The sequence below is a fragment of the Solanum stenotomum genome, chromosome 12 (assembly GCF_019186545.1).
Source record: "Solanum stenotomum isolate F172 chromosome 12, ASM1918654v1, whole genome shotgun sequence".
Lineage (NCBI taxonomy): Eukaryota > Viridiplantae > Streptophyta > Magnoliopsida > Solanales > Solanaceae > Solanum > Solanum stenotomum.
In genome coordinates, this window is record NC_064293.1 from 34,662,076 (window position 1) to 34,718,984 (window position 56,909).

The 56,909-nt window shown below is 32.7% G+C and overlaps 8 protein-coding genes across 12 annotated transcripts in view; 2 read left to right on the forward strand and 6 right to left on the reverse strand.

Moving 5' to 3' along the window:
• Positions 1-12,411: 12,411 nt before the first annotated feature.
• LOC125848117 (uncharacterized) lies at positions 12,412-15,019 on the forward strand. Its single transcript, XM_049527922.1, has 6 exons — positions 12,412-12,785; positions 12,889-12,965; positions 13,067-13,103; positions 13,232-13,439; positions 13,585-13,891; positions 14,558-15,019. The coding sequence occupies exons 1-6, from the start codon at positions 12,491-12,493 to the stop codon at positions 14,687-14,689; spliced, it is 1,056 nt and encodes a 351-aa protein (XP_049383879.1). The 5' UTR covers positions 12,412-12,490; the 3' UTR covers positions 14,690-15,019.
• A 1,385-nt stretch (positions 15,020-16,404) lies between these two features.
• LOC125848138 (uncharacterized) lies at positions 16,405-20,015 on the reverse strand. The gene is made up of 4 exons (XM_049527947.1): positions 19,858-20,015; positions 17,988-19,123; positions 16,914-17,906; positions 16,405-16,819 (listed from the first exon to the last, which is right to left on the reverse strand). The coding sequence occupies exons 2-4, from the start codon at positions 19,035-19,037 to the stop codon at positions 16,778-16,780; spliced, it is 2,085 nt and encodes a 694-aa protein (XP_049383904.1). The 5' UTR covers positions 19,038-19,123; positions 19,858-20,015; the 3' UTR covers positions 16,405-16,777.
• Positions 20,016-26,632: 6,617 nt separating this feature from the next.
• LOC125846945 (low-temperature-induced cysteine proteinase-like) lies at positions 26,633-29,225 on the reverse strand. Its single transcript, XM_049526654.1, has 5 exons — positions 28,524-29,225; positions 27,787-28,019; positions 27,559-27,696; positions 26,993-27,454; positions 26,633-26,821 (listed from the first exon to the last, which is right to left on the reverse strand). The coding sequence occupies exons 1-5, from the start codon at positions 29,008-29,010 to the stop codon at positions 26,678-26,680; spliced, it is 1,464 nt and encodes a 487-aa protein (XP_049382611.1). The 5' UTR covers positions 29,011-29,225; the 3' UTR covers positions 26,633-26,677.
• Positions 29,226-31,019: 1,794 nt separating this feature from the next.
• Positions 31,020-34,401, reverse strand: LOC125846943 (pentatricopeptide repeat-containing protein At4g02750-like). 5 transcript variants are annotated; one of them, XM_049526652.1, is made up of 2 exons: positions 31,820-34,401; positions 31,020-31,197 (listed from the first exon to the last, which is right to left on the reverse strand). In XM_049526652.1, the coding sequence occupies exon 1, from the start codon at positions 34,259-34,261 to the stop codon at positions 32,033-32,035; it is 2,229 nt and encodes a 742-aa protein (XP_049382609.1). In that variant the 5' UTR covers positions 34,262-34,401; the 3' UTR covers positions 31,020-31,197; positions 31,820-32,032. The 5 variants fall into 5 exon arrangements, with proteins under 5 accessions (XP_049382609.1, XP_049382607.1, XP_049382606.1 ...); XM_049526650.1 differs by lacking the exon at positions 31,020-31,197 and adding an exon at positions 31,309-31,485; XM_049526649.1 differs by lacking the exon at positions 31,020-31,197 and adding an exon at positions 31,309-31,521.
• Positions 34,402-34,432: 31 nt separating this feature from the next.
• LOC125846944 (low-temperature-induced cysteine proteinase-like) lies at positions 34,433-37,506 on the reverse strand. Its single transcript, XM_049526653.1, has 5 exons — positions 36,944-37,506; positions 36,227-36,465; positions 35,989-36,126; positions 35,430-35,897; positions 34,433-34,825 (listed from the first exon to the last, which is right to left on the reverse strand). The coding sequence occupies exons 1-5, from the start codon at positions 37,443-37,445 to the stop codon at positions 34,682-34,684; spliced, it is 1,491 nt and encodes a 496-aa protein (XP_049382610.1). The 5' UTR covers positions 37,446-37,506; the 3' UTR covers positions 34,433-34,681.
• An 834-nt stretch (positions 37,507-38,340) lies between these two features.
• On the reverse strand, positions 38,341-43,671 carry LOC125849510 (probable phosphoribosylformylglycinamidine synthase, chloroplastic/mitochondrial). The gene is made up of 4 exons (XM_049529599.1): positions 43,527-43,671; positions 43,034-43,093; positions 38,755-42,943; positions 38,341-38,660 (listed from the first exon to the last, which is right to left on the reverse strand). Exons 2-3 carry the CDS (start codon positions 43,076-43,078, stop codon positions 38,756-38,758), a joined length of 4,233 nt encoding a protein of 1,410 aa, XP_049385556.1. The 5' UTR covers positions 43,079-43,093; positions 43,527-43,671; the 3' UTR covers positions 38,341-38,660; position 38,755.
• Positions 43,672-47,481: 3,810 nt separating this feature from the next.
• Positions 47,482-48,654, forward strand: LOC125847373 (uncharacterized). Its single transcript, XM_049527009.1, has 3 exons — positions 47,482-47,734; positions 47,867-48,009; positions 48,232-48,654. The coding sequence occupies exons 1-3, from the start codon at positions 47,482-47,484 to the stop codon at positions 48,652-48,654; spliced, it is 819 nt and encodes a 272-aa protein (XP_049382966.1).
• A 6,911-nt stretch (positions 48,655-55,565) lies between these two features.
• The window catches only part of LOC125848190 (cysteine protease XCP2-like), a 4,820-nt gene continuing 3,476 nt past the window's right edge, over positions 55,566-56,909 (reverse strand). Inside the window, exons 5-6 of the mRNA XM_049528011.1 lie at positions 56,656-56,896; positions 55,566-55,899 (exon numbers count right to left, since the gene is read on the reverse strand). Coding sequence (XP_049383968.1) covers positions 55,756-55,899; positions 56,656-56,896 — 385 coding nt within the window. The 3' untranslated portion in view covers positions 55,566-55,755. The remainder of the gene's footprint in view (positions 55,900-56,655; positions 56,897-56,909) is intronic.

Below are 56,909 nucleotides of genomic sequence, written 5' to 3' on the forward strand. Positions count from 1 at the left end.
TTTATGTTAAAAATTTAAATAATAGAAAAAATGATTTATTTAACTTTTATCATCCTCAATACTACTAATTTATTTGACGTTTTTTCTTAATCTTCATCTGATCACTAATGTTATTTATATAATTTTCTTAAATCACTTATTTTTTCTTTTTTAACTCTTTTATATATATAAAGTTGGATATGTAAATGATGATGTGACATTTCTTAGAAGCTAAGATTACTATTTATCTAATTTCTCCAATTTTTGAGTTCTTTTGTCATACTAAATACAATATGTTTTATTATAATTACATTCAATATAGTAAACAATATGTTCTAGGAATTAAAACAAAATTATCATTTCAGAAAATAAATGTTAAATTATAATTTTATTATGATTAAGGTAAGATAAAGATATTATTTTAATATCCCATAACCACATTCAATACATTAGAAATTAATTGGATATAACTGTAAATGAAAAATGAATCACCATTTAAGGAAAATAAATGTTTGCAATACCATAATAATTAAGGAGAGAGTAAGATATTATTTTAATATCCTAATTCGGAACTTTTAATCTACTACTCAATTAAAAAGAAAATGCATTTAATAACATTAAAAATTATTAGTTTAATATTTTTTCTCATTGTACTAATTCAATTCAATCAAACTTAATTTTAAAGATAAAATAACAGCTTCATTTTAATTGTTATCAATATATTTTTAAAAATTATCGTGAAAAGGCTTTTCTTGCACCTTATTTTAATTTTCATATACTATTATTATTTTTTCTGTCATTTTTCAATGATTTTTTATTTCGATTTAAAATTGAATGTTTATTCTTAAAACTCTGATGGTACAATTAAGGTGGAGTAGAATATAATAAATGATGATTCTTTTACTAAATAAGAAGATATAACGAAATTGAAAGGGTGAAGTTTTTTTTTTTTTTAAATGGATAGGAAATTCTATTAAGGTATCATTACGTCATCATTCAATATATTTTTAATATAAATTTCATTTGCTGATGCATTTGTTTAATACTCCCTATGTCCCTAATTACTTGTTCACTTTTCCTTTTATAGTTGTCTCTAATTACTTGTCCATTTTGACAAATCAAGAAAGAACATTTTTTTTTACCTATTATACCCTCAATTAAATCACTAATTACATTGAAAATTGCAGAACTTTTCATCCACTTCATAATTAATAGGGGTAAAATGATAAACTCACTATGTGATTAATTAATTTTTTAATAAATGTGTCAATTTAAAAGTGGACAAGTAATTAGGGAGATAGGGAGTATTACAGTGTTATTTCACATTACGAGATATTTCGTAGACATTTAAGGAGAATGGTACACCGAAATATATATTATATATTAAAGGATCAACTTCATGCAATGGAAGAATTTGTTATTAGCAAATATATTTTAACTTATTTGATAAAAAATATACTCTTCCTCATTTAATAGATGTAAAATTTGTGAAGCTTTATTTTTTTTCACAGTCTTCATATTATTAAGACAAATAATAATATTACGATTAAACAACTAAGTAAATATAAAATCAATCAAAAATATTTAATTTAAATGATCGCGCGAAGTGCGGCCAAGTTCTCTAATTTAAAACAAAAAAGTAAAATTTAAATGGGTCTACTATAGAATTCCTAGAAATCCAACTTGAAAAATTATGTTAAAAATGGAAAATAAAAAGTGAAATAAATTTAATTGAGAGTTATCTTTCGTCTGTCCCATTTTATGTGAGACTTTTTATTTCTCGAGAATCAAATAGTTTAAGTTTAACCATAAATTTGCGTATGATATCTTCATTTTTAATTTTTTTTTTGGAGAAATTAGATAAATAGTAATCTTAGCTTCTAAGAAATGTGACATCATCATTTACATATCCATCTTTTATATATATAAAAGAGTTAAAAAAGAAAAAATAAGTGATTTAAGAAAATTATATAAATAACATTAATGATGAGATGAAGATTAAGAAAAAACGTCAAATAAATCAGTAGTATTGATGATGATAAAAGTTAAATATATCATTTTTTCTATTATTTAAATTTTTAACATAAAATTTCCAATGTTTTAAAATTAAAAATAAATGTTAAAAATAAAAATAAAAATCGAGGCAATAATTATTTTAAAGAAAAATATAACCAAAATTGTCAGAAAATTAATTCTTCATGTGAGTTGTTGTATATGTAGAAAGGCACGTGTACAATTAATGAGGCACAATTAAGTTTATATTACAATTTGAAATGCTTTGTGTACAACATGGTAGTGTCGTGTTCGTGCTTTAAAGTGTCAATTCTAATAAGGAGCAAAATGAGTAATAATAATAATTCTAATAAGGAGTAATGAGTAATAATAATAATTGCAATGTTAGTCCTTCTAAGTAATGAGTAATAATAATAATTGCAATGTTAGTCCTTGGTGTTAGTCCTTCTATTAATGTACAATTCTTTTTGCACGTTGTACAACTAATTAATGCAGCCAAAAGTTAATGTACAAAATTGTATGCATGTTATACAAGAGTATTAATGCAATGTTAGTCCTTTCCAACTCCCACTTCTAAATAAGGATAATAATAATATCTTTGAAATAATATATTTTTTTTACCTACATATGAACGCAAATTAAAAAAAATGATAGTAAAAAACTTACCTATTTTCTAAAAAAAAAACATTTTTCTCTGTACCGAACACATCTTTTCATGTTTAGAGAACTCATATCTCTGAATTGGTTGTTGGTGTTCAAAGATTCTAGGGATATAATAATAATAATAATAATCTTCAATCAGTTCTTTCAATAACTTCATTATTGTGACTTTTAATTGATTATAACAAAAATTGTCTGATATACCTCTTAACTTTATTATATAGAGTTTATATACTAGTTATAAAAGTGGCTCACATATATTTTTACCGTTATAACTTATAAGAACGATTCACATATACCCTTACCGTTACAAAAGTGGCTTATATATACCCCTAGTCCCTACCGTTACCATCTGAAAAAGTTAATTTTTAATTTAATTTAAAAGAAATCATGTATATGATCTTTTTCACACAAATTATTTTTTGACCTCTTTGGTTATTGTTATTTAGATTTTTTATTCTTATTTTATTTTTTCTTTCATTCTTTAGTGTAAAAATAAGAGAAATAAAAAGAAAGAAGTGTGAATGAAAAAATATAAAAAAGACTTTAAAAAATAGTTGCGGCTATATTGTAGTTTAGTTTTTATATTTGCAAAAAAAATAAATATTTGGGCCATCTATAATAAATTTTACAAGAAAATAAGTGAAAAAAATAAATTTGATCATCCAAATAATAAATTCAAATTAGTCGATGAATAAAAATAGTCAAAAGAAAAACAAACGTGCCCCCATTTGTTTTTTTTTTAAAATAAAATAAAAATTAATCTAAAATTATTGTTTTTCACTCCCATTAGAAGAAATGCGAAAATAAAAAAAAATCATATTCCTCATTATTATTTTTCCAAATATAATATTTCTTCACTATTTTTCTTAGCCTAATTCTGTAAAAAAAAAAAAAAGCTCATCAATTTCCGGGGTGGGGGGAGGGGGGTTAGGAGGGAGAAGAGTAAATGAAAAAATATTTTACGTTGTAGTTCAATGTAATACTATTATATATAAGTAATTAGTTGAGTTTACCAAACACATGCGAGTATAATGGCATCTTAAATTATATAGTATAAATGATAGTAGCATTATTAACATAGTTGTAATCATTAATTCTTTTTAATTTCTTCCTTCCAACTAGCTGCTAACTTTAGGTATTACCTACTACTTAGTACTTACTAGTAATAGTTAGGTCGCTATATATGTATTGACTAAAACAGTACTGTCAAGTGTCAAACATTTTTTTGAGATGGGGAGGGCCACCCTTATGTGTATTTCCTAGTTGTTCTCACTTTAAATTTCTTCTTTTATAATCGTGATGTGGATCACAAGTTTATACGTCCCTCACAATTAATAAAATGAAGTTTTTGTTATCTTTCATCACTATACAGATATTGACCGATATCATTCACTAACGGGTCATTTGATAGAGTGTATAAAAATAATGCAAAATAGGGTGTATTAGTAATGCATGCATTAGTAGTGCTTGTATTAGTAATGTTTGCATTAGTTATGCCTGCATTATTTCTTATACATTGTTTGGTTTGATGTATTAGAAATAACAAATCTTGCATAATTTCCATTAAAAAAATGTATGTTTACAAAAATACCCTTCACACTTTATTTCTTTGTACATTTCCTTTGCAACAAGATTCTTTGCTAAAACATCAAAAAAGATTTCTTTATTAAAACATTATTAACTCTTCTTCTTCTTTTCAAATATAAAATTAAATAGTTATTACTATTGCGTCAAAATATTTTGTGGAAAGTTGGCAAAGAAATTTTTTATCAAACTAATCGTCACAATAGTAAATATTTTGATTAACCTATATTGAAATAAGATTTTTTTTAAAAAAAGAAGATGTCAATTTTTCTAAGCTCAAAATTCGATCACATATCTTGCTAAGCTCAGCCTCAATTTTTTTTTGAGATAAAACAAGTACAAAAATGAAAAATAAAAACTGATAAAATGTAAGGGTGATACAGACAGCATAGACCTGAGATAATTCCTAACTGCAAAGCGGTACCCTATTAAAATCAGTATATGCACTTTATATATATTAGGAGTCTGGGCATATGCTTTAGCAACCACAAATCCTATTTCCTAGTGGAATTGAAATACAAAAAGGTATTACCAACAATCAAATTTATAAATAATGGAGATGTTTTTTTAAAAGGTATAGTAGCCACAGAGAAGATGACAGGTTTCTAAAATACTGTACAATGGAAAATGGAGATATTTTTTTAAAAAGCTTTGAGGGTAGTTTTGTAATTATATAATCTAATGCAAGTGTTAAAATGCTATGTATTACTAATACCTAGGATTTTGTGGTATTAGTAATACACAACTTAATACACAATATAGTGTATAGTTAATGCTTGCATTAGTTGTACATGACATAAAAAAGTGTACCAAACAAGGTATTACTAATACACACATCTAATGCATGCATTATTTTTCCTAAATACACTCTACCAAACGACCCAAGAGTCTAAGACAGATTAGATAGAAATGACCTATTCTCTTTTTTTTTTCTTTACTTGTCACTTTTAATTTAACATATTGACGAGAGGGAGTTGCTCAGATGGTAAGCACCTCTCATTTCCAACCCAAATGCTGCGAGTTCGAGTCACCAAAGGAGCAAAAGGGTAGCAGCTCCTAGGGAGGGTAAAAAATAAAAATTTAACATATCAATTTTTTTCTTTTAATATTTTTTCAAGTTTTACCCTAATATTAATTACGTATTTACCAAATTATTTTTCAATACTTAATACTAAATGTAAATTAATAAGGATAAAAAAATAAAATAATAATATTAAATATTTTTCTTTTAATAGATATGACAAGTCCAAATATAACAAGAAAAAATAAACGGAGGAAGTAACATTTTTACCACCGTTAAGATTTAAAGTATTGAAATTAAAGGCTGAAGCCTCATAATTCTAAACACACTGCACTAATAATTACTATGCAACACCTTGAGTACATGATTGGCCTCAATATTAGATGAATTCATGATTTATTCAAAATTCCACCCCCCTTGTCCCTCTCACACCAATGACTTCCAAATTAAGCACACATTAATGAACAGTATATCAAGAATTTTCACATAATAATTAGTAAAAATCAAGTTAAATTCAATTACTTGTAACTTATGATATCAAGTACTATATATGAATTATTAATCTGAAAACATTTTAGTTACCTAACCTACAAATTATAAGTTACCTTATATAGATAATCAATGGGAAACTACCTAACTCCCATGCATAAGACGAAATATCAAAAATAGTTTAAACTGTTAAATTTGGGTAGGGTTTCCAATTCGCTATTTTTTTTTAAAAAAAAATCCCCCTGAGATAATTGACTAGTTCTATGATCAATATCAACTCCAGCCTTTTTCCACAGAAGATATATATCATACATCTATAGACATTATTCCTATTAGAGCTTATAAAGGGTTAAAAACACGGTTAAAGTATATAACCTGATTTTGAGTTACGAATATTTAAATAATTAGGTGTGTGAGCTTTCTATTTGAATTATTATCAAATATTTATCGAAATACACCTTAACTATCTATTTCACTTTTCCTATCTGAAATATCACCGTCGTTTACGTAGAAAAAGTGAACAACTAAAAATTGAGGTGTGTTTGATAAACATTTGATAAATGTTCAAATAAAAAAACTTACACATGATAGTTTAAATAGAAAAAGAAAAACCAAAGATATTGTAGGTATATTTTTGAACCCTTCGCTTTTATTATTATTCATATTTCATACATTAACACTATAAGAAAGTGAAAATACAACCACATTATATTAATATCGTATTAAGCCACTTAACTATCGCAAATTCAAGTTGTTCTCTTTATTGTCATTTATTTGGGGATAAAAAATTCAAGCTACTAAAGATATTTTCATGAAGCAAACGCTGCATAAACTATATATTTTGGTAGTAAAAAGGAAAATCAAATAATTATACAATAATATTTCTCTTATGTAACACGTTGGGCTTATTCTCTTTTCCCATGTACGAACTGAGGTTTTTTTGTCTATGGTACTAGTATTAAATCAATATTATGTGTTTGGTTTTGAAGATTTATTAAGTAGAAGCTGACAACTGGCTTTCACCAAGATCTTTATTACAACTTTTATTCTCTAAAAAATATTGCAAGTCTTGTCAAAGTACATAATATTTAAAAATTGGAGGCTGGTAATTAAATAAGTGATTGATGGCACCATATTCTCCTCTACTGTTTGCAAGTCTAATCCATTAAATATGAAAGAATAAAGAATAGAAATGAAACAGAAAAAAGTTAGTAAATTTTTAAATACAATATAGTTTGCATCAAAATTTGACTGCTGCATGCACTGTCAGGCTATCGCGATTTCTCATTGCATATCGATTTAGAGGGTCCAATTAAACTAGACTAATATTAAGTGTGGTTATATTTAGAAATATTTTTTAGTTTTTTTGCGAAACGTGTTTCGTAAACGTTGAGGTCATTATAAGTACGATTTTATAAATTAATATTAGTCAAAAATCATAAGTTGGTAATTCTATTTATAACTTCTTGGCTTTTAAACTTTATGGGTTAATCAAATTTTTGGCACTATTTCAATTTTTATCCTCAATATTTTTGTTTTAATTTTCAAATACCTTTCACACATAGAACTCCTAACTTTTCTCTTCACTTTGTACATCCATTGTTCTTCTTTTTCTTTGCAATTTTTTTTTTTAAATTTATAGTTTTTGTAAAAAAAAATAAAAATATTAAAGATATTTTAATCATTTAAACAAAAGAATAACTTATCAATATTTTTTTTTATAAAATACATCAACTATTATTTATTACTCTCTCCATTTCAAATTAATTAATTGAATTGTTGAGGTGTTTCACACCCTTTAAGAAAAGAAGATTAAGACATAAATTAAGCATAATATCCAATTTTACCCTTATTAATTATTGTCAAGTTTATGATTAAAATAATTAAATATTAATTATAATAAATAATTTCAATACTAACTAATGAAGGGTAAAATTGGAAGAATATTCTAAAAGTAGTCTTGAAGATTGAACAATTAAGTTAATTTGAAAAATAAAAAATGTCTCAACAATTCAATTAATTTGAAATGGATGGAGTAACACTTTAAACACTTTTATCCAAACATGAAATTGCTAAATATAAAATTAATTTCAACACTTATTACTCAACAACTATTTCAAACAGGCTCATTAAGTCATTCCTATTTGTCCTTTTATGTATTGAATTATTTTAATTTTCTGCTTTAATTTAAGTTGCGCGCATTTCATTAGCCAAGAAAAAAAGTTAGTTGTTTAAAAGACTTGAATAACTCTATGATTTCGCATTTTAAAGAGTTTAACTATAATAAACATAATATAGGTTAACATATCAAATTGCAATAATTCTAAATCTTGATCATGTGGTGATGATTTTAGTTTAGACAAGCACTGGCTGCTGTTTTATAATAAGTGGGTCAATTTGAATATTAGTTTGATTTTTTCTCTCAATTAACCTTGTCTTATCCTAGCTAGTAATCTAATTAACGTCGATGCAGTCGGCATATATACATATATATATTTATATATATTAGTGGATGGCAAAAGTCAAGGTTTTTACATCTTCTTTGATTGCATGCACCTGTCCCACCAAAAATTGACTAATTCATATAATTTCACCCACCACTTGTATACCCTACCAACTCTGAAATTCCTTCTTCAATTAATGTTAGCAAATAAACTATCTTAAAAGGCTACATATATAAGTTGTTATGTCTATACTAGAGATTAAAGAAAGACTTGACCATCGAGAATAAGTACAACAAATATGGAAAAAGGTAGGGGGTGTATAGGGAGTAGGGTGCGGACTTTATTTTACAAAAAAAATAGCTTAGCCGTATAGTTTGGTGAAGATTAAGATTTAATTTTAATTTCCAAGATAAATTATAGTATATTGTTAAATGAAGGTTAATTCATTCTAAAGTACGAGTACTAATAAGATGGATTTCAAGATTAATAATTTCAAATGTGGAATTTTAGGAACTCTATGTATGCAAAATAGGGGGATGCAAACTTAAATATTGTTGAGTATTGTGACAAAGAACACGACAAGGCACCATGTGAACATAGACGAGTTATTTGATAGAGTATATAAAAATAATATTGAATAGATTGATAATGTTGAAATTTGAATGTTGTAATAAGTTATACTGAAATTATTTTTATTCACAATTTGATTTGATGTATTAAAGACGAATTTTTAATCATATTTATTCATGTATTAGTAACTCTTGTATTGTCAATATCATGATTTGCTAAGCTACACATAGATTGAAGATCAATCCTATTTAACAAAGGATTAAATAATATCATAACTAATTAAATACATAAATTATTATTTTCACTCCAAGAAATATTGGATTCTCTTTTGGATAGATTTGACTTCCCTTACCTAATAACATCTTTATTAATCTACCATTTACGAATAAGAAATATGAGCATCTAACCAAGTAATAGTCAATAGACAATATATCCTACCAAATGACCCCAAAAAGAAAGAAATGAATACAATACTTACTTTCATTAGTTTTAATTTATGTGATTATATTGGCTAAATATGAAGTTTAATTAAGAAGAAAAACAAACTTTTAAAACACTTAGTTTTCGTAAATATTTTTATGACTATATATTATTTTGTGAAAATGAAAAGTTTTAAGTTCAATTTATTTACAAATTTATACAAATACTCTGATAATTATTAGTCGCAAGTTTGTTTATTTTTTTAATTATATTTCCAATAGCAATCATGGCTAGAATTAATCACATTTTTTACCTATCTATACTTTTAGGCAGCTAGTTAGCTAGTTCGTGAAGGACTAACTCGTATGTCACATATAAGGTACAACCTGGCCGCATGTTTATGTAATTAGAATTTGTTGGAAGGGAAATTAAATTAACCAATATATTTATCTTTGAAATAAAGAATAAAGATTTGTATAGAGAAATGAACAACAGTTTTGATTTGAACATTTTCCTAACAAACTCATTGTGTTATATTTATAAGCAACTCAGTATAATGTTATAATTGGGGTCTAAAAAAATTGACGCGTACGCGTACGTTACAAATTTTATTCTTATTTTTATGAGATAAAAAAAAACTATCTAATAGATCATGGATTCAACAAAAACATTATTTAATTTTAAAGATATCATGTGTTTAATTTCACGTTGTCTAACATATAAAAGTATCTCATTATTAAATTACAACATATATTGTAATTAATAAACACCAAAATCAAACTCAGCCAAATTCTCAGGAGGTTGATAATTACACACAAGAGACACCCATCGTCAAATAAATAAATAAATCATAATAATAGATACCCTCTGTGCCAATTTATGTGACACGTTTCGTTTTTCGAGAGTCAAATAATTTAAGTTTGAACGAGAATTTGCACATGAAATCTGCAAAAAAAAATTGAATGAAATATATATATTTGTAAACTATGTAAAAAGTACTTTAAGTCACAATAATTAGCAATTTAAAATATTTAAAAAATATATAATTAAATATAAAGTTGTTTGAATCTCTAAATTCGAATGTATCAGACAGGGAGGGAGAGAAGGAGTAGTTATTTGGAAAATTGCCATATGAATACGACTTTTAGCTGAAATAGAAAAAAATAAACAAAATTTATTTTATTTTACTTACATTCAAATGGAAAAGTCCTCAACAAAGGTCAAACTAAAGATATATAATCACATGAGAAGGTACAACTGTCAATTTTTTATTTTTATTTTTACAGATTATAAAATAACTTTTCGGGAAAGTCACATGATATAATAAGTTCAACCAAAACGAAGGACTAGTCGTCTCATTTATATCCATAATAATAATAATTAATTAATTATATATAAATGTCAGAATTATTGCACTATAATGAGCACCAAGTGGACTCATGTCTTACGTCCAAAAGCTTCTAATTTTCTTATTAAAATTAAATGTATTCATTTTGGCATTTAATCTAAGTAAAAAAAAAAGTCATTGGCATTGAAAATTAATTCCATTGTTAAATGATACAAAAACCTCCCAACTCCCAAAAGGAAAAATAACACCTTCTCCTCCCATTATATACCCCAGTACCAAAGGAAAATTTCTTGTCTTCTCATATATAAATATTTTCAGGCTGATCGATTGGGAGAATAGTGATTCATATATATTTGATCGGATCGACCAACTTGTTTGGAACAGAGTCGTATCTATTATTATTGTTACGTTGCCAAATTAGGGTATGTTTGACTCCATCTTCAGCAAGTGATTCATCGATCGTCTAAACAAGCTTTTATATTTGGAGACTAAGCACAGCAGCTGATCGATGGTTTGTATTTAGAAAAACTTCCTTTTTTATTTTAATTTCCTCTATGAAGTATATATATATGGAAAAAAAATAGGAATATTCTACATTAATTAGGAATATAAACTAGTTCTATTTAATTACCCAGTTTGGAAATTGTTTCTTCTCCTTTATGTTTCTTTTCTCTTTTCCAGTGCTTGGTGGTAATTAGCCAGTAATTGATAATTGTTTCCTTTTAATTTCTTTTGAACAAATTTTCTCTATTTTGTTATCTTGCAGTACTATGTAGGAAGTTAATATCGATCATTTTTTCCCTTAACTTTATGCAAAGAGATCGATTCTAACATGGTTTCAGCACAACCATATTATGCATTTTATGAAATTTTGGAATTATTTCCATGTGAAAAAAACTAGGGTTAGTCAATTTAATTATATATCTACTCCTTTTTCAAGACTATTTTGTTTCCTCTTATACATATGTTGTTGGAAAAGGGAATCTTGATGTACCAGGTAGAATTAATGTCATGTAATTAGGAAGTCAGAAGTTTTAGCAGTGAGAATAGTAACTATACATGATAAGATTGTCTATAATAGTCCCTCGTGGTCCGATCCTTCCTCTAACATCTATCCGTTTTTTTGGGCGATTCTGAAATCTGAAGAAGCATGAAGTGTACAGTAAAAATTTCCTAGTATTGAGGATATTAAACAAGAATAAATGTCGCTGGATTTTAAAATCATAATAAAAAACTCTAGGACTTTTTAAATTTCGTAAACCCCCGAGGACCCATTTTTCAACAGTCTTTATTTGACTGAACATTTCTTTATGTCATGTATCTACTACATCCATAGGAAAATAATATAAAACACTAGGAATATAATTACCATTAAATTCTAGTAGCATATTTTTGCCGCTTACAAACTTCAAATTTTCCAACTAGCAGTTGATACTGTCAGAATTATAGATTTTGTACCACTGGCAAAGAGTACAATATTGTTATTGCACACACAAAAAAAAAAACAGACTGTAACTAAGTACACAACATTGTAAAATTAAATATGTTGATTCTATAGTTGTTACTATTATTTAATAAGTAGAGTAATGGTGGGACAAAATAAAGAAAAACATCTACAACCCNCCCCCCCCCCCCCCCCCCCCCCTTTAATTTCTTCAATAAAGAAAACAACAGTACAATATATATGCACACATACATACCTAGCTAGAAAAAGAAATTGCATGTACCATGTTTTTTGATTTACATATCTTTTACGTACACGATATGTGACGTCTTGATGGCCTTAGGTGCAACTTGTGTCCAAAGATTCGATGGTTCATGGGATTCTCTATTGTAGATATAGTTCAATTATATATTGTAATGAATGTTACACAATGCAGGGTTGTTTCTTCTGATCAATTGCATTGAAGACAAACCTCTTTGCATTATAATTGAGTAAGACAAGACGTATAAATAGTCATGGCGGAAAATAATTCAATGGAATATATTATGGAAAAAGCATCTTCTTCATCCATTGATCTGAATGAAGACAACAAAGGGGAACTCGAAGAGGAAGAAGAAGAAGAAGAAGAAGAAGTGATTGAGGTGGAAGATAGTAGTGAGAAAGAAATTGAAGGAAATTATAATACTAGTAGTGATGTTGAAAAGAAAAACGTAAGGCAATATGTTCGATCAAAATTGCCTAGGTTACGTTGGACTCCAGACCTCCATCGCTCTTTTGTCCATGCCATTGAAAGACTTGGTGGTCAAGAAAGTAATCCTCTATTTATATACTATCACGTCAACTAAAAGATAACTACATATATTCGAGAAATATTTATTTAATGTTTAATGTGATGTTTTTTTAATTTTTTCAGGAGCCACACCTAAGTTGGTTCTACAAATGATGAATGTGAGAGGTCTAAGTATTGCTCATGTAAAAAGTCATCTACAGGTAATCATATACGTATATATATTTTGTGATAAATTGAAATACTTATATTAATTTGGTGTTTTTTTTTAATGTAATTAATATAAGTTACTTATTTGATCCAGATGTATCGAAGCAAGAAACTTGATGAATCTGGACAAGGTACTACATTTATTTTCAAATTAGAAAATTATCTTCCTTTCAACACCAATACTCTTTTTTGTTTTCCACTCGGTGTCTGGAGCCCATATTGAAGTCCTGACTAAATTAATGATGTTTCATTTTGACAGTGTTAGGGCGTGGTAATAATAGGTCAATGCAAGGAAGAAGCTATTTCTTTAGAAGCCACTTAAGTGGTCAAAGATATAACCCTATACAAGATTTCAAGATGAAGAATGGTGCCATTGTGTTAGCAAGGAATTTTAACTATGATAACCATGCACTTAAACACCATTCCTTTTCAAGACCCCCATATCAGGCCAAAACCATTTTTTCCAGGTACAATACTTATGTTGCTTTGGAACGCTAAATTTGATTACGACTAATTTACGTAGTTATTTAACTAAGGGTAGTATGAAAAAAAATATATGGATCGATCAAGTAAAATGAAACGAGCAAGTAATAATTTAATTAATGTATATAGGTACTTGCCGTGGTCTTCCGATAATCAAGGAAGTTTACTTAATAGCAAGTTTCAAAAAGGGGAAGATTTGTTGAGAATGAAGAGCTGGCAAACACCAAGACAAGTAGTAGTTGAACAAAATGGAATTATGCCAATTAGGTCAACCCAATTTCTTGAACAGAAAAAGTTCATCCCCAATCAATGGGAGGAGAAAACAGCTAAAAACTCCCATTTTTTGCTTCAACAAAATTTGGGACAATCATATTCCAAGTGGAACTGCAGAAACAATGCCCTTGAGCAAAATCTTGTGACACCTTGCAGGATTGAGGTAAAAATATGACTCGTCTGTTTATTAGCTTAATCTATTTTAACATAAAAAATTCATGAAGTATGACAATTAATTAACAACAATAGTTTAATTGCCACTAAATATGGTTTTTAGTGGCATTTAGCCTATAGCCGGCATTGGATCCAATGCCAATTAACTAATGTCGGTAAAGACTTTAGCAATCTTTGTTAATGTGTATATTTAATGCCGATAAAAGTTATTTTTGTTATAGTGTATCTGGACACCCTATTTTTAAAAAAAAATGCAAATATTTACCACTTTAAAACAACTTCAAACATGCGGTGTCTAAAGTTAGTGAGCATTGAGTTTAGCTATTTATGCCTGATGTTCAAACAAAAATAGTTGAATTTCAGTCATATAAAACTTCAAACACTGTGTTGAATTTGTTTCGAAGTAGTAAACTTGTAAATTATGCTTTGTGGATATGACTTAATGGTGGTCATAGAGTCGTGTATATGTCAACTTGGGCCCTATTTTGACCTGCCTAATTCAGCTCATCTAAAAGTTGGGAGGGGCCAGGGCCTTTATCCTTTCTCAATGGGCGAAAAAAATCTGTATTATAATGTGACCTTAACGACCATAATTCAAATTGACTCATGAAATATCTTGTCAAAATATATTCTAACTGTAATTTTGACTTTGCAGATGAAAGAAGACAAGAGTAGTTTTGAGGAAAAAGAATGGTTACCTGATTTGCAACTAAGATTAAGCACAGATGACAAGATTAATGAGAAGAGGATGGATCAGTCAGATATAAACACAATGCTTTCTCTTTAGCTTCCTACTTTAGTTAATAAATTAGCTAGAGTTCTTAAACATACAAAAGTTTTATTACTATTAATTAGGTTGTTAATTATTGTTCATGAGTGATAGCAGCCTAGGTAGGAGGGTGAGTACTTGAGATCTGACCAAGCAATTAACATTAATTAATTGGAGTCAGATCTCCTAAGTACTTGCTTTATAGGCCGCATCCAATTACCATACAGTTTGAGTTGCCACTTATATCTCTCTCATTCTTAGCTTTTCTTTGTTTTACAAAACAATATAATATTTACTATCTTGCTACATGTATTTAATATTAGTGGGATATTCTCTTTTCTTCAGAAAGTAAAACCAAAATTATATATTGTTGTTATTTTTACCAGAACAAATCATGTCGATTTCTGTAGTAGCATGTCATAATTCAGATTGAGAATATAAAGATCATTAAAAACTTTAAAAATCAAAAGTTGTACTCTTTTTCGACGTACAAAATATATAAGAGAAATAATGTAAAGATATCTATAAAGAGTGCTAATTGCCTTTAAGATATTGTTGCAAAGATCATTTTTAGTGTATTCTTCTTTCTCTTAACTTAAATGATGAAATGAGGATTCATATAGCTGATCTTAACTTATTTGAGATTGAGGCAAGTTGTTATTGTTGTAGTTTGTTTTATCTTCTCTATCTCTCTTTCTTTCTTTCAATCTAAGGTATTGGTAAATTGTGAAGTTGATTAATGTATTTCTTATTTAAGTGTATGGTTCCAAATTTCTCTTTTTCTGTGAGATATATAGCTGACAATTGATATTTTAGTTTCTTGAAATACAAATGAAGAGAATGAGGAATTTGAGGTATTTGAAGTGTCCAATGGATTGGGCTTGGATAAGATCCAATCCCACCTGGGCTTGCATAGGTTGACTGAGGGCTGGGCCTAGACTCATGTTAGGCCCCAACAGTTCCCTTTCCTATGTGAAGGCTGAAGCCACACAGATCTTATAGGGTCGTTTTGTATGCGAACTAAATTATCGCGGGACTATAGTCCTGGAATTATATCCCACCTCCCATGTAGAATAAAATAATTCCAAGTGGGATGGAATATCTCAAGATTAAGTTTGGATTAGATTTATGTGTTTGGTTACAAATTAAATTTATCCCCAGATGATTTATACCATCAACCAAATAGAGTATAAGTCTAATCTCAATCGTAATCATGGAATATCCCACCTTATCCCGCATACCAAGTAAACTTAGGGTTCAACTCTAGACCAAGGTGTTCTCTCAGATGCATAAATAGACTTAGTTTTTTCTGAAACTTAAACACCTCAATATTATTGCATCAACCAATTACATAGTGTAAACATATCTGTAGCATCCTGTGAGCCTGTGCTTTACTCTAGGTGATGGAGGGAGATTTAGGCTATTGACTGCAGGCTCAAACTCAAGTGCACTTGTGGCTTTCGACATGGAATCATGGATCATATAGATAGATGAAATTTTTGAGAAAATGTATGCATACTCAAACACCCCCGACCCTAAATCCTGAATTCGTCTTTAAGACCTTGACTCTGAATAAGGGATGAAACTATTCTTCCACCAAATATGGTATAACCTTGAAACTCCGTTACTGGAGCCTGTTTCAGATAAAAGGTCCGGACTACTACTGAGCTTTTTCTTGTCAAAATGTTATATATTGGTGAGCTAGCTCATTCAATGGACCAAAAGATGAAGAATTGAATCAAATATTACCAGAAAAGCTAAAGATATTTACTTCAATGCCACACATTATGAAAAAACAATACTATACCAGAATGTCATATAGAATCAAATGTCATTCATTCATATCTCAAGGCAAGGGCTGGTTTTCAGGAACACAAAAAACTCAGCAATTCTCATGCCCACTACTATGTCAATATTGAAAATTACAACAATCGCCACCATCAAAACCAAGTAATTTTTTGAGGTGGAATAGGAAAAAAATTTCCTCGTATACCTAGACTAAAATAGTGACAAGGAAATTCCAAGAGGAATGAAATGTAGTTTCAGGATAGCACTGAAGCTATACCGAAAGAAACAAGATGTTTCATCTTTATGAATGATCCATCTTCAAGATTTGCTCTGCTGACAAGAACCAAGAGTATATAGTTCCTGTTCAAACAAAATGGACCAAAAATAATAAATTTCAGTTTCTCAAACATCAAAATTTGCTACAGAAAACTTTAAAAGATAAAAAGGAGGTTACCTCAGAGTAACGGACATGATCCTTGTGCAAATTAGAAGTTTTCACGATTGTCTCCCACTTGGTATCATCAGTTTGGGACTTCTGATTCTGCTTCTTAGAGTTAAAACTCAAGAATGGAGTTCTCAAAGGAATGGAAGGCAGCGTGCGCCAAAGCCAAGACTCAGAGGGAGATTTAGGTAATGGTGGTGGTAAAGTAGATTCCAAGGAGGTAAGGTTAGAATCTTTTGAGTCTTTTGCATTTTGGTTATCTTCATTTTCTGTAACTAAATTCCCACAAGGATGAACTTTTGAAGACTCTAAGGCTCCACATACTGTATCAACATTTTGCTTTAGTTTCAAAAACTCTTGATCAGCAGGACCTTTGTGTGTTGATATGGAAATTGTAGAAGCTTCAATCAAATCAAGGGAAGACTCCTTTTCAACAATCTGTTTGCTATTTTTCTGTAAAACATCTGAGCGCCTGGCACCTTGAATAGGAGCCATGGCAGCCAAGCTTTCAAGCAGTTTTCTGTTTTCAACCAGAGTTTTCATATTCTTATCCGGGGAGTTCACTATTCCCTTGGGTTTCAAAGAAGCAGCGTTAGGGGCTGAAATTTGCACATTATCTACAGAATCTATGTACAAGGTTTTCTCAACTACTTCACTTGGCGAATCAAAAAACTTTCCTGTGCCCATTCTCTGTGGTACTGCTTTGTCCTTGACAGTGTAGCAACCTTTGCGGAATGAATCAAAGCGACTAGCCCAAAGACTCTCCATTTCCTTTGGGACACCAAGAAACCTTGTACCCTCATTGAATGGAGATGGGGGTGCTACATTTCGATAAGGAGATATAGCCCCACTTCTTGAACGCCTGCCAGGAGAGATTCCAACTAGCTTACATGAGTCATTTGGATTAGACAGCTGCCCGGACATACTTCTATTATCAACTTTGTACAGCTCGCGAGACAGTACTCCAGAATGAAATCTTTGCTTATTAATGGTATCACAAGCATTCTGCAAAGAACCTGATCGTTAGAAACAAAAATAAATCTTATTAATCTTAGGACAAAAAGAAACTGTTATTATGATTATTACCTTCTCAAGAGGACCACTATAAGCTTTTCTAGTTAATTTCTTGACTTCATGAGCATAAGATGTGGGACTCTGGGCCATCTTTGGTTTCGTTCCTGAAACTCTCTTTACTGCTTGAGGCGAGGGTGTCGGAGCACGTGTCTTCACTTTCAATCCTGGCAGTGGATTTAATAGGCACAAAGAATTCTTCACACAAATCCGAGGGAAAAATCTCCACCCTTTGCTTGGCTTTTTGTCCGGATTCTCAGGCACATCATCTTCAGTTTCACTTCCTACATCAGCTGGATGGCTACTATAATATGAGACAGGGTTAGACTCCAATGGCTTAACCAAAGGTTTTCGTTCCACAGGGACCAGCTTTTTGACTGGCATCGGTTGTTCAGCAGAGACTGGTTTTTTATGAACGTATTGAGGCGTCTCCAACACAACAGCTTTTGCTGCAGGCAAGAATCGACTCATCATAAAGTCTCTAGTTTGGGAGTCAATGGAAAAGGTTCCAGATGGTTGCAAATCTGAAGTTTGATGTCCGCTCAGACCACTGACACTGCAGTTCAAGGATAAGGATTCGGTAGGTGACATTGTTTCAGGACCATCAGAATAAGCACCATCCTCACTTTCTCTATCTCCTCTCGTGTATATACTTTCCACCAGGCTATCCAGTAAAGCTGCATGATCCATCCAAGGAAGTCCTTCAGCTGGAGACCTGTAAATGTTATGAGTACGAGGCCTTTCACCCGAATAGAACCGAACAGTCTCTGGCAATCTTCCTGGAGGCAACCTAGGACTACTTGAACGCTCCACACGAAGGCTAGTTCGGACTTCAATGTCATCTTTTGGTCTTCCAGGGATCTGTTCCCACACAAATGGAACAGCTACTGGTTTTGTCACCTCAGTCAATTCCCAATCTGATTTTTTGACAGGTAATGATTGTTGTCGATTTGGTGGTACCTTATCTGCCATCTTTTTATTTGCTCTCTCATTGGGAGTTAAAGATGATGATATTTTCCTCACAGATAAAAGAGGTGCATTGAAATCCAGCTGCTTTTTCGCCATTTGTCTGTTCAACTAACAAAATTTCTATTCCCTTCCCTCCGAAACAAAATTAGCAATCAACAATGGCGTATATGCCTTCCAAATCACTACAAAAAAAGAGAATTCAAGAAATCAAAATACAGTTTCAAGAAAGAAAACTGATGAACAACCTATCTCCATACAGAACTAAGTACAATAGAGAAAGGAAAGTACTACATTGAACACCACAGATTCAGAATTGCATAATCAAAATTAAATGAAACTACAAGACAGATACTATTGATTAAAATGCCCCATTGAAGCCTTTAACAAAGAGAAATGAGAAGAATAACTCTTTATTGCCAACCCCTACCCCCACCCCCTAAAAAAAGGCAAAAACAGAATTCAGAAACAATGGAATAACATGCTATTTCTCTTGGGGAATTAAAGGCTAATTATACAAGTAAACTAAGAAGAGGGGCTGCTAATTAACAATTAGTAAATCAAAAGAAGTGAGAAAATGAGAGAAACCATAAACCAAGAACACTTGAAACTCTTATTTCCTTGTTAATTCCTAACATAATACTAAAAAAAATAAGATCTTGTCAGTCACAAAGTAGCCAAAACAGAACCATAACTAGAGGATAAAACCTAACATTCCAGATATGGGCACCCATAATTTTCTTTAACAAAACAAATACTACCATTATCATTTTCCAAGAACCAAAAGAATGCATTAAACAGAAAAGATAATAATCAAGAAAATAAGTTCATATCTATACAGAGTGAGAAAAAGATGAAAATTTTACCAAAAATTTCAAGAAAAAGAGAACCCCAAGAAGAGAATGTTAATGGTTCATACCTTGAAGTTGAAGGGGGGAAAGTTAAAGGAGTGAGGGTTGAGTGAAATGTGTCCTTGAATGATGGCGCGAGTTGTGGAGAGAAAAAAAAGGGCACAAATTGGAGAGAGAAAAATGGAAGAACGGTCAGCCTTTACTTGGTGCTTTTTGCTTTTTTAGTGATGACTGTAGTATACTAGATGGGGTGGGTGGGGTTCACATAAAACATGGAAAGAGAGGATCAAATTGACAGTTAATAGGCTAACGGCCTTTAATTCTTCGCCTCCTCTATTTATCACTTCCTCAGCTCTATTTTCAGTAACTACTTTATTCATCCGTTTACTTAGTCAGTTGATTTCGATTAAATTTAAATTCATGTGATCATAATTTTTCTAGTGACTCGAAAGTCAAAATTTTTAATCAACACAACTTACGATCACCATCTTTTATCCATTAATATTTTGATTTTGATAAAAGTTAAAAAATAAAATTGTACACCTTTTAAGTAGGGATGTTGATCGGTCAGTTCGATTCAGTTTGAAGTTTACTAGTTTATCGGTTATTGATCATTATCGATTTAACCGTTAAGATTTGATACACACACAAAAAAATCACTTAGAACAATGTGACAAACCAAATGAATCATGTACCTGATATCTTGCTAAAAAACAAACGCTTTTATATTGTAGAATAACCAAGAGTTTGAGATAGATATAAAGAAAAATAGAAAACTAAATTCTAAGTGAAAGACTTTATATACAAAATGGTATAAATATAATTATTTAATTTACTATGGGGTTATCAGTTAATCCGTTAAGAAAAAACCTCAAACTTTTAAGAACCGATAATCCAATAACAAAAAAAAATCAAAACCATCATCAAAACTGTTAAATCAATAATTTTTTTTCGATTCGATTTTATACAACCTACTTTTTAAGAAACATATATGACAGGGAGATAGAGGACCCAACTACTAACAGTGGCTGGGACTCAAGCTCGTGGACATATTATTTAATGTATCTTATATTAATTTCATTTTTATTTTTATATTTAAATAGATCTCTCACAAAAATAATTAATTATTTAAAAGCTAAAACTTTTGTGACTAAATTTTTGGTGTGAAGCAGTACAATAAATTTTGTAATGTCTATTCATGCATGTGATCTTACAATGCCAAATGTAGACATTGATGGAACTTATATTGTACTACTCTAAAATAATTGTGTTAGTCGTATTGAAGATAAATAGTTATCCGTATTCATAATTCACTAATAACTCAAATAATTTAAATTCACATTATCAAACATTTAAACGCAAACGTACCCCTTACTGAAATTAAGTTTTTTTAGCAACGATATAGACACTGATTGAACAGTTGCTTGTGTTTTCTTTTAATTACTTTGCTTTCATTTTATGTCACATCACAACAAAAAAATTAAATTATAAACCATGCATGACCCTACATTGTCTCGTAACGAAACTATTCATATTGGAAAAACTCTTTGCTTAAGTTTGTTAATTTCAATTTTCAAACAATTTCTCTCGTGGAACATATTGAATATTATGACACTTTTAGTCTTGTGAGTAATGTGAATGAAAAAAGTCCAAAAATAAATAAATTGGTAGTCCCTCCCACTTAATTTGTGCATTAAGTTATGCTTTTAGAATTTGGTGGTGGTTGTATAAAAATAATTTCTTAGTCTAAATTTCCAACAACTTCGTAAAAAGCTTTTAAGAAACTGCCAATGGGGCCCTAAAGAAAAGTAAAATTCTTCAAACTAATTTTTTCATGAAAGACTTTTTTTTTTATGACTTTTATCGTCTGCTATAATTGACAATGTCATCAATCCAAAAGTATTTGTTTATTGGAGAATTATTTATTTTCGGTTAATTAAGAAAGGTTTGTCTGTTGGACACGCTTAGGAAAATTAAATAAATATAAAGGTAATAGACAAAAAATGTCACCTAAATAAAGGGATGGCATCTTTCAAGAAAAGACATAATTATTTTAGTTACAGAGACATAAGCGCCGAATTTTCAGTATGTTTAGTGATTTGTTTGGATTTTGCTTTGTAATTTCAATTATATTTGGACAGTACTATATAAAATAAATATTTAAAATAAATATTTAGATAATAGATTTTTATAAGGTACCGCAAAAATATTTAGTTATAATTAAATTAATATTATTATATTTTGAGTCATTAAATTTTTTAGAAATATTTATATAAAATACTGATTATAAATACTCGTATTATAATATTGTGACTGACCTCACTCTTGGATTAGGGTCCCCCCCACCACCACCCTAAACCCCACCTAGAAACTTGTTTACTTATAATATTTGAGAAAATGACACGAAAAAAGAAAAAGGGGATCGAGAAAGTTAAGCATGAAATCTAGTAGCTAAGCTTATGAAATTTTGACCTAGATTGGCGCCAATGTTTTGTTGGTTACTTCAGTATTCAGAAATCATTTATCCTTGTATTTTCTTTAGTATTGTTATGAAATTAAAATAGTATATGGGGGAATGATTCACAAGCATGAAAAAATTGGGTGAACTTTCTTTTTTTTTATACTCTTAGACAAGTATATTTCATCTGGCTGTTACATTTGTAATTAGAATTGTTATATTTTTTATCAAGATTTTTTGCTCACATATAATATTTACACTCAAAATTTCTAATTAAGAGTGAAAAGGTCCCATAAAAACTTATTTTCATTCCGTATTTACACAAAATCAATGTACTTTATCATAGTTGAATAATAAATTAGGTGAAAATGCACATAGTTAAGTGACAAAAAGTATTCAAAAGACATATGTATTCAAGTTATTGTTTTTTGATGTAAATATAAGATAACTTTTTTATGAAAAGATCTTATTTATCTCATTACAATTCTCGACAATGCTTAAATAATTTGAAGGTCAATACGCTATAATGTCTGAATTTAAACGTAATCACTTTTTTGTTCCATTTTAGCCTATTAACTTTGTGAAAGAAAATCATTTTGGAACTTCGAAAAATGTGCTTTTTGGAATTTAATAACCTTAAACCCTAAATTTTCATAAAAATTGCTCTGTCCTCTTTGGTTCCTCTTTGCTTAATAAATACCCTGTACTTTTGAAAGTAAGGCAAAGAGAATTAGGGGTAAAGAAAGTACTCCAACGACTTCCCTTCTTTTTTTAAAAAATATATATATTTAAAAAAAAAAACAAGAAAAGATATCATTTCCCCCCTGTTTATATCTCAAAAAGAATTTGTGTATTCTTATTTACATTATTTTTCTACCTTACTAGAATAATTTTTCTACTTTATAGGACCCCAAAATTATAATTTTCCCTTCTCTTTATACTCCTTGGTAATTACTACTCTCCTGATTATTTGTTCACTTTTAAATTGTCATATCTATTAAGAAAATAATAATTAACATAGTAACTTTACCATTTTACCCCTATTAATTTTGAAGTAGGCGAATTAAAAATTTAAGCTTTTCAAAAAGTTCTACCTTTTTTCAAAGTAATTAATTGAGGGTATAATAGGTAAAAAAAATTGTCCTTTTTTCTATTTGTCAAAATGGACAAGTAATTAGGAATAACTAAAAAAGGAATAGTGGACAAGTAATTAGGGAAGTAATAATCTTCATCCCTTTCTTATTCTCCAAAAAGAAGAAGAGGAGGCTAGGTACAATTAATAAATGCTATTGTCTTATAGAGCATAATAATAAAGGGTCTAATTTTAGATTGCAAATGAATTGAAGAAGGTCCCCTACCATAATCAATATTGTTTGGTTAATCAAAATGGATAACAATAATAATTAAATATATGCCATGTGATGTTGTCTTGTAATTTAAGGACTTCACAATCAATATTCCTTGTGAAATATGATGGCCATTTATTCTGCCTCTTTTTTTCTTTCTTTTTTTACTTCTTCTTTCACCTCTCAAGCAATCTTCTCATTACTACTCTTCTTGAATTATTCAAGGATTAAACTTGGGCCACAAAAGTTTGGCACCTATCATAATTCTCATTATCTATTTTTTTTTCAACTGCCTATAAAAATGGGAAAAGACCAAAACCTCACCCATGTTATGTCACATCTTGTAATTATTTGTGTCAAAATATTTAAAATTCAATCTTCCTTTGGAACGTAGAAATAGCAGACCTCCTTGTCGTTTGATTAGGGCGTAATTAGTAGGCATGCCAATCTAAAATAAGGATTTTTCCTTAATTATTTAAGTGGAATAGAATATTTACTCGTTTGTACTCATTTATAAATTCGTCCGATTGTATTACGTTGTATTGTTAGTTTAAACACAATATTTATTTTGATTGTTATTTTATTGTATCGTATAGTTTAAATTCATCATTAAGTAACAGTGAAAAGTCTCCTTTTTCTGTAACGATTGATTTGGTGTGCTCGCATGTTACCTTAATGGTTTCTTCTCATTTTGTCTTTACTAATAGTCTTATTTTATCTTTTATCCTACATTTTCATAGTAACTCTACTTCGTACGTCTTTCGGGATGGCTCAGTTGGTTTGGAGGGTGGTTATCCACACGAATGACCTGGGATCGATCCCCCCTCAATGCCTTCTGAGTCGAGGTTGTCGCATAGGACTTGCCTAGTGCGTTGGGGTGTTTACCCAGTTCACCACATAGTGTTCACCCGAATGACAAAGGTTGTAGCGGCTGCGGGACGTTATCTTGGGGTTCCAAAAAAAAATGGTACTTCGTACCCTACAATGGTTTACCCAGTGCGCACAAAGTGCTCACCCGAAGGACAGAGGTTGTAGCGGTTGCGGGTTATCCTGGGGTTCCAAAAAAAAAACTCTACTTTGTACCCTACAATTCTTATAGATTTATCATTCAAATTATTGATATGTGACATTATGTAACCAACGAAAAATGATACAATCTATTCAAACATTATATTTATTAAAATAATATCATACGATATAGTACAACACAATACAATACATTATAAAATAATGTGTAACAACCAGCCAAACAACGTGTTAACATTTATATTTTAGCTTTAAAATGCCCTCGACGCTTATGAGATAAAACAAATATTTATTTTGAGAAAGATGGTGGAGAGCATTAGAAAAAAGTTTATAGATGCAGGAAATGTTTGTCGTGATGTTATCAGAATGAACGTATGGATGAGGTGTTCACTCGTGTCAATTTTTTATGTGTTTGAAGAGTAGAGACAACATTCCATGTGCTAACTGGTTTATACACATGTTATGATCATGTTCCCATGCCTTTCAACCCTTATATTTTATTTTTCTTTAGACCACAAATGATAACACTTGCACAAATTCAGTGTTATCCTTCCAAATCCCATTTTCTAATCCTTAGTTAGTACTTAAAAGATCAATGGTAATAGTTTCTCCGATTGACTTCGACAGAACGACTATAATTAATCATGAGTGTATAATTCAAATCGTAGTATCACGAGTTTGAATCTCAATAACATCTTGACTATTGTTCTTTAGTTATTCGTACATTTTCAATTTTCCTATTGACTATATATGTAAAAGGAAAAAAAGGCTAATAACTACTAGTTTGATTTAGTCTTGATATATACATTTATCATATGTAACTTCCATACACCATACTGTATCGAATATATATAGTGATAAAGTCAAAACACTTCAAAACAATATTATTACTAGTATTATTTACAATTTAGGCATATCTACTAATTTGAAAGTAACAATAGCTAGAAGATTTACAAGTGTAATTTCATCATAAAGTTAGAGGTTTTGAGTAGATGTTTTAGGCCCATTATATTATTATTGCTTTGTCGTAAAGTTCATAAACCAAAATGAGTTGGGCTCAACTTAGGTAATAGCACACCCCCCAGCTAACCTTTAGTCCATCTTTCTATCAATCCATTTCTAAAGTCTTTCATATTTGGTTTGTGGGATGAGATAGGATGAAAGAACTTTTGTAATAAGGTTGTGTTTTTGATAAACTTATAAATTGATTAAACTAGTTTAAAAGTAGTTTTTGGTTTATTTTGTTTTTAGTAGACCAAAATTGCTTATGATATGAAAATTGCTTATCAACATTCTTTTACCAACCGTTTGTTATCAATTTCAATACTCATATAAAAATACGTAAGTACTTATTTTTAAAATTAGTTTCATCATTTAAAAATCTAGATTACCGATCCTCCTCTTGCTAACTAATTTCTTCTTATTTTCTCATTTATTTTGAGTTGAGCTAATTTGGGAACAGATTTTGGTTTAAAACTACCAGTGCTGCTCTTGCTTATACAATGTTTGACTGATTGGTAAAATAAAAAAGGCTCATCTTCTCCTAATTAAACTATTTATATAACAATGTAAGATTAGCAACAGAAATATCTCAAATTGTTTTATTCCAAATAAAATGGGAAATCCACACACACAGAAATATCATAGATGCCTTATCATGTCTATTTTTTTTAAAACGGGGAGGAGATTACAAGGTAGAGAATCAAACCCCCACAATTCATGTCAAGTTTCTTGTTTTATGAGTGATTTCCTATTTGATAGTCCGAATGAGTTTTTTTTCCAGATGCAATAGATTTTCAAACTTTTCCAGGATTGGAAACAGAAGCATGGAAAAAGTTACAATCATGAAAAAGAAGAAAAGATGAGATTAGAGATTTTTTTAAAAGTAATGTGAATGCAATTGTGATTCATAAATTATTATACATAGACAACCAAAGGTTTTTTTACATTTTTCTTTTATATATTTTTATACAATATTTACTTGACAACAAGAACCAGATTAACACTAAGAGTTGCCAATTGGGATGATAAAAGTTATAATAACTTAGATAAGTTCTTTCAGCGCATCACAGCAAACTGATTCCTCTTCCATTGGAAAGTTTGGTCCATTTCTTCTATTCCCTTAGTACCACTACTCCATGGTAGCTTGAGCTTGGCTATTGTTCTCTTCCTTGCGGCAACTCCAATTTTGTCTCCATAATCCTGCAAAAAGGGAAACAAAACTTTATCTTATTACATTAGGAGAAAGAGGAAGGCACAGGGGTGTGAGAATTTGACTCGCACCTATCAAGTGTATGTGTGAAAGACCTCACGAGTACCACTAGACTATAAGTCTCGGTGGTATGAAGAAGCTATTGAAGATTTAAGTCATACCTTGTGACAGAGGCCTTGTAAAACATCACAATATGGGAAGTCTTGAGGGCAGCATAATCTTGAATTTTCACAGCAAACACCATTTTCAATAGGACAGCATCCGTGAACTAAGCACTTGCCAAAGAAATCTAAGCCGCAGCAGCATGTTTGACCTTCTGGACAGTAATATAAGCCGTCTTCACATATATTTGGTTTTGGAGAAGGTGGTGGAGGAACCAGAGGGGATGGTGGAGTGGAAGACGATTCTTTCATGGGATAAGAAGCCAATGAATTAATAGCACATATCCCATATGGCAAACTAGTGTTCCTTTTTATATATGCATACCCCTCCATACCCCAAAATTTTCCCCATGAATTCTTGATAATCCAATAGTCAACTCCTCCTTCAGAACCGTATCCTACAATTAGTACTGCATGAGATAAGTCATCTGGATTACTAGAGCATTCTCCATCATAGATTCCCTGCATTAAACCCCAAAAACAGAGAAAGGCCAAGAGCTTAATATTGAGATTTGTTGAAAGAAGACAGAAGTAACAATAAGAATGACACAATATATATGAGTTACCCCTGCATATAGCTGAAAATCAAGGCCTTTTCCATCTATGCCTACACTAACGGGTTGTCTAGCAACAGCACAAAGTAGGGCACTTTCATCTTGTGCAACATCTTGGTATCCATCAATTGTTACAACCTTCTTGTTCAACTGTTGAGCAAAAATGATCAACATCTTCTCCTAAAAATGAAAAAGCTAAAAGAAACAAAGATGTTATAGGAAATTGCAGCCTTCACATGCCTTGTTGTAACTGCAAGTGCCTCGAGATTCGGTGTATGGATAATCAGCTGCTGAATCAATGCCCCTATTGTTGATCACAAATTTAAAAGCAGGGTCCATAAGTCCACCTTCACACCCTTTATTGGCGGTGTCACAGCTGACAAGTTCTTGAGTTGAAAGGCTAATAAGTTCACCAGTGACTAATGCATTTATTCCTTCTATAGCTCCACATGCAGAAAATGCCCAACAACATCCTGCATTTGTAATGCAGAGAATCAAAGATATTTGCAGAAGGCGCATATTTTCAGGTTCACTGATACCCCAAGACATCATTGGTTCAGCTGCCTAATTTGGGAGTACTCTTGGAAGCTTTGGTACTATACCATCCTTCTACTAGGTAATCACTAGATCAACAAAGTGCTTATAATGGAAGTGAAGTAGCAAAAAATTGAAGGTTGTACTCCTGACTTTTACTCATTCTTTCCCATTAAATAGGCATCAACAAATTAGGAACTAAAGATCTATGAACTAACTGATGCTACTGTTGTGCCTCTCTTTTGTTCAAAACAAGACTTCCATGTATAATATCGAGTTTAAGCTGTATGCAGTGACACCGTAAAAGATCTTTACACAATGATATGTCACTTGTAAGGTAATTACAAGTAAATGTCCATGATATGCCTTAAACCATTATATGCTAAAAATGGAGAATTGTGAAAGACTGAATTTAATATGCGGAAGAGATTAGCACAGCTTACCACATGCTCCTTGGTTCTTAACCTCAGTGACAACCCCATGTTTCCTCCAATCCTTAGAAGGAGGAGCAACACAAGAATTTGCAGAAATAGCAGTCTTGTTCTGCTGGTTGAAAGGCATCTTAATCTTTGAAGTATGGACTTGGCTAAACTCTTCATTGCTCATATCAGCAAAATTGTTCAAACCAACTAAATGGTCTGATTCTGACCTCCTCTTTGAGTTCTTGTCCACTATATACTTCACATTCCTTTTAAAATTCTCCAACCTCATTTCTTCCTCTTTCTCATTCTTGTAAATTTTCCTATGCTTCTGTTTCCATTCTTGGAAAAGTTGGAAAACTCTTTCTTCTGAAAGCAACTCTTGCGGCTTGTCTATTAATTCTGGAAAATCAGTAGTAAAAGCAGAAACTTGAGATGATAATGCTGCTAAGATCAAGAAAAGTGGGAAACTAAGAAGAAGAAAAAGGTGGAATTTTTGTGTGTTTCCCATATTTTATTTTAGTAACACAATCCAATAAATGACTTTGAGATTCTTCAGCTATATATAGCTTTTGAAAAGATGACCCTTATGGTCATGAATAAGTTAGGAAGAGGAACAAGCGTACAAACTTTTATCTGTTAATTATTTGATTGAACAATAATGTAACGATATTTTTGAAAAGGCTAGTGAGTGATATTTTGAGTGCACTTGCTCCTAAAACTTTATCCTGTAGTAAAGATACTAATTAGTTTATTGGATATTTATTTCTAAGAGACTGTGATAGATGTTTTTTTATCTTTACTCCAAAACATTTCTCATCCACCCCTTATTATCCAATTATCAGAAACTTGATAGGACATTAAGCCAAGCTGATAAAATCATCAATCTTCTGTCTAAATTCCAATATTGATATATGAATTTACTGAAATATAATTCACTGGACCCCAATTTGGAATTTTGTAGTATTTGTAAGTTTAGTGGTGCCAGTTTTTTGGGGCCCACTACCACTAGAAATGAATAGCATACTATCCTTTCTGGATTTTATGCAGTTTGAGAAATATTTGGTGTAAGAATTATGTATTAGCCTATTTAAAACGTAGTAAAGCAATTTTACTTATAGCAGCAAACACAGTTTATCTCTCTCTCAACTAACGCAGTATTAAGAATGAAACAATAAGAAGGAAACATAATTTAGTTACTGCAACAAATTTAAACTACAAAATAGTAATAAATTTGTGACCGTTCAAGTTATGACATATAAAGTGAAACAGAGAGTAGTCTGAAGGTGGGAAAAAAGATAAAACTAAATAAACGGATTATTCATCCAAATTTCAGTTTGAAACTCATGTAATTAACCTATTTTAACCAGTTTATGGCCTGTCCTCCATAAGAGTAAGCATGTTTTTTGTGTTGCATCATCACACAAAGATATTTATTCTACTTCAAAAGATTAAAGTGATAATAGGCAACACAAAGTACAAGTGACAAGTTTGAGGGGTATTTATGTCTTTTTCCTTGTTTTTGTGGTTAAGAAATGATTCTTTCAATGCATTGCATCAATAAAAGGAAATTGCCCTTCTTTAGCATCTACTGACCGAAAGCTAAGTCATGTAAAGTGAATGTTACTCATTTTCTCTTTCTAAACTTAAGTGATTTTAATTTCTAGATTGTATGGTAAATTTATAAGCTAATAAATTTATGTCCACAATATTACATACTTTAGTATTTCTTCTTCTTTTCAAGTTATGACGACATGATATTTTGATGGTAATAACATTTCAAGCTTTATTGCACAACAATAGACGAGTTCAAACCTAAAGATAATTAAGATATAGAATAAAGCAAGTGTATGATTAAAACATATTTTAATTTGTCCTACTAGTTATTAATAAAAATGGAGAACATTATCCATAATATATCAGTAAGCTAAAGACTAAAATCAATTATAAAGCTTGTAGGCTTGTTGTATTTTGTTTGAAGAGTAATCGGTCCCTTTTTTCGTTTTCTCATATAAAGTCCATGATTTTAGTTTTATGGATTAGTATGAGAAAACGAAAAAGAGGGATCAATTTGTCTTCAAACAAAAAAATAAATTACGATAAATCAACAAGCTTTATGATCCATTTCAGTCTTTGGCTTATTGATATGTTGTGGATAGTGCTCTCCGTTTTCATTAATAATTAGTAGAACAAACAAAAGATGCTCTAATTATATACTTGCATTATTATCTTGATTATCTTTAGGTTTGAACTTGTCTACTATGAAACAAAGTTTGAAATGTCATTAAGTGAGTTATTACTATCATTTTGTCACTAAAAATTATAAAAAGAAGAAGAAATATTAAAGTACGTAATATTGTGGACATAACATATGTATTCTCCTATATCTATTTTTTTTTTCATCTTTTAGCTTATACATTTACTATTTCTACAAAACCAAAATTGTTATTGAAACCATCTCTAAGTTCAGAAAAAGAAAAATGAACAAGTTTTAAAGTATAGATCATAAATTACCTTCACTGCCAGATGCTAAAGAAGGGGACGTTCCTCTTCTGCAACAGCTATATAGTTGAAAATCAAGGATGCTCTCGTTGATGTCCACACTACCAAGTTTTAGAGCAACAACACAAATAAGGGCACTTTCCTCTTCTGCAACATCTTGGTATCAATCAATTGTTACAACCTTGTGGTGGTTCACCTGTTGAGGAAGATATTTGAACAATGACCACATTATTAAAGGAAAATATTTGAAAAATGGATAGAAGACATGGTCATCACATGCCTTGTTGTAATTGCAACTGCCTTGAGAGGCAGTGTTTAGATACAGAAGCTGAATCAATGGTGCCAGCGTTGGCCACCCATTCAAAAGCAGGGTTCATAAGGCCACCTTGATCACGGTCATTATTGTATTGAATTTATCACAATCAATAAGTTCTTGAGCAGAAAGGCTAATAAGTTCACAATCTTCCAGTCAAATCAGAAAGTCCTTCAACAGAACAAAGTCCATTATGTTGACATAATCCTACAATGCACGAATTGTTATGGAAGTGCAAAAAGAGAGACGGTAAGAAATATTTATGTGCAATTTTAATGTTCTCTAAGATCTGGAAAAATGAAGAAGATAGGAGATACTACAAGGATAGAAGAAAAGTACTGATGATAAGACAGTAGATTCTACAAGTAGTGTTATATGCACATTATATAAGGGCAAACTTGGATTCACCTACCTGGCAATACCAATGTACCATTCACGGTCATGAGCTGCTTTAACACATAATCACTGCGAAGATCTACACTAATATCCAGACAACAGCAGTTACCTCATAAGCAAGTTTTTAATTCACTCTTCTGGTTACATCTTGCAGAATTCCATTCCAGCTCTGTATGCATTCATGTTGCAGATGCAAAGGATTTTCCCGACATTGGAGTGATTTTCTCATCTGCCATACAGTCCTGCAAAGCCACCTTGCAGCCCTAAACCAGAAGTGATTTTGTGAATGCATGTTTAGCGCTTTAACATACATGCTTATGGCTCAATTATCTGAGTCAAGACAAAATGATGTCATCGCAGGCATATGGCCCATATCCATCATCTGAGCAGTTAAAGTGAACAGCATGTTAAAGTTCTCCACTGACTGCACTGAAGTATCACCACAAAGAAAAACAAGCAACTGATTCCTATCCTCAACCCAGCTGCATCCTGGTAGTCTGCCTGCTCCACTCTTTTTTATTGTTTCCCAAACTCTCTCCACATCACCCCATCTTCCTAGCTCAGCATACATGTTTGATAAGACAACCAGATTTGTCGATGTATGAGGTTCAAGTTCAAGAAGCTTCTCAATAGCACAGCCAGCAATCTTTATATTGTTATGCATGCGACAAGCCCCAAATAGGGCACCCCACATTTCTACAGTGACATTTTTTTTCATATCCTTTATTAGAAGGAAAGCTTCTTCTAACCTCCCTGCTCGCCCAAGTAAGTCAACCATGCAAGCATAACGTTCACATGAAGGAGTAATAGAATACTTTCTGGTCATGTGCTCAAACAAATTTGCACCAGCATCACTCAAGCCAGCATGCTTACATGCAGATAAAACACTAACAAATGTGACTTCATCAGGAACGACTTCTTTATCTTCCATTTCTTGAAAAAGTTTGACAGCCTCCTGCCCATATCCATTTAAAGCATAGCCAGCAAGCAAGGAATTCCAGGATATTACATCAGCATTGTCAACATCTTCAAACATTTTTTCTGCATCAAAGATCTTTCCACACTTCGCATACATAATGATTAAAGCATTACAAACTGTTAAATTTTTCACATAACTGGTTTTTATAGCCGCTTGATGAAGTTGCTTGCCGATATGCTCAGCTGCAAGATTGGAACAGGAACTTAATGTTGAAGCAAACGTAGAATGATCTGGTTTCTTGCCATCACGTGTCATCGTGATGAAATATTTAAGTGCATCTACATAAAAACCATTTTGGGTATAACCTGAAATTAGAGAATTCCAAGAAATTACATTTCTTTCCCCCATATTCTCAAAGATCTCAAGTGCTTTTTCCATTTGTCCCACTTGAGCATAACCTGCTATCATTGTATTCCAAACAACTATGCTCTTTGGTTCCATCTTTTCAAACAGACCAAAAGCTTCATCAATCCGTCCACATTGAGCATAGCCTACAATCATTGTATTCCAACAAACAACATCACGAGTAGCAGTTCGATCAAATACCCAACGAGCTTTATCCATCATGTTGTTTTGGATGTACCCTGAAATCATTGCTGTTCGTGCACCAACATTTCTGTATGGCATTTGATCCAACAAATCCCTTGCTTCTTTTAGCTTTCCAGCACGACAATAACCATCAATCATTGTTGTATAAGCCACAGCACTTCTCTGAGACATTCTATTAAATAATGAAGCAGCCATGTCAATTTTTCCATTCTGGACATATGCAGCTAACATGGCATTCCAAGCAACCTCATTTTTCTCTGGTATTTGGTCAAAAATCATTTCAGCCTCCAATATCATCCCATATCGTGCAAATCCACTCAGCATTGTCACCCATGAAACAACATTTGGACTAGGAATTTTAGCAAAAACCTCTTTAGCAGAATCCAAATCCCCAACCTCAATAAACCCACCCAATAATAAATTCCAAGAAATGACGTCCTTCTTTTCAATATCCTCAAAAAATTTCAATCCAAATTGCATTTCCCCATTCTGGGTATATCCCAAAAGCATCGAATTCCATGAAACTAAATTCTTAGCCGGCATACCATCAAACATTTTCCTAGCATCATCTAACCTTCCAGCTTTTGCATACCCTGTAATCATTGCATTCCAGCAAGCTATATTACTTTTATCAGAAAGCAACTCAAACACATCTCTAGCCTTTTCAAGCTCCCCAATGCGCGCGTAACAAGTTATCATCAATGCATAAGTAAAATGGTCTCTCTGAGGCATTTTATCGAACAGTTCACATGCTTTCTCAACTTGACCATTAAGCAAATACCCATTAATCATTGTATTCCAAGAGATTAAATTTTTAAACAACATTTTGTCGAACAGCTTGCGTGCATGGATGATTCTACCATTCTTGGCATATGCAGAAATCATAGAATTGTAGGTGACAGTATTAGGGTGTGTGATTCTGTTGAACACTCTGATGGCTTCATCTATTTGTCCCCTTTTCCCTAACTGTGTTATCTTCAGATTTTGCTGGATGATTGTTCTTCCTCTACTTAAACTTGCCATTCAAATATATTATTATCTTCGGAATTGTACTGCGCGTTATAACGAATTTTCCCAGCACTTCCTGGCCTAAAAAAGAGAGCAAAGTATTACCGAATTTAAAATTGGGCGCAAGTTATTTGATTATGAGCTTGACATGTGTTCGAGTATAACAGATGAAATTTTTGTAACTAGGGAGATGGAGCAAAAATATACTTAAATACCAAAATTTGTTTATACATGCCTTAAAACACAACACGATATGTTTAAAATTACAAAGATCCGAAAGATAACCTTGACATATTATACACACTGGGATTATTTTTTAAAAGAAAAATGTGGGGAAGGGGAAATGGGCTAATAAGGTGGAAAATTCAAGGAGTCAACCAACTGAGATACTAAGATTCTCGAAAGTCTAGTGTTTTTTATTAAGAAATGTTGGTTTCAACGCATTGCAGCAACATGATTTCTCTTCCATTTCAGAGTTTGGCTCATCTCCTCTATGGCTTCAGTGTTAGTTCTCCATGGTAACTTGTACTTGGCCATTTTTCTCTTCCTTGCTTCCACTCCAATTTTGTCTCCATGATCCTGCCAAAAAAAGGGAAAGAAATAATCAAACAAATCATAATTTATTTAAATTTCTAAAGATTTGTTCTATTTGTATTATTTGGGATCCTTTTTCTATCACATTGAATATTTATCTTTGGTAGGAAGCGTTTTGCTCTGATATATTTGGTGTAGGAAGCGATAAGCGATTAGTTGGACCGGTTGATTTCAGGATGTTTAAAGCAAAGCGAAAATTATTTACTCTTTGATTTATCCAAAGTGAGTTATTTTAGACATTGTACTATTTTCTGTTGGTATCTAATAATTGAGCATTTAAACCCTTTTGCCTTGCTTTTTGTCTGTAAAGATTACTCCTAGTACCTTGTTGATGATGACAAATCTAATCTATTTAGCATGGTACCTCCAACTGCCGCAAATCGCAATAATTTGGTGTAAACTTTATTATGTGACTCAACATGGATTTAATGAGAATCTTAAGAGTGATCTAGCTTAAGAGTTGTAACATCAAATTCCCTTGCATCATACATATCTCTCATTTATGTAGCTTCAAATTACTCAGAAACCATTTGAAAACCAAATGTTGGATTTTTTTTTCCTTAAGAAATTGTTACAGGAGAAGTCATACCTTGAGGCAGAGGCCAGCATAAACATCACAAATGGGATAGTCCGCTGGGCAGCAATAGTTTGATCCATCACAACAAACACCGTTCTCATAGGGGCAGCAGCCCTGCTCTAAGCACATGCCAGAGAACTCTAACTCACAACAACATGTTTGGTCTCCTGGACAGTAACTGAAGTCTCCACATTCACTTGGTTTTGGAGTAGGCGGGGGAGGTGGTGGAATGGCTGGAGACGGATAAGGAGATGGTGATGATTCTTTCGTTGGATATGAAGCCAATGAATTAATGGCACAAACCCCATATGGCAAATTACTGTTCCTTCTTATATATCCATACCCTTCCATTCCCCACTCTGTACCCCATGAGTTCTTGATAATCCAATAGTCATCATGTCCATCAGAACCATATCCAACGATTAGTACTCCGTGGGATACGTTATTTGGATCATCAGAGCATTCTCCATCATAGATTCCCTGAATTGACACCAAAACAGAATAGAAACAAAAAATCACATCATTTTTGGGATTACTGACATGTGAAAATGGAATAATAGAAAATAGTTACCCCTTGGTATAGTTGAAAATCAGGGCTGCTTCCGTCAATGGCCACACTAACAGGTTGTTGAGCAGCAGCACAAAGAAGGGCACTTTCCTCCTTTGGAACATCTCGGTATCCATCAATTGTTACAACCTTATGGTTCACCTATTGAGGAAAATATTTGAAGAATGATCAAGTTTTGAAAAAGGGAAAAATATTTGGAAACTGGATAGAAGACTTGGATGTGAAATTGATCATCACATGCCTTGCTGTAATTGCAATGACCTTGAGAATGGGCAGTGTATGGATAATCAGCTGCTGAATCAATGCCGCTGTTGTTTATCACCCATTCAAAAGCAGGGTCCATAAGTCCACCTTTACAGCCACTATTATGTGAAGTATCACAATCAATAAGTTCTTGTTCAGAAAGGCTAATAAGTTCACCAGCAACTATTGCATTTATTCCCTCCATTGCTCCAGACGCCGAGAATGCCCAACAAGCTCCTGCAAAAGTTTTGCATAGATCAAATATATTACTCTAATGATGTACATAAGTGCATATGCCATCTTATTGCTCCCTTAGTGATAGAGTTTTGGACCTTCTAGTACTATTGACTTGTAATTTGAGCCAACAAAAAGTAGTAAGACTGTAATTTAGACCAATTTGCAGATTCAACTCATTTAATTTCTTTTATTTGGATTTCTTAGTGCTTGATGCAAGGACAACAAGCTACCTAGAAGTAAAACATGTATTTAGTGTAAACCAATACTATAAATATATAAAACACAATGAAATATGCCTAAATACAACATCAAGCAATCATCTACAGAGGAGAGTCATACTTAAAGATTAAATAAGTACCCCCACCGTTTCAATCTATCTGTCTTACTTCCCTTTTTAGTCCGCTCCAAAAAAATCTACTAAAAACAAGCTATAGCAACATGAACTGACAATGGTAAGAGAAGACAAGTGTAAAGTTACCACATTCTCCTTGGTCCTTGACCTTAGTGACAGCTCCATGTTTCCTCCAGTCCATTGAAGGAGGAGCATCACAAGAAAATGGAGTTGGTTTTTTTCCAACTTTCTTCATCTGAATAGTCTTTCTCTTGTTAAAGGGTATCGTAATCTTGGAAGTATGAACTTGTCTAAACTCTTCATTGCTCATATCAGCAAATTTTGTCAAACCAACCAAATAGTCTGAATCTGATTTCCTCTTGGAGTTCTTTTCCACTATATACTTCACATTCCTTTTAAAATTCTCCAACTTCACTTCTTCCTCTTTCTCATTCTTGTAAACTTTCCCATGCTTCTGTTTCCATTCTTGAAAGAGTTGGAACACTCTTTCTTCTGAAAGAGGCTCAGTTGGTCTATCTAGTATTGGAAAATCAGTAGTAAAAGAAGAAACTTGAGATGATAATGCAACAAAGATCAAGAAAAGTCGGAAAAGGAAGAGGAAGAGAGGAGGACTCTGTTTGCTTCTCATTTTTCAGTTACACTAAACAGTTATTGACTTTGTGATCATTCTAGTCCTAATCTCATTGTTTTATAGCTTTAGCAAAAGAGTTTAAGTTACGTATATGGATACTGTAAATACTATCAGGTCATATTTTTTTTGTTGTAACACAAAAATATATCTATCGTCAAGATTTTACATCCCACATTTTGAGGAGACATACTTATATAGAGATCTTTAGGTGACCTGATAGTAAAAAAAATTAATTACACTTAAACAGCCTACGCGTTTCCAATAACTCTACGTAGGTGAGATACATGAAAAACTGTGCAAGCTTTTCTCAGCTCTATATGGTTCAAAGTAATGAATGAGGATTGAGGAAGGGTAGTGTGGTAGGTGTGGGTATCGGGTATGTAAGACACATTTTCTGGTATGTAACATGTGTTATTATCAATAATGTATGGGTGGCAAAACAGAGATTGTTTTTTTCTTTAGCTCAATTGGACCAATTAAGCTGGGAATACCGTGGCAAAAATATATCACTAGTAAAGAAATAATTTCTCAAAATAAAGTCTTTTGATGTATTGGAACAAGTAATGTTTGCAGCTATAGATTAAGACAGGAAAATTGACTTATAAATGTAGTAGCAGCTGCAAGGTAACAACTGATTAAGGTATGAAATTGACTTATTACACTGTAATACGATTGTCCAGAAATGTTGCGAGGGTAGTTGTATCGTAAACTCGAAAAAAAAAAAAATCACGTCAGCTATATCTTGGTAGGTTCTAAATTTAATCAATCAATCGACAATTTGTAAAGGACAAGTGCACTTATATTAGACCAAAGGATAAAAATACGTGATTAAAATTGAGTGAGTCTCTGCATATTAAAAAGATGGGCAAATTTTGATGGGTGAACCATAATAAATAGTGTCAATGGTGCCATGTGATATTGATGCTATATAGATTTCCCAAACAAGTCAAAAAGACAGCAGAATTGTCTAAGGAACTGTGCTTATAGTTTCAGTTACGCATTTGATTCATCAAAATACTTGGCATTAGAACCAGAACCAGAACCAAATATATTCTTAAGAATGCTAGAAGGCACGATAAGAATGTCGAAGAACTCATTAGTTTGTCCCATTGTATCTGCAACCAAATTGCAAAAATCTCAATCTCTGCACCTTCAGTGCTTCTATGTTGTTTGTTAAACACAAATATCACGCCTTTGGGATTTTTGGAAGATCTGCACATTTGATAAGAGCATGAATTTATGTTCCAACATGCATAGCTAGATGAGAGAGGGTTTGATTATAATAAAGTTAGTTAAGGACTTATACCTTATGAGCACCATTCTCTGGCATTTTGAAACATGCGCAACCAGGGGCTTGGGCCTTTCTTCTCCACATCCCAATTTTTAGGATACCATGGGTACTGCCACATCAAGAAACAGCGTTCTGGATGAGGCATCATTGCGAGATGTCTACCATCTGGAGAACAAATTGCGGCTACACCCAAAGGAGAACCATTAGGATTGAAAGGATATACTTCTGTTGGTGTGCCATCATCATCGCAATACTTCACTGGCGCCAAGTTGGAGCCAAGAATATGATTGAAAATACTATCATCAGGGAAATAAGCTCTTCCTTCACCATGAGCAGCCCAAACACCTAATGTACTACCTTCCATACCTTTGAACATTATGGCTGGTGTTTCTTCTATTGTCACATTTGTGAAGCGACATTCAAACCTTCCAGACTCATTATGTATAAACCTCGGCTGTGATGGATCCCCTCCGGCACCAAAAACACCTCCTACTTGGGGCCCTGGCACCCAACCCAATAGAGCCATAAGTTGGCACCCATTGCAAACTCCAAGGCTGAAAGTGTCCGGACGGTTATAAAATGCCTGAAATTGGTTTAGAAGAGGCTGATTAAAGCGAATGGACGCTCCCCAGCCTTTGGCAGAATCAAGTACATCAGCATAACTAAAACCTCCAACAAACACAATTCCTCTAAATTTATCCAGTGTGATGACTCCATTGAGAAGGTCTGACATTGCAACATCCCATGGTTCAAATCCAGCAGCAGAAAAGGCTGCAGACATTTCTCTATCACCATTGCTGCCTTCCTCCCGGATAACTGCAACCTTTGGCTTTGAATTGGGAGTCATATACTTATCATCAGTAAATGTTGGCGTGAAAGACAGTTTCCAGGATGGTTCATGCCGATTTTTTAACCCTTCTTTTTCTAATTCTACACATGAATCCAGTCTTTGGAACTTTTCCAGTTGAAAGCTAGTCTCTTCCCACATATCCCTGAGCACAGAAGTTTCCTCATTCAAATGTGTAACCCCATCAACCTTCAATTCAACTATCGGAGATGAAGTAACTTGACCAATGATATCAGCAGAAACATCACCATGGTGGAGCTTTTCCAGAACTAAATCCACGTTTTTCTTGCTAACTTCAATGAGAAGGCCAAGCTCCTCCGCAAAAAGTGTTTCGGGTATAGTGCTCCCAGAAGATGTTAAATCCAAACGAATGCCACAGTTCCCTGCAAATGCCATTTCAAGGGCATTCACTATGAGTCCCCCATCACTGATATCATGACCCGCAGAGATCAGTTCATCAGAGATTAGGTTCTGAACCTCATTAAAAACAGTTTTAAGATAAGAGACATCATCCAAATCAGGACTTTCATCTCCAATTTGATCAAACACCTGGGCAAGAGCAGATCCACCGAGTCGTCGTTTTCCTCTGGCCAAGTCAATATGAAGCAGCACACCATCATCTCCAAGCTTCAAGTCTGGAGTAACTGTCTTTGTTATATCAGGACACGTCACATAGGTACTGATGACTAGATTCCCTGGAGCTTTAACAACTTCCTCCGATGAGTGGGCTGCCATGGAAAGACTATCTTTCCCCCCATCAATTGCAATCCCAAGTTCAATCATAGCTTCAGAAAGAGCAACAGCAGCATCATACATTGCAGCTCCTTCACCATCTAATTTTGCAGCATACATCCAATTCCCACTTGCTTTAACATCAGAAAGAGATGTAACTTTCGCCCAAACAAGATTTGTGAGTGCTTCTCCGACAGCCAGCCTTGCCATTGCTTTTGGATCCAAGAGACCTTTTATTGGCTGCTCTCCAATTGAGCATGCACCTCCAGTCAAGTCTGTATAAGTTTGAGCTATGACAGCCACATCAGCAAGAGTAATCTGCAAGGGACCCACAGTTTGCTGCTGTGCCACAAGACCAGTGACACACCTGTCAACTTTAGTGGTCAAGAATCTTTTCGAACAAACAGAAGGAAGCCTCAGGACCCTCTTCAATGAATCTAAAACTGTTGTTGCAGGAGCAATATCAAGTGGTTCACGCAGATTTTTCATGCGATTGAATTCAAATGTCTTTTTTGGCATATCACCAAGCACCTTCTCAAGCTCAAGATCCACTGCAGGTGGAGGAGGAGGCAGTCCACTAGACTTGCATTTGTCAGTTGCCACACTATCAACCAGAACAATACGGCCCTCACCATTAATTGTTCCAATAACAGCCATTGAAAGTCTTTCCCTTGAACAGATAGCTTGCAAAAGATCGCGGCTTTCAGGCTTCACCAGTATGGCATCTTGCTCCTGATATTCTGCACCCCAAATTTCCAGAACAGACATTGTGTGATCGCCAACTACAATTGCCCTTATATCAATTTTGGCACCCTGTGGGTGTATTATCTCCTTCACGACATTACAGTTTCCACCGGCACCCTGATCATGAATGCTTATGATCGGGTTGCTGTCACCCATTTCGATGCAAGCACGGACAACCCGATATAACTTTTGTGCCATCTCAGCATCTCCACGCTGCACGGCATTGAAGTCAAGCTCAGCATCATTCTGTCCACTGACCATGCTGGATGCAGCACCACCTCCCATTCCAATACGATATGCTGGTCCCCCGATCTTAACTACCAACATACCAATCTCGGGTTCTCCCTTTGTTATGTGACGGTGATCTATTTGCCCAATACCAGCACTAAACATGATTGGCTTCAACCATTCCCTCCTCTCACCACTTGGTAGTCTCATTCCAAAAGTTCGAGTATAACCCTGGATCAAGGGTTCCCCAAACTTATTCCCATAGTCTGATGCTCCATTACTAGCATCAATGAGAATCTGTAATGGTGATGCCAAGTTTGCTGGGTATGTGAAAGAAGGATCTTCCCAGGGAGCATATGACCCTTCAATGTTAAGATTTCCAACACAATATCCAGCTGTAGATGCAACAACAAAAGAACCCCTTCCAGTAGCATGGGTATCCCGGATCCGGCCTCCTGCACCTGTCTCAGCACCAGGATAAGGTGCCACAGCACAAGGGAAATTATGGGTTTCCGCTGTAAACAAGACATCAAGGTCAGTAGTAACCGTGTCCAAAGGGCATGTCGAACCAGGCTGTATAGGTCGCAATTGCTTCACTGGAAACCCCTTGATAGCACTGGAATTATCTTTGAATCCAATAACTGAATTGTTTGGATTTGCAAGCAAAGTGCTTTTGACAATCTGCATAAGAGTCTTATCCATAGGTTGACCATCTATAACAAGCTTTCCTGTAAAGAACCAGTGCCTACTATGTTCACTATTAGATTGAGCAATATCAAATAGTTCTACATTCGTCGGGTTTCGCTTAATGTCGTCCCTGAAAAGTTTGGTGTAGTACTGTAAGTCTTGCTCATCAAAGGCCAAGCCCATTTCCTCATTAATTTCCTCCAATGCCTTGCGACCCTTTTCCATGACTGGTATATATCGAACCTCCTCTGGAACTATGCTTGTCTTGAAAGAAGTAAGCTTCTCAACATAAATACACTCCGTCATTCGATCATGAACAATTGAAGCAAACTCATTAATTTGACTATCTAGAAGTGACCCCTTGACACATAATAAGTACCTCCTAGAGCGCTCCATTCTGTTTATCTCTGTTAGCCCGCATGCTTGGCAAATCGACACTGCATTAGCAGACCACGCTGTAGTGAAAGATAACCGTGGACCAACTTCAATGATATATGCATCTGGAAGTTCCCTCTGCTCTCTGTCAAGGAAACTCTCACTTCCCAAGCTCTCAGGTTCATAAGTTTCTCCTAAAAGCCATTTAAGCACAGAAAATTTATCACTTGAAAGATCTGATTTGAGTCCAATGTTGAAGCATTGTTCAGCTTTCAAGCCAATTATTTGATTAGAGATCTTTGTCTGAACCAACTTGAGAAGCTCAGCTGTGGCACTGTCTTGTAGAAACGGAACACGGTATAAATGTATCAGCTTTTCAGCAACCTCCTGAATGTTGCCCGAATCTTCATCCACCAAGCTACTGACATTCCCTGAAACCACAGCTCTAATCTTCGCCGGAATATGGGACCTGAGTCTCAATTTTTTATGTGAATACCCAACAGGGCTCTGTCTTGGAAGTGTACCCCAAAGCAAAAGATTTGTCTGCTTACTAGAATGTCTAGGCAATGCTAGTTTTTGTCTATGAAAACCCTGCAATACAAAATAAATCAGTGTTAACAATTTTCTCAACATCATTGACACAACATATTCTTGAAAAAAAAAAATCAGTAATGATCATACTTGTAAGAATTCTGTTGCAGCAATGTCCCAAGCAGATGCAGCCATTGCCAAAACCTGCTGCTGCAATAAGTAAGAGGAGAATAAAATATCTTTCAGATAAACAAAATACCAGAGCCTACAATAGCAATCAAAAAGAAACTAGAAACAATTAGCAAGATAGATTTTTGGGGTCAGAAACAATCTCAACTTCTCACAAACTAACAGACTATATATATTAGCTTAAGAAAAAATACAAAAACCCAAGAAAACTTCAAATTAAATACCCCACACAAGAACACTTCTTGCTACAAAGGAGTTGTCTTTAACCCAGTTTTTGACTCTTCTTCAAAAAACAAATACACCCAAATGCTTTTTTAGCATAAAAAATTATGCTGCAATGGTGTACACACCAGTTTTGTATGCTAAAAATCAAAACTTGAGATAAAAAATTTATCTAACTCCACAAAGTTTCAGCATAAAATAAAAAGATACAATTTTTATAGCAAGAGAATACCTTTCAGTTGTGGCTCAACCAATATCAGCTAAAATTCTTGGCAAATTGATAGTGAAAAAGGGAAGAGAGACATAAATTTCAATGGTGGGAGGAGCAAGACCAGTGATAGTGCTTGGGCTTTTGGACAAAAACCCTAGTACCCAGATATTTCTTTTTCCTTTTTTTTTTACTTTAATTATTTATTTTATTTTCTAAGAATAAATGATTAATTGAAAATTCATTAGCTTTAGGGCTGATATGACACAGTTTATAATTGACTCGACTTAGCCAACATTAGATGATTGTTAAATGGATAGATTTTATTTTTTCAAATACTATAGTTTTGTTTCTTAAGATACTTTTTCTCTTTTAATTTGCGGAGAATATTATATCATAGGTAAAATTCCATTATGAAAGCCCGACAAAATACTCTCCATGACTGATATTTCACATAAATGGATAGTAATTAATTGGGCATGCTTTCTCTCTCGGTGCAAGTTAGCTTAACTTGCGCCCACCATGGGTAAGCGAGCTCGTATGCCCACACAGAAAGCGATAATGGCACGGGAAGCACTGCAGATGAAGGTTAACACTCACAGCGAGGACGAAAACCAGGTCAGGGAGAGGGGAATACAACTGAAACAAGCAAAATGGAAACTGAATCGAGCAGCAAATCTATAGGATCTAAAGGTGTAGTTGAATTGAGTATGCAGAGTGGGGATTTAACTTCGAAGCAGCTAAAAAACAAAGCTCCAATAGGTACGGGGATGCCCAGTACAACGGAGAAGACACAGAGTAATAGAACAGTACCATGCAATAAGGACATGGTGAGACAACAACAAAATCAAGCATCAACCATCTGGAAGGGGATTATGCAGACTACTGGTGACAGGAGCCCTATGGAATCGAGTGGGAGTAAGCAGTCATGGGCGGATGAAGTGGAAAAAGAAATTGCATCATCAGGTAAACCTAAATCAATTTGGGATAACTTTGATATTGCAAAATTGTCTAATGTTGGGTACAAACTGGATTTTGTTCCTCCAAAAAAGAAGGGGGATATTGTTGAAATAGAACTGGAAGATATAGAATCCGAGATTATGTATTGGGGAAATGCTGTGGTATGTTACGTGTTGGGTGCACATCCTCCATTTCAGGTGATACAGGGGTACATTCAAAGGTTATGGGGAAACATGGAATTGATAAAGTGGCTATGCTAAAAAATGGGGTGATTGTAGTAAGATTTGAGACAATTATTGGTAAGCAAGAGGTGTTACATGGAGGGATTTATCATTTTGACAACAAACCATTCATAGTAAAGGAATGGACAAAGGAGCTAGAATTTACTAAAGAGAAATTACAAACTGTACCAATCTGGATTAAATTTCCAGGGCTTGATTTCAAATACTGGAGCAAGGCTGGACTAAGTAAGATTGGAAGCTTGGTTGGCAAACCAATGATGGTGGATCATAACACGGAGACTAGGAATGGTCTAAATTTCGCTCGAATATTGGTTGAGGTGGAAATGGGTACACAACTGCCAAATGTAGTGAAGTTCAAAAATGAGAAGGGCAAATTGGTCGAACAGTCTGTGCAGTATGATTGGAAGCCAATACTTTGTAAGTTTTGCAATAAATATGGTCATGAGGAAGAAGTGTGTAGATTGAAGAAGAAAGGGCCTCGAATTACTCAACATCCTCCAAAGATAGATGGTAAGAGGGAAGGACAAAATAAACAATAGCAAACTAAAGAAGGTCAAATTGGCATAGTGATACAACATCAAGATAAGGGACAACAAGAGAACAAAAAGACAACTGACAACATGAAAGAATGGCAAACTCCAACTAGAACAGGGAAATCTCATCCAAGGACACCTCCAGGTCAGTCATCTTGGATAGAAAGCATGAATTCTTTTCAGGTACTACAAAAGAAAAATGAGTTGAAAGTTGATGCAGAGAAAGTGGGTGGACAGACTATTCTTAAGTCTGGAAATGGTTAATCTCCTCAGCTGGAATGTGAGGGGTCTGAATGGCCCTAATAAGCAAAAAGAAGTTAAAATCCTTTGCAATGAAGAAAAGGTAAGCTTGATAGGCCTACTGGAAACAAAAATAAAGAGTGGAAACATTGGACAATTGGCTAATAATATGTTTGTTGGTTGGGAATATATCACAAAATTGGAAAGACATTATAATGGCAGAATATGGGTTACATGGAGCCCAGATTACTATTGAGTGTCCCTCATTAGTATGACTGCTCAACAGATTACATGTGAGGCTATGTTTATTCCCCTGCAACTTTCTATTGAAATAACATATGTATATGTTTTTAACAACATGGAAGATTGAAAGGATTTGTGGGCAAGTTTATTAACTCAAAGCAAAAGTTATAACAAACCTGGGCTGGTGGTAGGTGATTTCAACTCCATGTTGAGTGCAGATGACAAAATAGGAGGAAACCCTGTTACTTGGGTTGAAATCATGAATTTCAATGAATGTGTGACTGCATGTAGACTGATGGAATTTCCAACTCAGGGGAATAGATATACATGGAGTGACAAGCATAAAGAGCATAGAATTTTTTCAAAAATAGACTGAATATTCATTAATAGAGATTGGTTGGATACAATGCCTTGTTGTAAAGCCTTATTCTTACCTGAGGGTATTAGTGATCATTGTCCAGCAAAAGTGATGTTGACTGAGGAATATAAGACCAGGAGGTCTTTCCAATTCTGTAATGTATGGAGCAAGCATCCACAGTTCCAGGAGATAGTACAAGAAGGATGGAATGTAAATATAGAGGGATGTATGATGTACAAGGTAGTGAGAAGATTAAAGTTGCTCAAAAAGAAGTTGAGAGTATTACACTCACAAGCTTTCCAGAATATAGTGAGTGAGGCAAATGATGATAGGGCCAAGCTGCAACAGGCTCAGGTAAAACTACAAACAGATCCAAGTAATGTAGAATATAAAAAAGGTGAGAGCCAATTGTATCAAAAATTCAGAAGATCTTCATATATGGCTGAAATGCAAGGCTACATAGATAAGACTGGGAGATAATAATACTAGGTACTTCTACTCAGTCATTAAACATAGGAAGTTGAAACATGCCACAACACAATTGAGAGACAAATCAGGAAACTGGCAAACTGACCCCTGCTGTCATTGCAACACTATTTGTGGAGTATTATGAGGAAATTCTAGGCAATAAGACAGTGAATAGAAGGCCAGCAGATAGGGAACTAATAAGGAAAGGAATAGTGCTTGCAGAGGAACAACAGTGTGAATTAATTAAGAGTTTTGAGCCAGCAAAAGTGAAGAAGGTAATATTTCAGATAGATAGTAATAAAAGCCCTGGACCAGATGGATTTGGAAGTGGATTTTATAAATCAGCTTGGCCTATTGTGGGAGAAGATGTTACAAATGTAGTGCTAGAATTTTTCCAGAACAGCAAGATTCTGAGGCAGATTAACTCAACTAGTATTGCACTTATTCCCAAGATTGATAAGCCTGAATTTGCCAGTCAATTCATACCTATCTCTTGTTGTAATGTCATTTACAAGTGCATATCAAAATTAATTTGTAGTAGGTTGAAATCAGCTATTAGTATTATAGTTGCAGAGAACCAATCAGCTTTTGTCCAAGGAAGATCAATGATGCATAATGTACTCATTTGCCATGATATCTTGAGACATTAGAATCGGAAGAATGCATCTGCTAGATGTCTTGTGAAGATAAACCTGAAGAAAGCATATGATATGGTTAGCTGGGAATTCCTGGAGGAAGTACTTATTCATTTTGGGTTTCCTGGACAGTTTGTAAAGTGGATTATGTTGGGAGTAACAACCACCATGTTTTCAGTCAAAGTAAATGGGGGAAGCCATGGGTTTTTTGTAGGTAGAAGAGGATTGAGGCAATGAGATCCAATATCTCCTTTGTTGTTTGTACTTGTGATGGAGTACCTGTCTAGAACACTACATACAATGAGTCAATTACCAGACTTCAAGTACCACCCAATGTGCAAGAAACTGAAACTTACACACCTTATATTTGCTGATGATCTGATGATTTTTTGCAAAGGAAATGTGGACTCAGTGAATAGAGTGATGGAAGCATTAGCTCACTTCAATGCTGCTACTGGTTTGGAGGCCAATTTGGAGAAATCTAATGTGTACCTAGCTGGGGTAGATGAGAGGGCCAAAATGCAAATCCTAGCCAGAACTGGATTCTCAGAGGGTGTGTTTCCAATTAAATACCTAGGACTCCCTTTGTCACCTAAGAAATGGAAGAAGATTGAGTGTTGGTCCCTGATAGACAAGATTACTTACAGAATAAAAGTAACATACTCTAAACAACTTTCATATGCAGGGAGATTGCAAGTGATTAATGCAGTACTGTTCTCAATTCATAGTTTTTGGGGAGCAGTATTCATCCTTCCTCAGAGTATTCTCAAGAAAGTGGATCAGATATGTAGAGATTTCATATGGGGAAGCAGTGCTGATAAGAAGAAGGTAGCATTGGTTGTATGGGATAAAGGGTGTCTTCCAAAAAGACAAGGTCGTTTGAATATTAAAGGTTGTAGTAATTGGAATAAGGCATCTGTGGGACAATTATTGTGGCAAATTATAGTTAACAAAGAGTCATTGTGGATTAAATGGGTTCACGGCATATATATGAAGAATGACACTTCAATATAGACTCATAAAACTCCTATTAACTGTAGCTGGTATTAGAGGAAAATTAATGCACTCAAAGAGCACATGCAGGGCTGGTACAATCACAGAAGATATATGCTAACTCAAACTGGTAAGTATTCTATTACCAAGAGCTATCAAGCACTCATGGATACTAAGCCTAGATGGAATATTGCTGAACTAGTCTGGACATCAATGGCTATACCAAAGCATAGATTCATAACATGGTTAGTAGTTCAAGGAAGATTACTCACACAGGAAAGAAAGTTGAGACTGCAGATTCATGTGGAGGATACTGCATGTTGTTTATGTGAGGAAAAAGTAATGGAGACTAATGTTCATCTCTTTGAAGATTGCAAATGGACATCAACTGTGTGGCAAGCTATGCACCAATGGACAGAAGTACCAGTGCATAATATTGGTATTGTACAGGTCCTGGAAAACATAAAAGGGAATCGTTGAAAGCAATTCAAAAAAGAGATCATAGCAGCTATCTGCGGAGCAATCATATACCACACTTGGCGTGCTAGGAATTGGAGGAGATTTAGAGACATGCATGTACATACGGAAGAGGCAGTAACACAGATAAAGAAGGAAATCAGTGAAAGATTACACTTACTTAGTAGTTCTAAGAGAGCAAACAAATGTAGACACTTTATTCAGCATTTGTTATGTAACTAGGTATTTTGTTTTGTTAGAGGCCTATTCTCTGTTTCAGAAATAGGTGCTCTTTTATTTGTATATGTTCTTTGGTGGTTATGGTAATATTTTACAGTTGTTACCAAAAAAAAAAAAACTAATAGTTAGATGTAGCTATATGTAGTCATGTAGTAAGGAGTGATCAGTTGAACACATTTTATTAAAAATTTATATTATATAGGAAAAAGGGTTAAAAATGTCCTTAACGTATGTCAAATGGTTTAAAAATGTCCTCCTTCCATTTTTTGGTTTAAAAATGCTCCTAACGTTTTCTTAAGGTTTAAAATTGTCCTTTATTAACAGCCTACTAACATGATAAATGATGAGTCATTTAATTAGCCAAATGACTTCATCTTATTGGTCTACCTAATTTTAAAATCCAACTCAATGACCCGACCCATCTATGCTACAAAAATTCAAGGAAAAATTACTTATCTAAACATACTTCACTATCATATATACTTATTTTACCTCTAGTTTAAAACAATTATATATAATATCACTTTTAATAATTATATCATATATTTTAAAAAATTTAATCAGTTATACAAGTTCCTTAAATACGGTGTTGAATAATTATCTTAAAATTCAAATTCCTTAATTTATGGTTGATTAGCAATTCAAATTATCTCTCACGTCATCCCCTCTCCCCTAATTTATCGTCACTCCAAACGATCAACCTACTCAATATGTATCTAGTTAGTTGTATGTGTATATACATGTATCTAATGAACATTATCAAACAATCCATCTGTTTGAAAAGGACAATTGAACCTTGATTGCTGAACTTTTGACTTATACACAATTATCCCTTCTCTTATCACTACAAACCCACTATCTCCGACGTTAATCGCGTGTAATGTGTCATCGGAAAGAGACAGACTACAAGCAGTAGAAGAACCCTTAGCCTTTGTATTAAAAAAAGCTTCATTAAGAACTTTCATCAAATTCCGTGAGGCGGCGTCTCTTCGGAGGATAATATGAAAATGGGTTTTTGGGTGGGTTTGAATTTTGAGCAAACAACATAAATCCCACTAGTTTAGGAGCTAATTACCTCTCTTCCAGTGAGTTTTCAATATTACAATTTCTACCATATTTTGGTTTCAATGTCAGTCAGGAACAAATTCAAGATTTAGCTACCTTATTATTTGTAGTTCTTCCTTCTTTTTCTTCTTGAAACTAATGAGAAATGAAAAAAAAAAAAAAAGATAAATTGAAGGATGTATGAACTTAAGGAAGAAAGAAGAGAGTTAGGATAAATGGGAACAAAAGACCCAAAATTGATTGGGCTTATTGGGTCAGATTTGAAATGAGTTTCTAATCAAGTGAGTCATATATTTTGAAATAGGTAAAGAAAATCCATGTCACAATTGTCATGTCACTGTGCTGTTAATAAAGGATAATTTTAAACCTTAAAAAAATGTTGAGGGCATTTTTAAATCAAAAGATAGAAGGAGGGCGTTTTTAAACAATTTGAGATACGTTAAAGGTATTTTTAACCCTTTTCCCTATTATATATAACAAATTATATGAAGTATAGAAGTCAATAATTATTTTTTATTTGTAAATATTAAATCTTGAATATTTCTCACGAAATTTCTGACTTCATTATTGAATAATGTCATCTTTTTTTAATAATGAGAATACTTACTATTATTCAAGATTACTTCAATTTTCCTTGCACGCAATTCACAACCTTGACAAATTAAAATCTCTATTTGATAGTTCATATAGTTTTCTTTATCCATTCTATAAAATATGGAATCAAATATTCTATAACGTATGTGTTTGGCATAAATGTACATATTTATATTAGTTACCAAAGTTTTTTTGTTGGTTTAATTATTATGATTGCCTAAATAGTGAATTTTGATGTCTAGGAGTAATTTGTGTAAGATAAATAAGAAAAATTTGACATGAATAATGCCACTAAGGTAAAGAAAGGAGAGAAGCGAACAAGAAGAAAAAGATGATTTTTTATGTATTTTCGATGGATATATAAAAGCAAAATAAATTTTTTTTAACCTTTTATTTATCCAAAAGTGCTCTCTTTTAAGGCCTCTGATAACTAATAATTAAGCAAAACTATGCAACCTTGAATTAGAATATTGAAGTGTGAAATCTAATCGCGATGAATGATTGAATTGTAGGTGTATTATACTAAAATGACAATTTCAAGATTAAATTTATATTTTTTTATTAAAGATATAACTAACCTCAAGATATATATATATACACATACTAGATAATGAACTGGGAACCTAAATAAGCCACAAAACATAAAAGTGACCAAAATAAGCCACTACTTTAGGAAGTAACTAAAATAGGCTTAGTGGAAGAAAAAATTTCACTTTATCTAATATTCTAAATGTTTTCCGTTAGTCTCATAACGTGTATATTTTAATATATAACGGAATTATTTTCTACACTTTATAAAATGAAACTATTTCTTACACTTTATAAAGTGGAACTTTTTCTTACACTTTATAAAGTGGAAGAAAATCTTACACTATACAACGTGGAAGAGAAAATTTCACTTTACAAAGAGGAATATTTTCACGTTTTTATCTCTTTTGCAGTGTTTGTCATACAATTATATTGATTTGACATATCATAAAAACGGAAAAAATTATTACACTATGTATTTTTATTTTTTATTCTGAAAAATCCTTCAATCTCTATTTAAGGAGGACGTTCAAACATTAACTGGTATCACCTACAACATACTTTCTATATTTGTTCATTTCAATCTCAAAAAAAAAATGTCTTCTAAACCAAAAGTTAAAGTTTTGATTTATTGGGATGACGAAATTATACATGATGGAAATACCGTTTATTATAATTGTCCTCCCAAACACAATGTTAAATATTGAATTAATGTCCGATATCATAAATTTCTTTCATCAATTTATAAAAGAATGGGTATAATCAGTACTGTTTATAATTTGATTATAGTCGTAAAATACCCTACTTCATTTTTATCACAAGGACAAGTAAATTTTGGAGAGTGGATTATCTATAATGACGAATCGTTGACCGACTTTTTGAGGGTTCCAGATGACTACATAGATCAAATCAAGTTAACAATACTTGAAATCTATGTTAGGAAGGAGCCTAAGACTAGTCAACAACGTTCTCCTTTATCGGTCAATGTCCATCCAGTTTATAAAAAGTGTAATAAAAAGTTCCACTTTATAAAGTGTAAGAAAAAGTTCCACTTTATAAAGTGTAAGAAATAGTTCCATTTTATAAAGTGTAGAAAATAATTCCGTTATATATTAAAATATACACGTTATGAGACTAACAGAAAACGTTTAGAATATTAGATAAAGTGGAATTTTTTCTTCCACTAAGCCTATTTTAGTTACTTCCTAAAGTAGTGACTTATTTTGGTCACTTTTATGTTTTTGTGGCTTATTTAGGTTCCCAGTCCCTAGATAATGTGGTACACGGGGCCAATAATATAAATGGTATGTTTTGGGGCTAATAACCGAGTTTTTGAAGTGATTGTTTGCGTGGATAAAGGAATAAGTTTTTTTATCACAAACATGTACTTTCTTTGACGCTATTTAAGGCATAATAAGACTACCCACATACAACATTTTTGAAATATTTTATGTTGTCAATTATCATAATTTATAGTATTTTACGATAGATTCACTTCAAGAATCAGTGAATTTTTTTGTATTTTTTTCAAAACATATTTTATTTTGTCCATGATTTATAGTATTTTTACGCAATTTTTAAATATAAAAATAAAATAAAAAATAAGACAAATAAATTAAAATGGACCCAATATATGTTATTTTTGTTGTCTCAATTTATGTGACACAAATGAAATTTGGAGAGTCATCCAAATTTTCATATTAAAAAAAATGTTTTAAGTTATTAATTATTGTGATTTATAATATTTTTATGTGTAACTTTCAAATAACGTACATTACTGGTCACTTTGTCCTAATTTATGTGATATGGATAAAATTACAAAATTAACCCTTTTAAAATGTCTTTCAGATATTTTAAGTTGTTAATTATTATTATTTATAATACTTTTTTGGTAATTTTAAAATGATATGTGTTATTTTTTCTGTCCCAATATATGTGAGCCTGATAGAATTCTGAGAGTCAACATATTGTATTATATAGCTTTTAAATATTTTAAATTGGTAATTATTGTAATTTTTAATGCTTTTTAAGTCATTTGTAAATGATATATGTTGCTTCCTTGATTGGGACTTTTCCATTTGTGACACATATATATAGATATTTGGTGCCCGTGCTAGCACAGACCCAATAATTTTTTTTTGTTTTAATTTATGTGATATAAATGGAATTTGAAGATCAGTCGATTTTTTATATGTTTTCTTAAAAATATATTTGAAGTTATTAAATTGTTGTGATTTATAGTATTTTTGCGTTAGTTTTGAATAATATAGGTTACTCATATTTCAATTCACGTGAATAATCATAAATATTTTCAGTTGTTAATTTATTGTGAATTCTAGAAATTTTGATGTTATTTTCAAATAGTACATGTTACTTATTCTATTCCAATTAGTCAACCAAATTTCTTATATGATTTAAAAATATTTTTAATTGCTAATTATTGTGATTTATAGCATCTTTTATGTAACTTTTAATAATATATAATTTGTTCAAATTCATATTACAATGATAAGATTTCAAGAGTCAACGCAATAAAAATTTAAATTTTTTAAAAAGTTGTACATCTAATATATTTTGTAGCTAAAATATACTCTCTCCGTCCATTTGTATTTGTCATGTTGCGCTTTTTGAAAGTCCATTTGACTAATTTTCAAAGTTAAATCAGATTGTATTAACTCGATATTTTAAAAAAATAATTTAAATATGCAAAATCTATACAAAAAGTACTATAAATTGTAATTTTTTGCCTATGAATATGATGAAAAAACACATTGTAAAATATTAGTTAAAATTCTTATAGTTTGACTCTAAAAAGGAAATCATGACAATTAAAAGTGCATAGAGAGAGTAATAAATAGGTAATTAAATTTCAAGAAGTTTAAAATAAAAGGTTGAAAAAAAGAATTAGATAGACAACATATATTGAAAATTGAAAACATATAAATAATAAATGGGCCCAAATGAGGTCAAACTTTTTGGCTAATAGGTAATTAATGGTATTAAATTATCCAATAATATAAATTTTAAAGGTACAACCATAAAAGAAGAATGTACAACACTATCAAGCACATATCATCCAACATTTGTCATGTGCTAGTAGATATTCCCACTTATTATATATAGTAATATATATATCAAACTTAATTGGAATAAATGATTCTAAACAATATAATTCTAAATTTATAATATCGAAATAACTTTATCTATGAATCAAACTACCCCTAAACGCACTTCAATTATGACTACTTTAGTTTAGAATGTTTAGATATAGCAAATGTATTGCCTTTTGGTGTATTTGAAAAAATAATACTTTTCCTTTTGTCCAACAATCCATTCACCACCGTGCACATCACACACGCTAAAAACTGAATTTTTATTAATAAAAACATACATGAACAGAAATGGTCGGAAATTCCAATGTAGCATCCATAGGTTGCTTATTTCAAGTCCATAATCAGACCATCCATTTTGTGAAAAAAGAGTAAATATATTGTTTGCTGGCATGTTAATAATAGTATAATTTTACAAGCTAATAACATCTTCATATCTTATGCTGCTCTCTGCAAGGCAATTGGGGTAAGCTGGCAAAATTAAATTTAGTGTTACATTTGATCAATTTGGTAGTATTGTTAATTTAGTGTACATTTGATCAGTGTGCTAATATTGTATCACATTGTATAACTAATTTTGCTATACAATCAGACCACTCTATAATAGTCATATTTTCTATGGAACCATGATTCATGTTACGTTATATTATATGTCTCTATAACAACATTAAGTTAAAGCAATCAAACAATATTGGAACAAAATGACGTTGTTATAGAGAGGTTTCATTGTATCTCCCATTTGTAATAAGATTATGCAAAGTAAATTACGTGAGATACCATATTTTCTAATACAAGTCCTTTTAAAATAAAACTAGACACACCAAAAATTGAAAAAAAGTTGTACTCTCAGAGTATGCCACTGCATAAGAATCTGCATACATGTATTATAAGTTACAACCTTTTTAGTGAAAAATATATTAGATATGTATATAAAAAAAAAAAAACTCCCCCCTTCCCATATAGTCATAATGTCATATCAACAAACCTTTTCTGTTCCTTCAATCTGAATTTGAAGGAACTCTAGAGTTTGGCAATCAAAATGCAAGTTTATTATTCTTCAGAACTATTTTCAAGAATGTACACAACATAAAACTCAATAGACGTAGTCTTCTTCTTATACTCATGCCAAATGATGATGGATTTGAAGATCGTGCTACTAGGTTGCCATCAAATATACTGAAAATAATATGTACATACATCATGCAATCTAATCACTCGATGTTTCCTTTACCCGAAGCCAGAAGCAATTAACATTCACCTCTATAAATTTTTGTATCCTCCTCCACAGACACCATTTTCTTTCAAGTACATAAAAAGAAAATGGTTAAAAGACATCCAAGACCACCTTAACCAGAAGGTATAGTGCAGCTGCAAACGAAATGCTTGTGGCAGGTCGAATTTTCAGGCTACATAACTCTCTTTCTAGTTCTGTATTTCAAGAAATTCATATTTTTGCTCAAGCAAGATTCATTAAGGAATTGTACTTGTAGTTTCAGCTAAACAGTTTTATTCATCAAATTCTTGGTGTTAGAACCAGAATTACATTTATTTATCAACATTTCGAATGTCATGATAACAATTATTTAACTCAGAACATTGGTGCAACATGCTTCCTCTTCCATTTCAGAGTTTGGCCCATCTCCTCTGTTTCTTTAGTGCTTGTACTCCATGGTGACTTGTATTGGGCCATTCTTCTCTTCTTTGCTGCCACTCCCACAGTATCATCAAATCTCTGCAATAAGGAAAAGAAGTATGAAAGAAAATAATATAAAGATATCCAACAGAATTTATTTTACTCTTAGACTTGTGTGTTGATTAAACTCTCAACTTTTTGAGACAAGCAAAATATCAAGAGTGATCTACCCTATGAGTTCCCTGGCACTTAACTCCCTTGGCATCGTAGCTTTCTCTCTAGTAAATGCTCCCTTAGGAAACTCAGAAATAGGAAAGTCAGTGAAGACTACGAGATCAAAGAAGATATTTGCATCCTCTTGGTGTATTGAAGATTGAAGGGCTCTCGTTAGGAGATTTTGGTCATGAACAGATAAAAACAGGCTGAGAGGGGAATAGCAGATGCTCTAGCAAGATTTTGGATACAGATGATGTTTAGGACTTACAATTTCCAGGTATTTAGGCCTTAGCTTCCCAAAAAGGGGAAAAACAGGTCCTAATTCCAATATCATATTCCTCCCAAATATTTTCTCACTCCAAAGTACCACTATTACTCTCTTGCTTAGATGGTGCAAATTCGAGTCCTAAATGTTAATAAGGATTTGCATAAAGTCGCTTCAGAATATTAGGGTATAAGAGATGACTAACTTTTACCAAGGTTTGAAAGAGAAGAAAAATAAGAAGAAAGAGGTGGAATGATCAAAAGCCAATAGGATTATAAGAATTTTCTTTCTAATGATTTTGACGACTCCAACAAAATGAATAAATTTGCTTATTATAGTTTGGATGTTACAAAGCGTCAGATAAGTAGTAGTACCTTGAGGCAGATGCCTTCATAAACATCACAAATGGGATATTCAGCTGGGCAGCAATAGTCTGATCCATGACAGCAAACACCATTCTCATAAGGACAACACTTTTGACGGAAGCATATGCCAAAGAAATACAAGTCACAACAACATGTTTGATATTCAGGACAAAAATACCAGCTTCCACATTCACTTGGTTTTGGATAAGGTGGTGGAGGGGGAGGAGGGGATGGCGGAGGAGGTGGTGGAGGGGATGGTGGGG

Coding starts and splice junctions, on each gene's coding strand:
- LOC125848117 (XM_049527922.1), top strand. CDS start 12,491: ATGGCGGAAAATAATTCAATGGAATATATTATGGAAAAAGCATCTTCT. Junction 12,966..13,066: donor ATGTAAAAAGTCATCTACAG/GTAATCATATAC, acceptor TATTTGATCCAG/ATGTATCGAAGCAAGAAACT. Junction 13,440..13,584: donor GCCAAAACCATTTTTTCCAG/GTACAATACTTA, acceptor TAATGTATATAG/GTACTTGCCGTGGTCTTCCG.
- LOC125848138 (XM_049527947.1), bottom strand. CDS start 19,037: ATGGCGAAAAAGCAGCTGGATTTCAATGCACCTCTTTTATCTGTGAGG. Junction 17,907..17,987: donor ATAGTGGTCCTCTTGAGAAG/GTAATAATCATA, acceptor GGTTCTTTGCAG/AATGCTTGTGATACCATTAA. Junction 16,820..16,913: donor ATCATGTCCGTTACTCTGAG/GTAACCTCCTTT, acceptor TTGTTTGAACAG/GAACTATATACTCTTGGTTC.
- LOC125846945 (XM_049526654.1), bottom strand. CDS start 29,010: ATGGGAAACACACAAAAATTCCACCTTTTTCTTCTTCTTAGTTTCCCA. Junction 28,020..28,523: donor TAAGAACCAAGGAGCATGTG/GTAAGCTGTGCT, acceptor TTACAAATGCAG/GATGTTGTTGGGCATTTTCT. Junction 27,697..27,786: donor GCACTTGCAGTTACAACAAG/GCATGTGAAGGC, acceptor TTTGCTCAACAG/TTGAACAAGAAGGTTGTAAC.
- LOC125846943 (XM_049526652.1), bottom strand. CDS start 34,261: ATGGCAAGTTTAAGTAGAGGAAGAACAATCATCCAGCAAAATCTGAAG.
- LOC125846944 (XM_049526653.1), bottom strand. CDS start 37,445: ATGAGAAGCAAACAGAGTCCTCCTCTCTTCCTCTTCCTTTTCCGACTT. Junction 36,466..36,943: donor CAAGGACCAAGGAGAATGTG/GTAACTTTACAC, acceptor AAACTTTTGCAG/GAGCTTGTTGGGCATTCTCG. Junction 35,898..35,988: donor ATTTTCAACTATACCAAGGG/GTAACTATTTTC, acceptor GTGTCAATTCAG/GGAATCTATGATGGAGAATG.
- LOC125849510 (XM_049529599.1), bottom strand. CDS start 43,078: ATGGCTGCATCTGCTTGGGACATTGCTGCAACAGAATTCTTACAA. Junction 42,944..43,033: donor CTGCAACAGAATTCTTACAA/GTATGATCATTA, acceptor TTTGTATTGCAG/GGTTTTCATAGACAAAAACT.
- LOC125847373 (XM_049527009.1), top strand. CDS start 47,482: ATGAGTCAATTACCAGACTTCAAGTACCACCCAATGTGCAAGAAACTG. Junction 47,735..47,866: donor CAGAACTGGATTCTCAGAGG/GTGTGTTTCCAA, acceptor TTTCATATGCAG/GGAGATTGCAAGTGATTAAT. Junction 48,010..48,231: donor GCAGTGCTGATAAGAAGAAG/GTAGCATTGGTT, acceptor AGCTGGTATTAG/AGGAAAATTAATGCACTCAA.